This window comes from Medicago sativa, chromosome 8 (assembly GCF_051527215.1).
Source record: "Medicago sativa cultivar Bolivia chromosome 8, Bolivia_mono, whole genome shotgun sequence".
In the NCBI taxonomy this organism is placed as follows: Eukaryota; Viridiplantae; Streptophyta; class Magnoliopsida; order Fabales; family Fabaceae; genus Medicago; species Medicago sativa.
In genome coordinates, this window is record NC_140756.1 from 14,751,925 (window position 1) to 14,817,834 (window position 65,910).

The following is a 65,910-nucleotide window of genomic DNA, read 5'->3' on the forward strand; positions in this document are numbered from 1 at the left end:
TGCCATAGGAATCAGGAAACAGAGAAGAGGGAAAGGAAGAAGAAGTTGCGAAGAAAAAGCAACGAAAAGATGAAGAAAAGAAAAGCTTGGAAATCACGCATCCATGGCGGAATTGATGCGTAACTGAATCGTAACCACCTTCTCCAAAGAGAAGGCTTCTGATACCATATTGAGAAACTAACAGAAAATAGGAAAAGAGAGAAAAAGAGAGAAAAGAGAGTAAAAGTTGATATTATTCAGTTGAAAATGAATTGTTACAAGGTGTTTGATATTTATACACATAGGCTTGCAAGACTAGACTAGCTTATTGTGCACTGCATACATCATATAACTGCTACACTTGTAACTAACTCATAAAACTGTTACAACTGTCTTCTCCTTCTAGGGTTTTGATTTCTTGCGTGACAAGTAAAGCTGGTGTAGTGTGTTCCTCTTCTTTATCATTCAATATCTTGCATTCTAAGCTTTCCATGTTGTGCTTCAATAATAGATGGACAAAAGGCAAAGTTAGGGATTAGATGAGGAAATGGGGTTGGAAAAGAGGTAGCTAGGGATTAGAAGAGAAAAATGAATCGGAGAAATATGGGATTATAACATATGAATCATGCAAAATTAGCGATTAGAAGATAGAAAGCCTTTTGGAGAAAGGGAAAACAAATTCAACAGGCCTCGCTACTTGAAATGAAATGCAACGTGAGGGGAGGGGAGAAACAATAAGAAGGTGTACACGTTGGATTTTTGGTTGATGTGGCAAACCGAGGTGACGTGTCACGAACATAATATGAGGGTCTAATTTAACATGTTTTATAATTGTTTACTTTGATTTTTTTATTGTTTTTCAAAGTGAAATTTGCAGTGCTGAAATCGGGGAGATTCTAATTGTTGCTTATGTATAAGCATATTTCGAATTATATAATCCGAACACATACATATTGTGTTCGGATTATGTAATCCGAAACTCTATGGACATTTTTGTAAAAAAAAAAAAAAATAGGGCATGTGAGAAGGTAATAGGTTGAGAAAAGTAATAGTCGTTACTTAATTTGATTTTTTTTTAATCATTTATTTTGATTTGTGTGGGTTGTGACCCACCAGTGACCCATACATGTTAGAGCATATTTTAACGGGTTTTTTAGGCCGAGCTAAAATGTTTAGAAAAAAAAAATTAGGCTTGAATTATAAGGTCTAAGCCCTACGTTTGTTTGGGTTTGGTGTGTCAGTTCGTATAAGCTAGTCCATTTTGACAACTTTAGTTGATACCCTGTTCCCCCTAATGAGATCGCCACGTCTGTCCATTTATGAAACATTGATAAAATCATCAAGAAATCAGCACATCTACACTCAGTACACATTTTGGATTTTATTCAAACAAAACATACTCTATCCGTTTCAAAATGAGTGTCGTTTTAGCTAAAAAAATTGTTTCAAAATGAATGTCACTTTCAGTTTTCAATGCACTATTAATTACTTTTTTCCAATAGTATCCCTTAATTATTACTATGCACACTACTTCCAAAGTACAATATTTTACTTTAATTTATAATGATGGGAAATGCATCAATAGTTAACAAGGCTATTTTAGTAAAAGTGGCATGTCTATAGACAACATTATTGCATTTCTTAATATGTGTGTAACAACCTAAAACGACACTCATTTTAAAACGGAGAGAGTATTTTGGATTCTAAAATCCGAACTAAACTAATATAAGAGAAGAAGAAAACGCAAATAAAAACCAAAGATTTCAGAAAATATTTACTATTCTCTTGATTTTAGTTGGAAATCTCGTAAATATGATATATTCGAACAAGTTTTAATGGAAAATAGCAAAATATGGTGGATTTTGGATTTGGAAGGTTAATTTTGAGCGTTTTTTTATTAGAGTAGACAATTGAAAATGCATAAGTGGGGAGAAGATTTCAAATTGTATATGGATGTATCCCGATTCTAGAATTCGAACACCAAAAACATGTTTCAAATTATAAAATTTGGAGTCATTTTTATAAAGTGAGTCCAAGAGACGGGGGCGGAGCTATGTTGATGTGAGGGGCACCTGCACACCCTGAACTTTAAAAAATCACACATACAATCTTATATTTTTGCATTTTGAACACCCTGAGATTTTACTTTTGCATACCCTGACCCAATTGACCAAAGAGATTGAAGGGAAGAAATGTGTTGAAGAAGAAAATGGAGAGTGGAGATGCATTTGCAGAGTAGAGAAAAAAGAAGAATAAGAAAAGTGCAGCCAACAGAAATTGGAGTGGCGGCCACAACATGTAAAACATGTGCAGCAGCTAGATTTAGGGATTTGTATAACTCAACATTTGGGCTTTTGTACATAACCTCAATGGCCCATTTTTTTTTTTATGACGTTCTAATTCAAAATCATAAAAAACTGATCTTATGATGAAGTTATACAATATTTATACATTATGATTATTGTTTATTATTAAATTTGTACATTGTATATGTATTTTTTTTTTTACACATAAATGTGTACCGATATAATGTATACAAACTGATCTCATTATAATTCCATTTTTTCTCTCATATTTTTATTTACTTATAAAATTGGTCTCTCATATTAAAATCATTCAATTTTGGTCCTTTTTCAGATTTTCAAACTTAAAAATGGTCGTATATCGTATCTGAATTAAAGTTTTTTGGAGGCTTTCTACTAATTTTATTGTTGATGATAATTCCACATCATCGGGTTGTATGAAACGTCGTTTAAAATATGTTCCATCACCATTTCCAAGTCCAAAAATATGAAAAAGGGACAAAAATTGGATGATCTTAATATAGGAGGATTAATTCCGTGAATGAGTGAAAATATGAGGAATAAAACTGTAATTAAACTTTTTTTTTCTTTCTAAACAAGGTTAAATAGTCTGCACCTCCTGATCCAGGGTCCTGGATACGCCACTGCCAAGAGACATAGGGGAGAATAATTTCTCGAAAAAGAATTGCATTAAAAATTAGTTCATATTAGTCTTCCAAGCCAAAATGACTCAATTGTTTTGAATGAATTTCTTTTTGGCCCCCAATTGCTCACGTGCAGAAAAAAAAGTATATATATATATATATATATATATATATATATATATATATATATATATATATATATATATATATATATATATATATATAGGGTGGTGGAGAAGTGTAGGGGATAAGGATGTCATTTTAAAACAAGGGCCTAGCAAGTCAAATATTGAGCCATACCAAAAATGGTAAAATTAATAACTAGAAATAGATATACATAGATAGGTTGGTATAAATAACTAGTTACGTAGATAGGTTGCTTCATTCATAGCAATTAAGCAAGCTATAAGGCATATACACCTTGCAAGAATATTAACACTATAAATAGCAAACCTATCTATTATTCTCTTATCACACATCCAATTTTCAAAGATGAAGATGATTCAAACTATTCTTTTCTTTTTTGCTCTTATCTCATATACCTCAAATGCTATTGATTCTGATGATTTCTGTGTAGCAGACTTATCGTTTCCAGACACCCCTTCGGGCTATCCATGCAAGTCGGAAAACAATGTAACAGCTAATGATTTTGTGTTCTCTGGCTTAAATATACCTGCAAACACGTCGACAAACTCTTTTAAAGTTGCATTTACCACTGTAAAAGTCGATAAGATACCAGGTCTCAATGGACTTGGTATCTCTGTAGCAAGAATAGATCTTGGCTTCAATGGAAGTGTACCAATGCACACTCATCCTGGCGTAGGCGAATTTATAATCGTCATTCAAGGTCAAATGACTGCTGGATTTATCACACCTACAAAAGTTTTTATGAAAACACTTAATCCTGGTGATGTTTGGGTTTTTCCAACAGGACTTTTGCATTTTATACTTAACACTGGTCCTGGAAATGCTGTTGCTTATTCTGCATATGCTAGCTCAAATTTTAACACTCATTTAACTGATTTTTTGTTATTTGGTAACAACTTACCAACTTCCACAGTTCAAAAGACTACTCTTCTTGATCCTCCACAAATTATGAAGCTTAAGGTTAATTTTGGTGGCAGTGGCTAGGATTGGTGTTGCTTATGAATCATCCACTTCTATGTTTGTTTTAAATTAATAAGTTATGTCAGCAATAAACACGTGTGTTATGTTTTTATGTTTTTATTATTTCAATTTCATTTTAATAATATACAAGAAGATGGTATGGTTCTTAATTTTTTATCTAATCTCAATGGTTTTCCCTACATAACACATGGGCATAGTTACATACATATTCATCCACCTATATAAGCATATATTTTTTTGACTATAAATGTGACACTAAAAAGATTTTGCATCTCATATAGTCATCTCATTTTTATTTTTATTAAATGGTCAATGTTAGTAATTAGTTAGTTTTTTCTCTTTTGTCCGAGTTTAAACTCAAGACCTCCAACTCGTTATTGTTAGCTCAGACTAGTTGAGATATCCAACCCCCTCGTATAATCATCGCATGTTATATCTCTTACATCATAAATAAATAAAGGAAAATTTACAAATGTGACACACTGAATTCTGTGACAGCAGAGACAGGCTGGGAATCTAATAAATAAATTACTACCAAATTTAAAATATATGGTTTACATTGTTTATAAGCAAAATTAATGTTTGGCGGGGTGATGCAATATAATTATTAAGAACAAATATCATAATCTGCACATAAATAATTATATTACACCTTTTAGAATGCAGCACAGATATCATCCTATAATTATTATCCTCTGCTTGCATAACATCTCATAGTTTAGGCGACGCTTATTAAAAGTGTGCCCGAAGAGGGAGGAATGTTGGCTTGCACAACAGGCAAAGCTCGCACAGAGGACGGTTGGAAAATGTCGCTTATTCTTTTAGGCAACATTTTTTGCAGTTCTAGCAACATTTTCAACTGTTGTCGAAAAGGAAAAATATTGTACTGGCAAGTTCTTTCACCCATCGATCGCTACTAATAGTCCCAAAGCTTCTCCAATTGTTACAGACATAACCAGTTCTAACCACATTGTTTTCGCTCCCAAAAACATTCCGCATCCATCTCTTAAACATATTCCAATCCGCACTGTGTTGTGGTACTCCGAGAATTGTGCATCGACATTACACTTGATAGAGTTTTGAGGGGGACATTGCCATTTGATTCCATCCCGGTTCGGCTTATCATCCCGGTTCGGCTTATCATACCTCGGTTTATAATATCTGCTACTGTCCTTTCCATTTGATGATCCTAAATTGAGACATTTCTACTCCTCCTACACAAACTCCATATGTTCATAGCAAGCACACAACTCTCATCCTTTGACAGGAAACTCAATATGGAAAATCTCCACCCTCCCATGCTTCTATCTCCTGCAAATTCAGATTCCTCCATGTTTCCCAGCTTTTATTGCACTATAGCAGGATGTGAACGGCTGTCGCCGGCACCTCGTTACACCACAGACAGTTTGCACCAATTTTGTAACATCGTTGGTAGTAGTCACTAAATTAGGATAACAATTATTATAGTGAAATCTGACATACAAAAACGCTTGTATCATGTTGAGTTGACAAAATGTCTAGAAAAAAAAATTAGGCTTGAATTATAAGGTCTAAGCCCTACGTTTGTTTGGGTTTGGTGTGTCAGTTCGTATAAGCTAGTCCATTTTGACAACTTTAGTTGATACCCTGTTCCCCCTAATGAGATCGCCACGTCTGTCCATTTATGAAACATTGATAAAATCATCAAGAAATCAGCACATCTACACTCAGTACACATTTTGGATTTTATTCAAACAAAACATACTCTATCCGTTTCAAAATGAGTGTCGTTTTAGCTAAAAAAATTGTTTCAAAATGAATGTCACTTTCAGTTTTCAATGCACTATTAATTACTTTTTTCCAATAGTATCCCTTAATTATTACTATGCACACTACTTCCAAAGTACAATATTTTACTTTAATTTATAATGATGGGAAATGCATCAATAGTTAACAAGGCTATTTTAGTAAAAGTGGCATGTCTATAGACAACATTATTGCATTTCTTAATATGTGTGTAACAACCTAAAACGACACTCATTTTAAAACGGAGAGAGTATTTTGGATTCTAAAATCTGAACTAAACTAATATAAGAGAAGAAGAAAACGCAAATAAAAACCAAAGATTTCAGAAAATATTTACTATTCTCTTGATTTTAGTTGGAAATCTCGTAAATATGATATATTCGAACAAGTTTTAATGGAAAATAGCAAAATATGGTGGATTTTGGATTTGGAAGGTTAATTTTGAGCGTTTTTTTATTAGAGTAGACAATTGAAAATGCATAAGTGGGGAGAAGATTTCAAATTGTATATGGATGTATCCCGATTCTAGAATTCGAACACCAAAAACATGTTTCAAATTATAAAATTTGGAGTCATTTTTATAAAGTGAGTCCAAGAGACAGGGGCGGAGCTATGTTGATGTGAGGGGCACCTGCACACCCTGAACTTTAAAAAATCACACATACAATCTTATATTTTTGCATTTTGAACACCCTGAGATTTTACTTTTGCATACCCTGACCCAATTGACCAAAGAGATTGAAGGGAAGAAATGTGTTGAAGAAGAAAATGGAGAGTAGAGATGCATTTGCAGAGTAGAGAAAAAAGAAGAATAAGAAAAGTGCAGCCAACAGAAATTGGAGTGGCGGCCACAACATGTAAAACATGTGCAGCAGCTAGATTTAGGGATTTGTATAACTCAACATTTGGGCTTTTGTACATAACCTCAATGGCCCATTTTTTTTTTATGACGTTCTAATTCAAAATCATAAAAAACTGATCTTATGATGAAGTTATACAATATTTATACATTATGATTATTGTTTATTATTAAATTTGTACATTGTATATGTATTTTTTTTTACACATAAATGTGTACCGATATAATGTATACAAACTGATCTCATTATAATTGCATTTTTTCTCTCATATTTTTATTTACTTATAAAATTGGTCTCTCATATTAAAATCATTCAATTTTGGTCCTTTTTCAGATTTTCAAACTTAAAAATGGTCGTATATCGTATCTGAATTAAAGTTTTTTGGAGGCTTTCTACTAATTTTATTGTTGATGATAATTCCACATCATCGGGTTGTATGAAACGTCGTTTAAAATATGTTCCATCACCATTTCCAAGTCCAAAAATATGAAAAAGGGACAAAAATTGGATGATCTTAATATAGGAGGATTAATTCCGTGAATGAGTGAAAATATGAGGAATAAAACTGTAATTAAACTTTTTTTTTTCTTTCTAAACAAGGTTAAATAGTCTGCACCTCCTGGTCCAGGGTCCTGGATACGCCACTGCCAAGAGACATAGGGGAGAATAATTTCTCGAAAAAGAATTGCATTAAAAATTAGTTCATATTAGTCTTCCAAGCCAAAATGACTCAATTGTTTTGAATGAATTTCTTTTTGGCCCCCAATTGCTCACGTGCAGAAAAAAAATATATATATATATATATATATATATATATATATATATATATATATATATATATATATATATATATGTATATATATATATATGTATGTATGTATGTATATATAGGGTGGTGGAGAAGTGTAGGGGATAAGGATGTCATTTTAAAACAAGGGCCTAGCAAGTCAAATATTGAGCCATACCAAAAATGGTAAAATTAATAACTAGAAATAGATATACATAGATAGGTTGGTATAAATAACTAGTTACGTAGATAGGTTGCTTCATTCATAGCAATTAAGCAAGCTATAAGGCATATACACCTTGCAAGAATATTAACACTATAAATAGCAAACCTATCTATTATTCTCTTATCACACATCCAATTTTCAAAGATGAAGATGATTCAAACTATTCTTTTCTTTTTTGCTCTTATCTCATATACCTCAAATGCTATTGATTCTGATGATTTCTGTGTAGCAGACTTATCGTTTCCAGACACCCCTTCGGGCTATCCATGCAAGTCGGAAAACAATGTAACAGCTAATGATTTTGTGTTCTCTGGCTTAAATATACCTGCAAACACGTCGACAAACTCTTTTAAAGTTGCATTTACCACTGTAAAAGTCGATAAGATACCAGGTCTCAATGGACTTGGTATCTCTGTAGCAAGAATAGATCTTGGCTTCAATGGAAGTGTACCAATGCACACTCATCCTGGTGTAGGCGAATTTATAATCGTCATTCAAGGTCAAATGACTGCTGGATTTATCACACCTACAAAAGTTTTTATGAAAACTCTTAATCCTGGTGATGTTTGGGTTTTTCCAACAGGACTTTTGCATTTTATACTTAACACTGGTCCTGGAAATGCTGTTGCTTATTCTGCATATGCTAGCTCAAATTTTAACACTCATTTAACTGATTTTTTGTTATTTGGTAACAACTTACCAACTTCCACAGTTCAAAAGACTACTCTTCTTGATCCTCCACAAATTATGAAGCTTAAGGTTAATTTTGGTGGCAGTGGCTAGGATTGGTGTTGCTTATGAATCATCCACTTCTATGTTTGTTTTAAATTAATAAGTTATGTCAGCAATAAACACGTGTGTTATGTTTTTATGTTTTTATTATTTCAATTTCATTTTAATAATATACAAGAAGATGGTATGGTTCTTAATTTTTTATCTAATCTCAATGGTTTTCCCTACATAACACATGGGCATAGTTACATACATATTCATCCACCTATATAAGCATATATTTTTTTGACTATAAATGTGACACTAAAAAGATTTTGCATCTCATATAGTCATCTCATTTTTATTTTTATTAAATGGTCAATGTTAGTAATTAGTTAGTTTTTTCTCTTTTGTCCGAGTTTAAACTCAAGACCTCCAACTCGTTATTGTTAGCTCAGACTAGTTGAGATATCCAACCCCCTCGTATAATCATCGCATGTTATATCTCTTACATCATAAATAAATAAAGGAAAATTTACAAATGTGACACACTGAATTCTGTGACAGCAGAGATAGGCTGGGAATCTAATAAATAAATTACTAACAAATTTAAAATATATGGTTTACATTGTTTATAAGCAAAATTAATGTTTGGCGGGGTGATGCAATATAATTAATGTTTGGCGGGGTGATGCAATATAATTATTAAGAACAAATATCATAATCTGCACATAAATAATTATATTACACCTTTTAGAATGCAGCACAGATATCATCCTATAATTATTATCCTCTGCTTGCATAACATCTCATAGTTTAGGCGACGCTTATTAAAAGTGTGCCCGAAGAGGGAGGAATGTTGGCTTGCACAACAGGCAAAGCTCGCACAGAGGACGGTTGGAAAATGTCGCTTATTCTTTTAGGCAACATTTTTTGCAGTTCTAGCAACATTTTCAACTGTTGTCGAAAAGGAAAAATATTGTACTGGCAAGTTCTTTCACCCATCGATCGCTACTAATAGTCCCAAAGCTTCTCCAATTGTTACAGACATAACCAGTTCTAACCACATTGTTTTCGCTCCCAAAAACATTCCGCATCCATCTCTTAAACATATTCCAATCCGCACTGTGTTGTGGTACTCCGAGAATTGTGCATCGACATTACACTTGATAGAGTTTTGAGGGGGACATTGCCATTTGATTCCATCCCGGTTCGGCTTATCATCCCGGTTCGGCTTATCATACCTCGGTTTATAATATCTGCTACTGTCCTTTCCATTTGATGATCCTAAATTGAGACATTTCTACTCCTCCTACACAAACTCCATATGTTCATAGCAAGCACACAACTCTCATCCTTTGACAGGAAACTCAATATGGAAAATATCCACCCTCCCATGCTTCTATCTCCTGCAAATTCAGATTCCTCCATGTTTCCCAGCTTTTATTGCACTATAGCAGGATGTGAACGGCTGTCGCCGGCACCTCGTTACACCACAGACAGTTTGCACCAATTTTGTAACATCGTTGGTAGTAGTCACTAAATTAGGATAACAATTATTATAGTGGAATCTGACATACAAAAACGCTTGTATCATGTTGAGTTGACAAAATACATATTTTGTGGACATTTTCAATTTATACACATTTCTTTACTGAGTCTGATTTTTTGATAAAATAAAGGATTGTTTATGCTTTTAGTTCTTGACATTTGAACGAATTTTAATTTTAGTCCCCTAAAGAAGAAATTATTCAGATTAAAGAGCAATCTTCTTTAGCTAAATTACACTTTTGGTAGGTGCTTAAAGAGCAATCTTCTCCCGAAATACATTCCGAAGATTTCTACACCTCATTTTCATCGGTACAAGGAATCAACAACTAGATAAGAGAAAAATAGATAAAATCTTATCATCTACTACATGCTCTGAAAGAGAATTTTTTAAATTCTAAAAAGGATAACATATATAGCTAAACAAAGATTAGAACACTAGATAAGTTTATTGAAATGCAAGAAAGGACACATTTTTGGAACTACATTCACTTCCTTATCAACTTTGCTCTACCAAACCCCTTTGAGATTTGAACTCGATCTGTTATACCAAGATGTGCCATAAGAAGCCACACATGTGTTAATAGTTCTCCACCATGTCTTAGATGCTGAGCATGATGAATTACTTGACAATGGCAAGCAGCATAAGCTAGCATTTCAACCCAAACTTGAGTGATAAACTTCCACATCTCTTTTGTCTCCCATTCTACATCATCATTCCTTATCTCCCTAACATTTTTAGCCAACCTGAATGCATCAAATAGTACAGATTTGCTTCTATCTCCTTTCACCTTTGAAGGACTAACTTTATCGATATCTCGGCTCACTTTGTGTAGTATTCGACACACTTGCTTCTCATCTTGTATAGAATGTCTATCCTTCACAAATTCAGTTGCCTCAGCACATGTATCTTGGAATCTTATCTCACCAATTCCATTAGGCAACATGGATGGTCTCATAACAAGAAGATATAACATATACTCTGATAAACATTTGCTTGCTTCTTTATAACTTAAAATCCTTCCATTTTCCAAAACTTCTTCATCTGATTCAGAATTATAACATATATTTGTTGCAATATGCCATAAAATAATGCTTTGATCAAATTCTACCTCCACACTCCACCTTAATTTACTTATCATTGTTTCCACCTTCTCCTCATCCTCAATTTGTACCCTTAGCTCTGATTTTAATCTTTCCAAAACTTTGTTGCCCCTATGGTTACAAAATCTTGTGATATTTTTCGCAAACTCATCTTCTCCCATGTTTATCCCTTCTTTTATTTTATCCACAAAGTCTTCAAAGATTATTTCCTTCAGATCACCTGTAATAGCGATATAAAAGTTAGTCAGAAAAGTTAGTTAGTGGGATGTTAGTTTGTTGATTGGTAAATGAGTACATGAGAATCGATAAACTAACTAGCTACTAACAAACTCTAAATAACTTTTATATTTCTATTACCTTCGACGGTCTTTTCATTTGTGTGCTTGTACTTCTGATAGGACAGCCAAGCACCTGTAATTATTTTAGCAAGAGCACACTTTGCTGCTCTCTTTTTGAATGCTTTTCCAGTACTAGAACCAAATTTGAGTCTTACAAACTTGCCAACGTTGCTGTGTCTTTCTTTTCTAGCTTTCGATATGCAAAAGCTTATAAGGTTGAATTGACCGATGCTGCATGACCACCTCTTCTTATACTTGACAGTTTGAATTAATGAAATTACCTTACTACTTACCTTATTCTTGTGCATACTCAACCACAGAATTGTCCAATCAGAAAACAGCACCAAAATTACTGAATATATTTCAAGGATGATAGCTCCAATAAGCAACAAACTCGTGATGAACACATCCACTTTTGGATATTGATTCTTCGCCATGACAAAGAAAACACATAACACACTAATTGTACAAGATAAAGTGACAGAACGTAGAAAACAACCCACCAAAGATTAAACAGTAGCAGCCTTTGTGTAGAACACATCATACATAAAACCAAGCTCAATTTCCACAACTTCAAACCCTTTCTTTCCATTTCCACTCAATAGAGAAGATCTGCTTTCCGAAACATCTTGAAAACTCAAGATGAGATCTGCAAACAGAAGCTTAGAAATCTTCAAGAATTTGTGTGCTTTTCTTACAGTTATTGCAGGACCATATATGTCATGATCAGTTTCTGGCAATGGGATGTTGATGTCACCTTGCGAAGGTGCGTGAGTATGATCAACACCAGTACCACCAGCTGCAGGAGTTTGAATCAGGCCTTGTACATCAACATCATACCCTTCATAAGAAGCTGAATTGTATGCTTCCATATATCTTGCATAATTAGGTCCTGAATCAGGATCAGGAAACAAAGACTCTTTGAATTGTTGGCTACTTGCACACCACAAAACCCAAATCCTTTCACCGATTTTGATAAAACCAGCAATGAATATCGGTACTGCCAAAATGTTAAGATCGGCATTTGTCCATGATCTAAGAAAGGTTAAAAATGCAACTACAACTTGTCCGACGTAGGTAACCAAACGCCTACTCCAAAGTGCATTGTCTTCCATAGAGTAAGCAGTAATAGTATCAGAACCACCAAGGTGAATGAGAAGAAGTGGACCCCACAAAGCGATAATGACATACTTTGGTTCCACAAAATCACCTTTGTTTTCTCCCTCTTTACTTGAAAGAACACCAAGTGAGGTTGTTGCAAACCAATCTGCAAACAAAAAGGCAGACCATAGTATGATTCTGAGATAGATGCTTGTGTAGAACTTTCTCTTGTTTCCAAACAATAAGAGAATGATTTGGATGCCGAGGCTTAACACAACCATAAAACGAAGATTCCAGTTGCTCCAAAAATTCTGTAAACTTTCTGGAAAAATATGCATCATGCCTCTCCTTTGTGTCAAAGCTAAACTGCTAAGAACTGGAATCAAACAACCATACAAGAAAAAGTAGAGATTAATTAAAGCTTTCATTTTGGATCTATATACATTACCAAAAACTTTGTGCAAAATGTATGTAATGAAGGTAAAAGGAAAAGAAAAGTGAATAAGTTGAAGTCTTACTTGTAACCAGCATCCTAGATTATTTGTTTTGTACTATGTTGTCTTCAAATTGCATTGTACTGCTACAAAGAGAAGGCTATTTAGGAATTGACTTGAGCTGCTTAAGAGTATGCAAACTATAGAATAAAAAGTGTTTTCTTCTATAAATTGATTATCTTTTACTCAACTTTTACATTAGTTATTTTTAAAGAAAACAACTTAAACAAGAAAGATTGGCCAGAGGAGTGTTAGAGTTATAGCACAATCAAAATCTTCCACCTTACCTTCATACTAGTTTTCAATTGCCTCATAAGGTGGCATATAAAATTTTTGTGGGGAAAAAAAAGTTATACACAACTTTCTTGGAGTGGGAATAATTATTCTAATTCTCTCCTTCAAAAAAAAAAAATATTTTAATTCTCAATAACATACTATTGTTTAAATGCTACCAACAGTTCATGAACATAGGTGTTCTTTATTCGGTTTGAATCTGTTTTGAGACAATAAATCATCTAATCTTCAAATTTAAAATATGATTTAGATGGATGAGATTGATTTGATCATTTTTCAACACATAATTATATTATGTAATAACATATTTATAACGTCAACCTATATAACATGTATTAATAGAAATTAATATCCTCTCGAAAAAAAATTAAGACTGCAAAATAGCACTATCAATTAGTTTTGAATAATATGAAATAGTACAAAATACTACCTTAAACAAATAAATATTATCATAAAAAAACTAATAAATATTATTAAAAATATAAAAAGTAATAAATCTGAAGTTTGATTATATATGTTGTCAATTTAAGTAGGTTAGTTTAGTTTCTTAAAAAAAAAAAATCTGAAATCCAATTTATCCGGTTTAAAAAATGATCTGAAATCCAATTTAAACGGTTTTCACAAAAGAAGATATAAAAGTATTCAATAATATTTTATTTTGTATAGTTTTCAATTGTTGATGGGTATGCAATTTTTATTTAAATCACAGTATTGGAAGAACATGCATAAAATGGTTATTTTACACCAACAGTTTATGCAATGCATAAACAATGGCTGACAAGGCTGTACATGTAAACTTGGTGAACTGAAAGCACCACAATCATGTTGTCTTTAAATAAATTGAAAAGGCCTACATTTTACGAGTTGGCAAAGTCAGAGAAACTTAGGTTGTGACTTCACCATATGCATGTCAGTATTAATCTATAAATAAATTCAATTATTAAGGACATTAATTTCTAAACAAAGACTTCGATTTGCAAAGAGTAAAAAAAAAAGACTTAGAAAGTAAACGATTAAACTTTGATAAATCACAAATATGAATAATTTCGAGTGAACATTGTGAACATGCTTCTAAAATATACTAGTATTATTATATCGTTATCCAATCTTCCAAGTTGTCTCGCGTTTTTTAATTAGTAAGCTACAGCTCTCACTCAGATATGCAATCTCATATTTAATACAACTTTTTTTCTTAACACATCTGATTCATTATGAGACTAATCTTCGAATTAACAACAAGACATTTGATATAGTTTTTTTTTATTACAAGGTTATGCTACTCCCAAATGGCCCGACACTAGGAATGAAACTCGGGGTAAAGAGTCGTGTTATCAATTCTACAATCACCATGTTGGTGCACCTTGTTGAATTTTTCAACAAAGATAACAATCTCAAGTTTTGAATTAAATGCATTTTTTAGTTTCTCTATTTTAATCAAATATGTGTTAGTCCCTTCATTTCTAAAATTGCGTCTTTGGCCCCTCTACTTCACAACTTTCAAGATCATCCTCGTCATATTTTGAGTTTTTTTTTGTGACATCATCACGTCAAACATGATGCCACATCATTTCCATGTCAAAAATAGAGAAGTCAATTCATTGGTATGTCTTTAACGATTATATCACATCATTTGGTATGTTGCATCATTAACATTGGAGGTGTGTTATTTGAACAACCATTTGCATTACAACTTATGAGAGAACCATAGATTTACAAAGAAAAATATATATTGACACGAAAACCAAAGCAATAGAGAAAGAGAAAAAATAAAAACATAATGTGAGTATGAGAAAGAAAGTTGTCACAAATTGGTTGCACAAATATCAGTTCTCGCGTTAGTTTGCAATTTATTTATATTTTAATATTTAAACGAAAGTGAATGAAGCCATCAAGCAGCAAAAAAATATTTGCCAAAGTCAATACTTGGTTCGTGGAAACAAACCAAGTACTTGGTAGAAATCTCTTCACGTGAAACAGCAAGATTCTAGATCACCAGAGAATAGACCCGCTAATAACTCAAGTCAATGGATCATGGTATAGAAAAAACACATGTGTATGAATCATCTTAATTTTCTTAAAATCGTTCACACAAATTTAAAAATGAATAAACTAAACTAACAGGAGGCACATTTTACTTGATAATTTTATATTTGCACGATAATAGCCAAATGATGTTTCAGCAAGACAGGAAGGATAGTGACTTACCAATCTGGACTAGAAAAATGTTGTCAGCCTGGCAAATCCTTCCAAACTACTATGTTGTCTAAGTTGACCCCATGTATAGTTTTGTCCAAAAATTCACCCGAAATTCATTTCCATATTTACAGAAAGCAGTGAGTCGGTTTTTTTTCAAAGGGGACCGACAAAATATCAACAGAAGCAACTGACAGCAAGTGCTGATTGCCTTCTGTGAGAAACACTTCTGTTTCCTTAAACGAGGAAAAGAGAATAACATGGTTAACCTTGAGATTTTCGTTGAGATTCTTTTCTGGACTACAGCTGCTGCACTATCTGTGTTTGCATTTATATCACTGCGCTTGGATTTTCTTCTCTCCGAACGTAAAGATAAAGTTAAGTGGATAGAAAGAAAATTGAAGTTACTAAAAGCTCTCTTAGAGGATCATAGTCAACTTGGGAAGAAACGAGAAGAAGCAGAATCACGAGTCCGTTCTTTCTGGGATTTAGAAAACTTATCTGAAATTCATCATCAGCTAAGTGAAGCTGAGAGTGAATGGGTAGAATCAACAAGAGATATTGTCAGTAAAGCAGAAGGCTGTGTCGCCGAGTACAAAAAACAAAGCCCGGGATCGTTTTGGAGTGCTATTACAGTTATCTTTAGATTGATGACCATTAAAGATGTTCTCCGACAAATAGATGATATTGAAAATGAGCTAACACGTAGTTTTGAAAAGAGAAATGAAAATGCCGTCGACGTCCATATGTCCATGGAGAAATCAAGGTCAAAGAGTAGAAGTCTTCTGGATCAATTTACATTTGAAGAGGAGGATAGATCTGTAGCTAGAGAGGTCCATACATCTGTAGCAGTTCAAAACCAAATGCAGAATAAGCCTTCTCCAAGTTTTGACCAATTGATGAATAAGAGCATGGACCGGGACCTGGACCTATTTTCTGGCATGGAAGAGAGATGGTCGATATACCTTCTACTTCCACTGCATGCATTCCTGAAGGATTTGAGTCAGCTTCAGTTAATAACAGAAACTGAAAAGCAATGGAGAACAGTAGCTGGAGAAATAATTAAAGATGCAGAGATCCACATTAGCAACTACTTATGGTGGTTTGAAACCTTTGGCATAGTGAAGAAATCCAAGATGGACATTCCATTCATTACAAATCATTTCAGAAAGGATATGAAGCTCATTGTAACTGGGTTTGAGGATCTTCTCATGTACAACTTAACTTTCATTGACAGAGCTGCAGAAAAGTCAACCTTCCACCCTATTACAGATGACAGAGAAATCGCATCAACCATTGCAAGCATTGAAAGCAAGCTGAGAGATATGGACACAAGCTCACAGCAAGTAGCTAAAGCGAACTTAAAGTTTGAAGATTTGGAAAAAATGCATAAGCAGCTTAAGGAAGCAGAAAAATCAGCAGGGCTAAATGCTTGTGTAAAGCAACTAAAGTCCATCACTAAGAAGCTGGACAATTTGCTGGACAATTTTCAAGAATGGTATGTGACTGAACCTGTGGAATATCAAAGTGAGATAGGAAATGCTATCAATCTTCTTTATAATTTAATAAAAACTTGCACCATCGATAGACAGGAGTCAACCAAATTAGTTGGTTGTAAAAAAGAAGAACGAGATTTGGTCTCAAAGTTGACCACAGGGAGCGGTAGTAATCCTTCCACACTTTCCATTGTGGGGATGAAAGGTGTGGGGAAGACAACTCTGGCAAAGGTAGTTTATTACAACAAAGATATAGTCGAGCACTTCCCTGTCCGTGTCTGGGTGACAGTAACTGAAGGAGCAGGCAACAGAGAAAAAGCTCTGCTCATGAAAAGGGATGGGACTAAAGACCAGACATTGTATTTGACCCAGGTATGTGATCACTTGAAAGAGAAGCTATGCCTTGTCGTTCTCGATAATGTCTCAAAAACAACAGATTTTGATAATCTATATAGATTATTATATGGATCTGGATGGACAGATGGGAGCAGGATAGTGCTGACAACACGCTTTAAGGATGTGGCTTTGCATGCCAACAACAGTAGCACCCCTCACCATATTCGACTGCTAATGAAGGAAGAGAGTTGGATGTTATTTCAGAAGGTGGCCAGCAGAAGGTTAGAACCAACAGAGGAAAGTTTAGCAAAAAAGTTAGTGGGAAAATGTGGGGGCTTACCATTGGCCATCTTATCTCTTGGGTGTGTCATATCAGCGAATGGTACAACTCCAACGAGTTTATCATGGGTGCTTGACCAAATCAATCATGGCCATTTCAAAAAATATTGGCTGCAACCAAAAGATAACAGGGAAGAGTTGAGTAATACTATGACGGACTGTCTCTATTGCTTTACAAACTTCCCATTAGACTATGAAATCCCAGCAAGGAGATTAGTCAATCTATGGGTTGGAGAAGGATTGGTACAACAGAACAACGGAAATACACCTGAAGACACTGCAGAGAGTTATCTAGAAGAGTTGATAGACAGCAACATGATTCAAGTAGTGGAACTAAAGGGAAATGGAAAGATTAAGACATGTCGCCTGCCGAGTATGCTCAGAGAAATCATCTTGCAAAATAACAACAGAACAAGCCAAAGTCGGTACTTGGGTACACATTTACAGCGGCGAATTTCCTATCATTTTTATGATCATGGCCTTAATGAAAACTCGGCCCAAGCTTTCAGCAAGAACGGAACTCCCCTGTCTGTTCTTTTCTTTGACAAGCGAGAGGGATGTAAACCAGGAGAACATGTGGGTAAGATCCTTTCAACGAGCATTGCAGATCAGCAGTTCCTAGAGACCAGAGTTCTTGATCTTGAATGCATATTCAGACCACAGTTGCCCAAGACTTTAAGTAAGCTCAATAATCTGAAGTATCTTAGCTTAAGATGGACTTACTTGGAGGAATTACCCCCATGCATATGCAAACTTCAGGAGCTGGAAACACTAGATTTAAAGCATACATGTATCAATTACATCCCTAGCTCAATCTGGGAATTGAAAAAACTGAAGAAATTATATCTACCCCAAAATTATCGAAGTAAACTTGAGGGCAAGCCGAGGGGACACTTTAACGAAATTCTTCACATACTATGGGGTGTGTTCTTGTATGGGAACTACCCTCTTCTTCATTACCTTCACAAGCTGAAGAACCTTCAAAAATTAAAATTAGCTTTCCAATTGAAAATATCAGAGCAAGAGACACTTGCAGAGAAGATTGTGAAGCTTGAACAACTTCATTCACTGACACTCAAATCAGTGGATGAAACAGGTGATCCTAAAAAACTTAAATGGATTAATATGTCAAAGTTGGAGAAGCTCTCATCCCTCCGTTTGTTTGGCAAATTAGAAGACAAACTTCGTACAAGCCTCCTTCCTAAAAATCTCACTGAACTCACCTTGACAGCTTCACAACTATTAGATGATCCGATGCCAAAGTTGCAAAACCTGAACAAGCTTAAGTCATTGTGTTTTTATGCTGACTCTTTTATAGAGAAAAGGATGGTTTGTGCCTCAGGAGGCTTTCAACAACTTCAAGTGCTAAGATTCTGGAATTTGGAGAGGCTGGAAGAGTGGGATGTTAAGGAAGGAGCGATGCCTAGCCTCGTGGAATTTGAAGCCCGGTCCTGCATAAATTTGGCGTTTCCTACTGGGCTGAGGCATTTGAAGACTATTAGAACTATAAAGATACGCAGAATGCCAAATCAATTCAAGAATGAAGCCAAGTTACTGCTTAACGTCGAGATTTATACAGACTGATGAACACTCGCTCAGGATCCCAACCTTCAATGTCAAATAGGTAAGCTTCCCCGGCCCTACCTTGAGTCTCCTATAGTGATATAGTTTATTTTATTGTAACCTGTCTTACCCTTGTTCTCATTTTTGTAATTTGAATGTGCATCAGAACAAAGCAGGCAGAAAGATTTTTTTTGTTTTCCAAGTTGCTCTATTTCCTTTTCAAAATTTCCAGACATTCAGAATAAGTGAAGGCCTTTAAGTTGGGACTTAATGAAGGTTCTCCATGTAAACTGCTGCACTGTTATTTTCACTTTGATTTCTATGTGTTGTCAAATAAATTGTATTGTTATTTGGAACAATGTTAGTTTACATAGCTAATTTGTTGAAAACATTTCATTGAACAATTGTTCTGCTTAATCAAATAATTGTATTGCTATATTGTGTCGGTGTTTATTTACAAGACTATTTCATTGTGAACAGTTCATCAAAGATAGGGAATTAGTCTTTTTTAAAGTTGGTGAGGTTGTATCTGCCCTCGTTTAATCTAATTTGATCATGATCTAAGTCATTTGCAATCATAGGTACATGCACCTTTGCACACTTTGGAGATGTTGGAGTATAAGATAATCTCATAATATCTTCGATATCATATCTTCAAGATCATGTTAGAATCTCTTATCTCCTAGGATCGGTTTCTAATATTAGAGTAATTACTAATTTAGGTTGTCTCCTAGAATTAGTTTTCATATTACTTTTATTATTGTGATGATGATTTCTTTCTTGATTTCCCTATTAGTTAGGATGAGAATTCTTAATCCCTTTAAATCGATATTAATATTTTGTTTTTTTCTCAACCTATTATCAAGGTATGATCAATCATATACACTATTATTTTAAATATTTTTCTCCATCTTTTATCTAAAACCAAAATCTTCAACATGGTATCTAGAGTCGGATTCGATCCTCTGTGACCTAACTCGTCACTATTTTACTGAAAAAAATTCGTAAACCACTCTGGCCACCAACCCTCGAAAAAAATTTCAACTGAGTTTCCTGGTAAAACCCCCCACCATCTGGTCGGTGCACCTTTTTTATCCTATCTTCAGTCTCTTATTGGTGCATTGTCACACTACTTTGTGACTTGCCAAGCTCATTATTCAACTTGACACGTCAACAAAGATAGACTCCAACATCAATGGTGGAAAAAAAAATTCTAAAATTTTGTAAAATAAGGGACATTCTGAGATTTAGAAATGAGTGGACTAAAATCATTAATCAGCTACAATAGGGAGGCCAAAAATGAATTTAAACTAAAAGTTGAGCATAATTTAACAGGTAGATTTATGTCGTGCTGAAATTTAAAATGTGTATAATTGTGCACTCTAGAAATAGAAAGGGACCTTATTTTATACTAAAATTTTAAATTGCTCTAAAGAAATATATATGACGGGACTCCAATTTTATTTTCAAAACTTTAGAAGATGAATGTTTTACTTATAGCCTTGGGAATTTTCCTATTTCAGGATCACAATTCATAACTTCATAAACATCCATGATATTTCAAAAAAAAAAAAAGGAAAATATATCACTACACCTTCATCCCTTTATACCAATATGCATCTGTTTTTATTTCTAATGAATTTTCATGTTCGTCACTACATAATTAAAGTTTTAACAGCATTTCAACTCACCCTGATTTGATAGATGACTCTCGTTGAAAGGCGACTCTCGTTTTTCACATCATGTAGATCTTCAATCAATGTCAATACTCATCTAGCATATAGAAAATTATGGAGGTCAGAAAGATTTACCCATTTGACGCGATCCTGATAAAAAGCAAGTGCATCGAGGGTTAGACCTGTTTGATTTGAGAAAATGTTACTGTTTTATTATCTAATCTTACTAATAATTATAGAATTTCTACCTTGTTTGCACCTATTTTTTCTGTTTTCACAGTTTCCTATATGAATCTTTGAAAACAGGGGAAAAAGAGTGAAAATAAGGGGGAACACTTTAATAAATAGTGAATACAGAAAATATTTCAGGTCCTTATCCAACCTGTAACTTTTTCAATCAAACAAAGCTAATACAGATTTAAAATTAAGTTGGCATACTGTTATTTGAGTAGAGTTGAACTCTTCCCTTAAAGCCTCGACTTCGAATTTTGAGATACCAGTCTGGAGGAATTATTTTATATTCTTGGACTGGCTCTGACACCTTGCTTTCTTCTTCGCTTAGAATGTCCTTAGATAACGCATTTGGATTGGCCTTGATACAGCTCTGCAGAGCAACGGAAGGATTTACACAGTCCGAGCCCTACAAAATTGAAACAATTGCATATTTCAACCGTTGATGAGAATATAGAAATTCAATACTTGAAAATAAAATATTTGAATTCTGCCTATGGTGATGAGTGCTATAGAATATAGAGTATCGATGGTGATTTGGTAACACAGACTCGTATGTTACCAAATAACTCTAATAATGATGTTGCAAAAAATCGTAATCAAGGTTGGTCCGTAGCTGTGATTGAGACCACAACGTCAAGATTATTTATATCTTTGCATCCGAAATTGTGGTTGCATCAGCCATATTTGACAATAATTTTCCGTAATATCATGAACTGCAATTCAACTGTGGCCATTATTTAAAACCTCGAGTGTAACCAACAGATAAAGAAACACTAAAGCATGCACCGACTAATTTTTCATCAACTAACAGCCAAATCAGTTGCGCATCACACTTATATTGCACTATGTACCTAGTTCATGTTTCACGAATGAAAAACTCAAACTCTAATGTATGAAGTAAAGACAATAGACAAACCTTTGCTTCAGAAGTACTCTGAGAATTGAAACCCACAGGGACCACTTCTTAGGTCAGCAATACAAGGACATTCAAGAGCTTTTTGATCCATTTCCTCAACAGACTGAAAAAATTCAACAAAATTCCAATTTTTTATTGATCTGTTTATTCACCCAACTTGATTTTGATGATTAAAATGAAGCCAAACAAACCTTGGTGTTTTGGTTTCCATAAGCTGCAGCTTCTGAAATAAATGAACAGAAACAAAATTGAACTGAGATTTCAGCTAGACATTAACACAAACATGTTATGCGCGTGAAACTAGAACTTGGAAAAAACAAAGAAAATAAGAAAGATAAAAACTAGTATACTTTAGCAAAATTGATGAAATGCAAAGTTGGAAGAATGGTGATTTAAGAGAACTGAGAGAAAGTAAAATGATGAGAAATCAAAAAATCGTTTTTTTGAATGAGTTACTTGACTACTTCTTTACAATATGATAGCATTCTTATTTATACACCACAAGTTAGTTGTTTTTCTCAACTAACTTGTTGCTTGTGTAACAAGTAACTTGTCTAACTAACTACTTTTTAAACTAATTAACTTGTGAATTAACATATATTCTAATAGAGGGCAAAGGTGAATTCTTCGGTAATGGTTGGGTATAGGACAGGTATCCCAATAGGCAAAATTTATTCAAAATTTTATTTTATTTTTAAGTAAATTAACACAAAAATATGACATGACATTGTATAATTTTTTTAGGGTTAAACATGTTTAGTCTCTATAAAATCACGAACTTTCAAGTTTTGCCTGTCAAATTAATTTATTCTTTTTTAATCCCTATTTGTATTTCATGGGGACTATTTTGAAGACTAAAAATATCCATTTCAATAAATAGTTTCTAAAATAGGGATTATTCTTACATATTTTATATTATGGAGAATTAAAATTACCATGTTTAAAATGTTTAAAATTAAAATACACGATTTGAGCAAATACACGATTTGGTATAGCATTTGAGCAGTAACATGTTTAAAATTAAAATAATTATTCTCTCACAAAGTAGTGTAGAACTCTATACGCCACTATTCGAAGAAAGTGAAAAATAGAATAGAAAAATGCTATTGGAACACATATTCTAGACACGAATGACTTGGGGTACTGTTAACGGTATTTATATACGGTGAACCGTATTTTTTTTCGCCAAACATTTCATTGTTTACTTTTTTTCTTAAAAAAAACTGAGTTGTATCATTAATCAATTTCACAATTGAATTAATCACAAAAATATAGTTGTTGACCACTTTTGAAAACATAATTTTTTTTTTGGTCACCTTTGAAAACATAAATTTTATTAACGACTTTTACAACTTTGTTAACCTAAAATTTGGAAGGTGTTAACCGCTTATTTTATGTAGTTTCAAAAAATGAGAAGTATATAGATTCAAAAAGTTAGTAACATACACTTTTGTGTTTAATTAAGGGCGCCATTTCAGGTACGAGACTGCCATGGGTCATGTACCATACATGACCACTTTTTAGTTTTTTTTTTTTTACTGCAAGACCAATTATAGCCATTGGATTAGTTTGAAAGGCAATAGATGGTCGAGATTTCAAGCTCTCTTACCTGCTAAAATGTATGCAATTGAATTTGAAATTAAATGTAGTAAAGGGTGTTTTGGAAATTCTCTTCAAAATCTATAAATGTTTTTTAGGACCGTTTTTATTGTTGCCCAGATTAATTTTTAATTTTTTTTCTTCGTTTATTTTAGTTTGGGTTAAATATGTTTTTGATCCTTATAAAATTAGGGCATTTTAAGTTTAGTTATTACTTAATTTTATTAATTCTTTAGTCCCTAAAAAAAGATTTTGCACTCAATATTAGTTCCTACTCAATTCAAATTTGCTTAATTTATGTTTAAACTCTTAAGTTTTGAACAATTTTTTTGCAGATGTGTTACGAACATTACTTAAAGTTCATCCATGAAAAATTATTGCAAAATTTGATTTTTATTTTCAGATTTTGTTACTTTTATCTTTAACTTTTCACGTTTTAAAAATTCATATTTAATTCATTTCGTGTTAAAAAATTCTAAATTTTAGTAATTGAACCTTTCATAGTGTTTTAAACTTGTCTCAAAAAAATCGTTCAAAAATTTAAGAGTTTGAGGATAATCAAACAAAAATTGTCTTATCAGGGACTAAAATTATAAGTAACTTTATTTTGTATGGACTAAAAAGACTATTAAAATTAAGGGGTTAATTAAGTTTTTTTATTTTATTTTGGTCAAGTAGCCTAGTGGCTAGAGCTCGCACAATTTAATTGTGGAGAAGTGGAGTGTCCGGGATTCGAACCCCGGCCCATGCATGTAGAATGCAATATCCCTACCAACTGAGCTAAGCTCACGAAGTTAATTAAGTTTTTAATCCCTATAAATATTCACAGTTTTGTTTTTACTCCCTACAAAACCTACAAAATGAAATCACACTTTTTATTCTCTGTGACATTTTCCTTAAGTATTTTAGGGACCAAAAATGTTGATGGAAATTTTTGATGGGGACTAAAAAGGCTGATGGAAAATTTTTGTAGGAACTAAAAACAAAATTCTGAATATTTATAGGGATCATTTACTTAATTAACCCTAAACTTAGAAGTTCCAAATTTCATATGGACCAAAAACATGTTTAACCCTTTTAGTTTTAATACTAATTTTTTAAAATGCAATTAAACTTAGATTATTTTAGTTTGGATTAATACCGCTTTTGGTCCCTGTAATATTAGCAAATTCCGGTTTTAGTCCCCGTAAAAAAAAAAAATAGATTCCATCCCTATCATTTGAGATTCTTCCACTTTTAGTCCCTCACTTAAACTTGTCATCAGAATCTACTGACGTGTCTAGCTGATTGTGTAATTATTTTTTGTTTTTATTTTTTTAAAAAGTAATCAGATGCCACGTAGATTAAGTTGTTTGTTTTATTTAATAATTAAATAAAAACAAATTAAAATTACAATTAAAAAAACATAAAAATCAAATGTCCTTGTTTTTCCAACTTCTTCTTCCATCGTTCATCTTCTTCTTTACATGGTCCATGTTCTTCTTCTTCCTATTCATCATAAACCCAAGCAACAAGAACAAATATATGCAGGAAGCTTCATGTTTATATAAAATAAAATAAAAACATATTCACAAATCCACAAAATTTCAAGAACAACAACAAAAAAAAAATTCAAGAACAACAACAAAAACAAGAACAACAACAACACAAGGTTCAACAAGAAATCCATAAATTCACATAATCACAAAATATTAACAAGAAATTCACAAATTCGAAAAGCTTCTACTCATGCCATATCTGACTCGCACAAACCCAAAAAACTTCAGCACAAATTTACATTTCAATTTCATCTCTAATCTTTTATGGATCTAGATCCCCAAATTGATATTCATGAATTTTAATTAAAAAAATTGTGAGTCATTAACTTAAACACAAAACCAAAACGATCTACAAAACCAAACCTAGAAATTGTGGATGATTCAACTCAGATTCTTCTTCCTTCAACCTTTCTCTCTTTAAAAACAAAGCTTTCTCTTTCTCTCTCTAAACAACACTCCTATTCATGTTTATGTTTGTTTAAGTGTGTGGTTCAAATTTTAAGAAACTCATAAATTCGAAATTGAAAGATGAGATTTTTATAAGCCCAGAAATTCAATTGTGTTCTTTTGATAAAAGGACCAAGAATGAAAAAAAAATAAAAAAATGGGTTTCAATTTGAGATATATTGGGCCAGATTCAATTTGGAGAAGGAAGATGAAGCTTCAAGAAGAAAGTTAATGGGGGAAAGGAAGGTGATGATAGGTCGAGATTTTTGGGGCGCTGGGTCAAGCACTCAAGCTGGAGAAGGAGAATTGGGAAAGGAAAGGGAAAGATGAACATGAAGAACATGGGAAGGATGAAAATGAAGTTTTTATTTTAATTAATTTTAGTTTCTTATTTTAATTTAATTTATTTTATATCAATTCTAAATTTTATTTTCAATTAATTAAATAAATGTAAATCAAATATAATCAATGGACACAACCGATTAACAATGTCAAATATAATCAATCTGACTATTGAATATGACCTTAATTGAACAAGAAAGAAGTAGAAACTAAAGTTTTGGCAATTAGAATCTTCGGTATAAGCCAAAATATGAAAACCTATCCCGTTGGAAACCTAGTCAACATGTAAGGACATTATTCCGTCAGAGTAATATGCTTCCAAGTTGACTAGGTTTCTAATGGGATAATTTATCAGATTGACTTATACCAAAGATTTCGATTGCCGAAATTTCAGTTCCTACTTCGTTCTTATTCCAATAAGGTCATATTCAACGGTAGGATTGATTATATTTGATATCGTTAGTCGGTTGCGTCTGTTTTGGTAATCAAGGTAATGTCCTTCCATGTTGACTAGGTTTCTAATGTGATAGTTTTCAGATTGACTTACACTGAAGATTTCAATTGCCAAAATTTTAGTTCATACTTCGTTCTTGTTCAATTATGGTCATATTCAATGGTCGGATTGATTATATTTGATACTGTTAGTTGATTGCGTCCATTTTGATCGTAAGAGGAATGTCCTTTCATATTGACTAGGTTTTTAATGTGATAATTTGTGAGATTGACTTATATCGAAGGTTCCGATTGCTGAAATTCTAGTTTATACTTCGTTCTTGTTCAATTAAGGTCATATTCAACGGTCGGATTTATTATATTTGACACCGTTAGTCGGTTGTGTCCGTTTTGATCGTCGGAGTAATGTCATTCCATGTTAACTAGCTTTTCTAATGGGATAGTTTATCAGTTTGACTTATACCTAAGATTCCGATTTTCAAAACTTTAGTTCCGGCTTCGTTTATATTCCAATAAGCAACTTACTCATATATCAACATAAAAATTTGTTTTCGCATATATAAGCAAATAAAATCTGTAATTGGTGTGACTCCACTATTTAAGAAATTTTTGTATATATAAGAGAAAAATATTTAATATAAACATTACATTAATACTTATGATTTTTATTTAATATCTATAAACATTCTACGATATAAACAATCTAATTAATGGGTAGTGTTATCTTGTGCCCTTAGGGCACATGTTAAGAAACCTAAAAGAAAAAATATTGTTTAAAATTTTGTGCATTTAAATGATTAAAAAGTTAAATATTAAATGCAATGCACACATTCCAATAAGTTTTTTCTATATTTGAATCATTAACTTGTGCCTTGAGGGCACAAGTTAACATTTCCCTTATTTTTTATATAATTATCTCATAGATGACCCATGTGAAAGCACTCATTTCTTACTAGTTTTGTAGTCAACCGCAAAAAATCTATTACTATCAATTTCATAAAGTTAGTATAATACAAATTTTTATTCATGTCAATTTAATATCTTATAAATTAACATCATATAACTTCTTCTTTTTTAAATATATTAACGTATTATATGGTTAATAAGAGTCAAAATGGTTTAAATGATTATAATAAAAATAATTTTTTTGACAATGGTTTAATGTTTTAAACATTATAACGAACAAAAGAATTCCAAAAATTACACTGGGAAAAAATGGTCTTGGAAAACATTTCTAAATTTTTAAAAGAATTCCCAAAACATCATATACGACATTTAATTTCAAGTTCAATTGCATTTTAAAAATTTCTAATGAAACTAAAATAAGCGAAGAAAAAAAAATTACAAAAATTATACTGGGCAAAAAAAAAAACGGTCCTAAAAAACATTTATAGATTTTGAAGAGAATTTCCAAAACACCCTATATTACATTTAATTTCAAATTCAATTGCATACATTTTAGTAGGTAAAGAGAGCTTGAAATCTCAACCATCTATTTCCTTTCAAACTAATCCAATGGCTATAATTGGTTTTGCAATAAAAAAAAAAAACAATAAAGTGGTCATGTATGGTACATGACCCATGGCAGTCTCGTACCGGAGACAGAGCCTTAATTAAGTAGTAAAATTGGTTAATGAAACAATAAATAGCTTTTTCCAATAAAATAATTAGGTGGTGGAGGAGAGGAGTTGAACCTAGCTCTCCTTCTTAATACATGTCTATGACACCTTCGGCCATTCTTTCATTTTAATTCGTACAGTAGCCTTCTCTTTGTAGCAATACAATCAAAGATACTTTAAACTGCAATTTGAAGATAATATAGTATACAAAAAATCTAGGATGTTGATTACAAGTAAGACTTCAACTTATTTACTCTTTTTTACCACTCCATAGATTTTGTACAAAATTTTTAGCAATGTAAATAAATCCGAATTGTAAGCTTTAATCTATATTTTTTTAATGTCTGGTTTATCTTATTCCAGTTTTTAGCAGTTTAGCTTTAACAAAGAGGAGAGGCATGATGCATATTTTTCCAGAAATTTTGCAGAACTTTTGGAACAACTGGGAGCTTCGTTTTATGGTTGTGTTAAGCCTCGGCATCCAAATCATTCTCTTACTGTTTGGAAAGAGAAGAAAGTTCTGCACAAAGATCTATCTCAGAATCACACTATGGTCTGCCTTCTTGTTTGCAGATTGGTTTGCAACAACCTCACTTGGTATTCTTTCAAGTAAAGAAGGAGAAAACAAAGGTGATTCTGTGGAACCAAAGCAGGTCATTGTAGCTATGTGGGGTCCACTTCTTCTCCTTCACCTTGGTGGACAAGATACTATTACTGCTTACTCTATGGAAGACAATGCACTTTGGAGCAGGCGTTTAGTTACTTATGTTAGCCAAGTTGTGGTTGCATTTTTAATATTTCTTAGATCATGGACAAATAATAATCTTAACATTTTGGCAATACCAATATTCGTTGCTGGTTTTATCAAAATTGGTGAGAGAATTTGGGTTTTGTGGTGTGCTAGTAGCCAACAATTCAAAGAGTCTTTGTTTCCTGATCTTGATCCTGGTCCAAATTATGCAAGATACATGGAAACATACAATTCAGTTTCTTATGAAGGGTATGAAGTTTATGTAGAAAGCCTCAATGAAACTCCCTCAAATGGTGGTGTTGATCAATACTGTGCAGCTTCAGAAGGTAACATCGACATCACCCCATCTCCTCAAACTGATCGTGGCACATATGGCCCTGCAGTAACTGTAAGAACTGCGCACAAATTCTTGAAGATCTCTAAGCTTTTGTTTGCAGATCTCTTCCTGAGTTTTCAAGATGTTTCAGAAAGCAGATCTTCTTTATTGAGTGGAAATGGAAAGGAAGGGTTTGAAGTGATGGAAGTTGAGCTTGGTTTTATGTATGATGTGTTCTACACAAAGGCTGTTATTGTTTATTCTGTGATTGGTTGTTTCCTACGTTTTGTCACTTTAGCTTGTACAGTTAGTGTGCTATGTGATTTCTTTGTCATGGAGAAAGATCAATATCCAATGGTGGATGTGTTCACAAGTGTGTTGCTTCTTGGAGCTATCATCTTCGAAATATGTTCAATAATTTTGTTGTTGTCCTCTGACTGGACAATGCTATGGTTGAGTATGCACAAGAATAAGGTGACTGGTAAGGTTATTTCATTAATTCAATCTGTCAATAGTAAGAGGTGGTGTTGCAGCATCGATCAATTCAACCTCATAAGCTTTTGCTTGTCGAAAGCTAAGAAAAAAAGAGACAGCACCCTTGGCAAGACTATAAGACTCAATTTTAGCTCTGATTATGGAAAAACGTTAAAAAAGATTGTAGCGAAGTGTGGTATTGCTCAAATGATTATAGGTGTTTGCCAGTCCTATCAGAAATATGAGCACACAAATACCAAAATTGTCACCAGTTATCTGAAGGAAATCATCTTTGAGCACTTTGTGAATAAAATAAATGAGGTGATAAACTTGGAAGGAAATGAGTTTGCAAAAAGTATCAAAAGAATTTGTAACCATAGGGGCGACAAAGTTTTGGACGGCTTAGAATCAGAGCTAATGCTACGGATTAATGATAAGGAGAAGGTGGAAAAAATTGTAAGTAAATTAAGTTGGAGTGTTGAGCTAGAATTCGATCAGAGCGTTCTTCTATGGCATATTGCAACAAACCTATGTTATAATAGTTCTATCTCAAGTGATGAAGTTTTAGAAAATGGGAGGAGTTATAGAGAAGCAAGCAAATGGTTATCTGAGTATATGTTATATCTCCTTATTATGAGACCATCCATGTTGCCTAATGGAATTGGTGAGATAAGTTTCCAAGATACATGTGCTGAGGCAACTGAATTTGTGAAGGATAGACATTCCATACAAGATGAGAAGCAAGTTTGTGAAATGCTACACAAAGTGTGCAGAGATATTGACAAAGTTAGTCCTTCAAAGGTGAAAGGTGATAGAAGCCAATCTGTCCTATTTGATGCATTCAGGTTAGCTAAAACTGTAAGAGATATAAAGAATCATGATGTAGAATGGGAGACAAAAAAAATGTGGAAGTTTATCACTCAAGTTTGGGTTGAAATGCTAGCTTATGGTGCTAGCCATTGTCAGGTAATTCATCATGCTCAACGGCTAAGACATGGTGGAGAACTACTAACACATGTGTGGCTACTTATGGCTCATCTTGGTATAACAGATCGAGTTCAAATCTCAAAGGGGTTTGGAAGAGCAAAGTTGATAAAGAAGTGAATGTAGTTCCAGAAATGTGCCTTCCTTTCTTGAATTTGAATATATTTATCTTGTGCTTTAATCTTTAATTTACCATGTTGCTATATATGTTAAGAGTACTAGAGGTTCTTGGATCAGTTATAACAATTGTGTTTGTGGAGACCATTGTGTTCTTGTAATTTATCTATAAAATTCTGTTCAAATATAGTATTTTGTATGTCTAAATAAAGATATTTTCGTTTATATTCTGGCCAAAAAAAAAAAAGGATTCAATTATGAAGTTGATATGACTTTAGCTTAAGTTTTGTTCCAAGATACTAGATGAACTATTTTTTGCTTTAACATCAGTCAAGATGGAGTATTTTAGTATGGAATAAATTACACAAACCTCGAAACTATTACTTCATTTATTTGTTTTATTTTCTGACCTCAGGATCACAACATATCATCAAGCCTCGCTTCGAATATTTCATTGGTGACCAAACTCCTTTTAAAAAATATACATATACTAATTTGGGTAGCTTAATAAGATAACGCATATGCAATTATGCATATATGCTCACTAGTTGAATTATTCAATCTCTTATTAGCAAAAAAAACAATAAATTATTCAATCTCTTATAGATCCGGAAGTATAGGGTCAATGCATCATGCATATTTATACTAAAACTTTCTTCTTTAATTTGATTGATTATAAGTAAGCACAAGTGCTATCACTCAGTTTTTTCTTTTTTGAACAAAGTGATATCATTCAATCAGTTAAGTAGAGCGAATCTTGTTGTGAAATAATAAAATAAATAATTTTACATATTCTTTGAATTTGTATATCTAGAAAACAGAGGTAGGGGAAAGGGGATTAGCCCCAAGGCAACCAAACCATTGTTGTTGCAAGGACTAAAATATTAATGACTGATACATGATTAATACTCATAATACAAATGTTTGACATGCATGTCTGTCTTTTTTATTTTTTTAGAGAACATGCATGTCTGTCTGTTTCTGTAATAAATATAATCAAAGTTTTAAAATAATACTACTCCCTCCGTCCCTATATCTAACCACCCATTTGATTTTATTTTTGTCCCTAAATCTAAACCCCTTTTCAAATTACTAGATGCATTTATTATTTTTTCCTAAACATACCCTTAATTAATACTACTAACTTATCTTGAAATTTGAAAAGTCAAATTTAATACATATACAAACAAAGGACAATTTGGTAATATTAACACACAAAACGGACATATTAATTACACTGACAACTTTTCTTAAGAAATGTGAAAAAAGTAAAGGGGGGTTACATTAAGGGACGGAGGGAGTATATGATTATTTAGAAGAAGAAAAAAATGTAATTATTTAGTTGAGAAGTTAATGATATGACTGTAAATAAAATAATTTCAATTGATGATAAGATTGGAAGAAAGGGAACTAAACCAAAAGTCAATATTTGAATAATGAAGGATAAAATTATAAATAAAGTAGTTTAAATTATGGTCAAATTGAAAGGACAAAAAGTACACGAAAACTTGGCATCCCATATATTATGGAACAAAAAAAAAATTAATGCAAATGGACTTAAAATTAATTCCCTCAACCATATATAGGAAAATGATAACAAGTGTCCTAAAGTCACTTGTTAAAAATAAAACTAAAAAATAAAAATACAAGACCCTGTTAATAATTATTGGATTAATTAATAAAATAAAATCATGGGTTTCAGAAATAATCTCGAAATTCTAGTTATACATTTTCTAAATTTGCAGAAAATATGATAAATATTCACTTTATATTAAAGGTAAATTGATTTGTCCTCGTGAGCTTAGCTCAGTTGATAGGGACAATGCATAATATATGCAAGTTCAGAGGTTCAAACCCCGACCACCACCAAAAAAAAAAGGGTAAATTCATCTTCTAATAAGCAAAGCTGAGGATCAATGGGTAATATCAACAAGACAAGTTGTTAGTAAAGCAGAAGGTTGTTGCAGCGAGTACTACAAACAAAGCCCAGGTCGTTTTGGGGTCCTATTACCGCTATCTTTAGATCGATGACGATTAAAGAAGTTCTCCGACAAATAGACAGTGTTGAAAGTAAGCTGAAAGATCACTTTAAAAAGAAAGATGAAAAAGCCAAAGACATTCATATGTTTATGGAGAGTTCAAGATCAATGACTGGATCAATATACAACTGAAGAGGATAAATCCCGTAGCTAGAGAGGTCCATAACTTTGTAGAAGTCCGAAACCAAAAGCAGAATAAGCCTTCTGCAAGTTTTGATGAATTGATAAAGAAGAGCATGGACCTATTTTCAGGCATGGAAGAGAGATGGTCTATATATCTCTTGCTTCCACTGCAAGCTTTCCTCAAGGACTTGAGTCAGCTTCAGTTAGAAACAGAAACAGAAAAGTGCTGGAGAATAGTAGCAGAAGAATTAATTAAAGATGCTGAGATCCACGTTAGCAACTAATTATGGTGGTTTCAAACTTTTGGCATGTTGAAGAAATTCACGATGGACATTCCCTTTGTTACACGTCAATTCAGAAAGGAGATGGAGCTCATTGTAACCGAGTTTAATAACCTGCTCAAGTACAACTTAACTTTCATCGATAGAGCTGCAGAAAAGTCAACCATCCCCCCTATTCCAGAGGATAAGGAAATCACATCAGCCATTATAAGTGTTGAAGGCATGCTGAGACATCTGGACACGAGCTCAGAGCACGTAGCTGAAATGAAATCAATGTGTGATGAATTGGACAAACCAGAGTTACCTAAGACTTTAAGTAAGCTCAATAATCTCGAGTATCTTAGCTTAAGATGGACATACTTGGACGAGTTACCCCCATGCATATGCAAACTTCGGGAGCTGGAAACACTAGATTTAAAGAATACATGTATCAATTACATCCCTAGCTCAATCTGGGAATTAAAGAAACTGAAGAAATTGTATCTTCCCCAAAAATATCGAAGTAAACTTGAGGGCAAGCCGAGTGGAAACTTTAACGAAACTCTCCACACACTATTGGGGGTGTTCTTGTATGGGAGTTGCCCACTTCTTGATTACCTTCACAAGCTGAAGAGCCTTCAAAATTTGAAATTAGCTTTCCAATTGAATGGACCAGAGCTAGAGCTGCAAGACACACTTGCAAAAAAGATTGTGAAGCTTGAACAGCTTCATTCACTGACACTTAAATCAGTGAATGAAAGTGGTGATCTTGAAAAACTAATATTGATTAATATGTCAGAGCTGAACAATCTCTCATCCATCCGGCTGTTTGGAAGATTAGAGGAAAACCTTCGAATGAGCCTCCTTCCGAAAAATCTCATTGATCTCACCTTGTCAGCTTCAAAACTATCAGTTGATCCTATGCCAGAGTTGAAGAACCTGCTCATGCTTAAGTCATTGTGTTTTTATGCCGACTCTTGTACAGACAAAAAGATGGATTGTGCCTCGGGAGGGTTTCCGCAACTTCAAGTGCTAAGATTCTGGAATTTGGAGAATCTGGAAGAATGGGATATTAAGGAAGGAGCAATGCCTAGCCTCGTGGAATTTGAAGCTCGGTCCTGCATAAACTTGGCATTTCCCAGTGGATTGAAGCATTTGAAGACTATCCGAACGATAAAGTTACGTAAAATGAATAATCCATTCGTGAAAAACATGTGGTTATATCGTAAGAAGGCGTTATTGGTTAATGTTGAGATTAATTAAGCTTGATGGATCCTCATTCTGGATCAAAGCCTTCAATTTCAAAGAGGTATGCTTTCCCACTTCTGTCTTAAGTCTCCTAGAATGATAGTTTACTTCACTTCACTGCAACTTGTGACAGGCTTGTTCTCATTTTTGTTATTTGAATATGCATCAGAACAAGACAGACAAAAAATGTTGAGGGTGTTGGTGAATTAATTTTCTGTTTTCAAAGTAGCTCCATGTTCCTTCTCAAACTGGAAGAATAAGTTAAGGCCTTTTAAGTTATCACTTTGTTTTCTGTGTTGTTAATAATTGCATTGTTGTTTTGGAACAATGTTAATTTACATGTCTAAATTGTTGTAAACAATTGATGGAACGATTGTTGTGTGTTATTAAATAGTAGTGTTGTTATTTCGCAATGGTGTTTATTTCTAAGACTATTCCATTGCAAATAATTCATTGAAAACAAGGAAAACAGTCTTGTTAAACTTTAAAGTAATTGAAGGTTTATCAACCCTCGTTTAATTTTAAGTTTATCATGGCCTTAAGCCATTAGAATTCATTCGTAAATAAATCCTTGCTCACTCAATTCAGAGACAATTTCGTTTCAAAAGTGTTTTATTCCAAACAAAACTGGGAGGATTCTATCATTTTCTATTGTTACATTTCATGTTCTTGAAATTACTAGAGGAATAAAGAAAAAGCTTGATTGCATTGTTTTTAAGGAAATGATGCAACAGTTACAATTACTAGCAGCAAATCTTAATGCTATGTTTGTTTGAACATTTTAAAGGAGTTATCAAGGGGAAGGAATGGAACAAAGGTTAATTACTCACATTATCTTGTTATCTACATAAACCAATCACTAATCATCTATATTATATCTGTAGTCTACTATATATAAAGGAAATATCAAGTTTTGGTATAGCCATTTTTTACAAATTGTAACTTTCAATATATAAACGCTTCAAACTTGAAAGAGGAACGTCAACAACACTGAGTTGTAAGTCATAGTCATAGATCTCTGTAAATAGAATAAAAACAGAAGATGGAAAGGAAAATAACAGACATATAAAAGCGGACAAACGAGCATGTGCATGCTAGCTAGTCGTAGTAATTTTTTTACTAAGAGAGAAACACTATTCTGATATGCCTGTAAACTCCAACATGTTATGAACACTTACGATTTCCTCCTATGGTAATTTCATTGTCAAATTTACCTATCACATTCCTTTGTTCAAATTTTGGTTAAGATCTGCAATATATCTGAGTGAGAGACCGATAGCTTAACAAAAATTGTTTTTAAATAAAAGAGTTCAAAGCAGTGTACCAAAAAAAAAAAAAAGGCATTTCATTAATAGATTAATCAAAGGACCAATTCATTAATTGATGAGCCACTTGATTCGCTTGTTTCCTAACAAACCTCATCTCAAGATTGGGAAACCTAACAATAATTCTTTTACAATCATCTACATATAATAGCTCCTAATTCCATAATGTTAGAACTAGGGGAATGGATAAGATCTACAACTGTTTTGCAATCTGTTTCAGTGGTAGGTCATCCTAGTAGGCCCTGAGATAGCCACTGCGGCGCAACTAATAAACCGAAGTCTTCACCAATAGGAATCAAAAAGGCTCGGGGAATAGAGTACATACGTACAGGTTGAAATATAGAGCACTATATTTTGGTGCTTGTTTTTACTAGACATCTTTTTTATTTCTCATGAATTTTCATTTCAGAATTAAAGTTTATGCACATTTAAACTCTTTCTGACTAGATGGACCAAAACTCAATATCATAGAACCTCAAAAGGAAATTTTCATTTTTCACGTCCATGTCGATATTCAATCACTGTTCGTATTCATCCACCAGATAACATAATATCGTGGTAAGCAAGGTTTACTCATTTAACGCAATCCCAATGCGGAGCAGACAAGGAATTCGATAATTTTCTTAAAAAAGAAAATGCAAATGCACCTTGAGGCTTAGATCGACTTAAGAAAATATTTTCTGATTTTTTTTTTCTATTTTTAACTAACAATTATAGAATTGCCGCCTTGTTTGCATCCATTTTCTGTTTTCACACTTTCCTATATGATCTCAGAAAACAGGGAAAAAAAATGAAATAATAAGGTGGAACGCTTTATTTAATTCTGAAGACATGTCATATTTCAGGCCCTTATCCAACCAGTAACATTTTCAATAATGCAAAGCTAATACAATTCTAAAATTTTAAATGAATTTGTCATACTGTTATTTGAGTAGAGCACAACTCTTCCTTTAAAGCCTTGACTTCGATTTTTGAGATTCCTTAGACCAGTCTGGAGGAAGTATTTTGTACTCTTGGACTTGCTCCGACTCCTTGCTTTCATCTTCGCCAAGAATGTCCTTAGAGAATGCATTTGGATTGGCCTTTATGCAACTCTGCAGAGCAATAAATGGATTTACACAGTCTGAGCCCTGCAAAATTGGAGCAATAGCACATTTCAACACTTGATGAGAATATAAATACAATACCAGAAAATAAAATTAAAAGTGTTGCTACATGATTACTAATCATACTGATGTTGCAACAGTAAGATTCATGTGCCATTCTGTAGAAGCGCCAAACAACGCAACAATTGGAAGGGGAAAAAAATGACCACAACTTCCGAGTTGTTAGGTTCCAAGCCATTTGATTAAAAATTGACAGGTACTAAAAAATTTGACAAGTTTTATCCAAAGATGCTGAAAGAATCAGTAGAAAGACTGACAACGAAATTGTGAAAAAATTGAAAACATAATCTACGGTTATTTTTTAATGGGAAATGCTAACTTGTGCCCTTAGGGCACATGTTAAGCAACCTAAAGTGGAAATTTTGTCTTGGAAATTGTGTCAATTTATTCTTTTAGAGATTGAAAATTAATGTTTTGTAATAAATATTTTTACTATATATGGAACCTTAACATGTGCCTTAAGGGCACAAGTTAGCATGACCTTTTTTAATTGCAGTTTTAAAAACTGTATTTCCATTAAAATTAAAACTTGTTTTCAAAACAATTTTTGTATTTAATAAGAACCAAAAAACAAAAACAACCTAGAATTGTTTTGTTTACACATTTTATTTGGTTATGTGTTTTCTAGTCTGCCAGCAGCAGATAACCTCCACCATTACCACTCAGCATCTGCTGCTGCCAAATGCCCTCTAGTCTACCACTGCCATTGACCCCTGCACCCTTCTTTTTCTAAACAAAATTGTGAAACAAATTTTCCAGACATGTTTTTTTCTTTTTGCTCACCTTTTAAATCATTTTTCAAATTAATCTTATCGAATAGAATATTTTTGTTCCAAAAAGAAGTTTCTCAAAATTATTTATAAAACCATTTTCAAAAAATAGAAATAAGAACTCAGGCAAACAGGCCTCTTTGTTGCAAGGCTCTTAGGGTGCAAACAAAGCGAACGGAATCCAGCCCGCAGCCGTGATTGAGACTGCGAAATCAAGATTTTTTTATATAATTACGGTTGCAATTGTGGTTGCATCAGCAGCCGATTTTTTTCAATTCATTAGTCTCACGTCAAATTGATTATGTAGATTGTGGAATTTTCAACAACCAACAGCCAAATCAGTCGCACGTCACACTTACTGTACTACACTGTACTGTATCTACCTCTTCTTTCAGGAATCAAAAACTCAAACTCTAACACAATCGGGAAAACTAATGACATTGTAAGAATAAAACAAATTATGAAGCAAAACATTAGACACACCTTTTCTTCAGAAGTACTCTTGAGAAAACAAAGGAAAGCCTCTGAGAATTGAAACCCACAAGGACCACTTCTTAAGTCAGCAATACAAGGACATTCAAGAGCTTTCTGAGCCATTTCCTCAACATTCTGAAGAAAATCAATCAAATTCCAATTTTTCATTGATTTATTCATTCAACCAACTTGCCAAAGTTGAATTTGATGTTAAAATGAACACAAACAAACGAGTAAGCTACCAAATTCGGCCCGAATTTATAGGGCGCTCTCAAACAGGTCCCTGAGATTATGAATATTTCAAAAAGGTCCTCAACTCTATTAAATTTTACCCATATTAGACCTTCTGAAAGCCCTTGACCAAATATGATTGTTAAGTTAAGGACTAGCGTGATACCAAGTGGTTAAATATAGGGACCTAATTAACAATTTAACAGAGTCAGGGACCTTTTTGAAATAATCATAATTTCCGAGACTTATTTGACGGAGCCTTACAAAGTTTGGGACTAATTTGATGGTTTACTCGCAAACAAACCTCGGTGTTTTGGCTTCCATAAGCTGCAGCTTCTGAAATAAATGAACAGAAACAAAATTGAAGTGAGATTTCAGCTAGACATTAACACAAACAGCTGGAGTGCATGAAAATGAAACGTGAAAAAATAGTAAAGAAACATAAACATAAAATGAAAATGAACCTGCGATGACAGATTCCAAGGAAGTGGAATCAGAGGAACTGAAATTTGAAACAACTGCGGTGGTGGTGGTGGTTTGTGGCTGTGCTTCCGCGCTTTCAGCTTGACCCATCTTGATTATTGTACTTGTTGAATAATCAAGATTCAAATATCAAAACCCAATTCTTCTTCTTGATCCTCTTTTTTTTTTTTTTTTTTTGGTCAAGTCCTAAACCCCTTTTTTATTCCCCCAAACAAAAAAGTTTATTCTAAACCAATTTTCTACCTTTAATTACACTTAGTGACTTTTTGTTGAATAAAGATCTCTCTATTTCTTAAAATTTCTATTCATTTTTGTTTGTCTCTTAGAGTATTGAACTAAGATCACTATAGTTGAAGAGAAATTTTTTGACTAACCAATCGAATTCAGAAGAGTTATAGGAGAAAAATTTCGTATAACCCTTTGTTTTCATGTAATTTTTTATGACAATTGTTTAATGATAATAAAATTTGAATGAATTTTTAAAATATAACATTAAATAAGATGAAATTAGTTAGAATGAAAATAGATTTTTTTTTTTCACCTACAATAAGTCTAGAGAGGGTACCCAATTATTTGCTTGTCGAAATTTGAGTGGACATAGGTATAAATTTTACATTGACTATGCATATTAATATTTTTATTGAACTTATATATACATGTTTAGATTGACAATAAGTTTATTGGAATTACACTATAATTGTGTTTTTGGCAAAAACTACGGTTTAAATTCAAAAAATTTATATAAAAACAAATAGTGGTCACTTAGGTATTTTATGATAATACGGTTGAAAGTGAAAAATTCATCCGATGTATCTCATTCGTCAAAGATTACACAAATTTAGTCTAAGGAGCGGAATGTAAGAATCTTAGAAATATTTCTTGGGTAAATTGGGATACAGTTTGTATGGATAACGAGGTTAGAGGTTTGGGGGTAAGGAGACTTTGTGAGTTCAATATTGCTTTATTAGGTAAGTGGTATTGGAGGTTGTCGGTTGAAAAGGGAAGTATGTGGTATAAATTGTTGATGGCCAAATATGGTGAGGCTAGGGGGTGGTTGATTGAGGGTGGAAGGGAGAGGTCAGTTTGGTGGATCTTTGTAGGAGTGTTGGTGAGGAGATGGATAGGTGGTTTGATGATAACTTAAGGAAGTTGGTTGCGAATGGTTTAGATACTTATTTTTGGACTGATTTATAGTTAGACGGAGTCCATATAAGTGTTAGCTTTCCCGGCTTAGTCTTTAAAATACCTAAGTGACCAGCATATTACTTAGGTAATTTAGTCTAAGGAGTGCTCGTCAAAGACTAAATTCATCTTGTGTTATTTAGTCTAACTTAAATAATTACTGTAACTAACTATTTTACATCTAATAATAACTTGTGGCTATTGCATGAATCCATCAAGATTTGTAAGATATTCGATGTTCCATGCTCTTGATATATTACAAATTTGTTTGGATACTGACTAATGATTTATCATTGTCATCCAAGTAAAATCTTAAGGTGAGAAAAACACAAGAAGGGGGTTGAAATGTGGTTTCTTTTTCTTCTCCTAAAACTGAAGTCATTGTTCAGAACCTGATAGAGTTCAGCTTCTGAAGTGATGTTCAGAATCTAAATGCAGAGAATAAGTAAAGAAAGAGAGAGAGCGAGAGAGAGGGAGGGAGAGAGAGAGAGAGAGAGAGAAGAAAGACACGGAGCAATTATACAGGTTCCTTCCACAAACCAGAAGTAGTCATGTCCCCCTTGCACTTCCAAGGAGAGTTCACTAAAATCAATATCTGATTACAACTACTCACTGCTCAAAATAGCAAGAGACTTCAAACTACTCAAGCACAACTGCAAGAGATTTACCTATGCTCAAGAACACAATCAAGAGACTTCATATGCTCAAGCACAACTACAAGAGACTTCTATTCAAACAGAATTACAAAGAAAATGTTTTAGGTAGAACACTTGATATACAATCAGTAGTGTTCACAATACAAATCAGATACAGACTCTTAAGACTCTAGAATTTCTAAGATATGAAAGTTGATAAGAAATTCTAAGTGAACTTTGATGTGAAACAATTTCAGCAGAATTTTGGCACTTGTAAAATTGTTGTGAGTCTCTTGGAAATCTTCAAGTCTTCACTCCTTTATATAGAGATGTGAAAGAGACGTTGTTGATTGTCAGCACATCAAAAAGAGTCGTTTGAAGCTTGATCAAATCACCAATGATCTGTTGCTTGATTTGGTTATTGTCCTATGCAGGAGCAATTTCAAATCCATTCCATGTATAGAGGAATACCAGCGTAGTCACAGTTGTTGTTCTTGTACTATTGCAGACACAAAACAGAGTAGTGGGGATAGTGGTTGTACAATTGTATTATTGTCCTTTTTCCAGCGCTACAGTGGATAATCATCCAATGCCTTCAAAATTCCTCTGAATTAGTCGTTGCTCCAGGCTTCCATTCTTCTGCAATGATAGGCGTGATAATAACAACATTTAACAAACTTTGAAACTTCTAGTCTTCAGCTTCTGAATGATCTTCAGAACCTCTGATGACGTCAGCTTCTGGTATCCAGCTTCTGATGAGAGCGCTTCTGATGACGTCAGCTTCAGATGACCTTCAGAACCTCTTAACTTTAGAACCTCTTTTCTTCAGATGCTTCCTTGCAACTCAAGCTTCCTTGTTGTAGATTTCATTGCTCTCATTTGTTCTTCAGAACCTATACTTGAATTAAAGACACTAAATTTTTGTTTATGGTTCTACACACTTGAACAAATATTAGCATATCCAATTGACAATTTTTAATACCTTGTTATCATCAAAACTCAAAGGGTAATGTTAAACACATTTTGTTCCAACAAAATCCTTCAAAAAGACTTTAGTTGGACATCATAGCTTGCATGTTATTAATTGTGCATGGACGGGTTAGTTTGTTGAACCTCAGGCTTGCATGCATGCAGCATGCACCTTATGTTGGTTTGATTCATGATGAAACTACGTATGCACATATAACTAGCTAGTGTTTTTCTAATAAACTTAACATTTTCTCCCATGTTAAGATGAGCTTTGAGGTCTTCTTGAAGGTATTAAGATGCTCGTGGATAACGATTTTTAGAATGTAATGGCTATCATTGACTCTAATTACTAGAGTATATTTCAAACATTTATGTTCAACAATCCTTTTCACATCACTACTATCCTTTCATATTTGGAATGAACTCATCATTGTATTCCAGTAATTTCTTATGTTTATTTTGGATCATAGATTCATACCTAGAGGAAAGCAAATTATTATGTAGATTATGGCAGCCAGCAAAGCTAGGCCTAATGCTAAGCAATTGATTTAACGGGTGTTTGGATACGATGTGGCAGGCTCTAAAATCATGCCGAATATTTACGTTGACGTTAAAGCTATAAATAGCAGCTTTTGATTTTCACGGTGAGAAAGCATGCAATCGTTAGTGGCTATGAGAAAACGCGTATCTAAACATACGCTTAGGCTTTGGTCAACAACTAAAAAAAAAGTTATCAATTTAGACCTCATAAAACACTTATTTAACTAGTAAAAAAATGAAATACCTTTTTGGACAGAAAAAAGAATGAAGTACTTATTTCGTATTATAGTGACTAATTCTTTTCAAAAAGAAAAGACTTATTATATAAGCAAAAAGGTTCAATTTAAAGTTCATTTATTTAAAATAAGAAAATCTCTTTTAAAGTATATTTTTGACTTCGCACTCTTGGATCGTCCTCAAAATATTTGTTCTCTCATGTATGGCTTTCCTACGCCTAATTTAGTAGTTGTCTTGGAACTTAGCTAGGCCTTGTTTATTATTGAAAAATGGTACATCCATATAGTAAATTAAACAAAGTATGTAACACCTAAAATATTCTTGTGATTGAAAAGTAACTGGAGAATAAAATGAGTTTTAATATGAAAGAAAAAAACAAATTGAAAAGACACAATATGAGTTGAAAGATGAGATGAAGCGACGCCACGCTTAGCTTGCTTACCATTAAATATTTGGATAATAAAGATTAAAAAATTTCATTCAAACTAACAGTGTTAATTAATATTAAAATATAGTATAAGACAAAAATACTTGGTATAAGATTGCTTTTGATATCCTTTGAGTTTTTCAACAAAGCAAGCTAGAGGAAATTACAGCAGTAAGTTCCGTGAAGGGATCATGAATGTGCAAATCAACGTTAATGATTTTTTTTCTTGATGTGTTTGTTTTGTTTCTTATCAGTTTGTCCTCTTGCAATTTTGTTTTAAACTAGGGTTACAGTTTTTTACGCCAAATCGTCTTTCAAGTGTGAAAAAGTATGAAATTAAGTTTAAATTTTGGTTCCTACATATTATTGTCCTTGCGACTATTAATTAAGTTGTATTTATAGGACTACACAAAATCGTATTTACATTGAGTTAAATCATTCTTTGTGTTGAATATCTATATTGAGAAAGATGATTTCTTTCAAAAACAAAAGATGAATTTGTGAGAGAGATGGATAATAGATAGTTACATATGGCACTCTCCTTCCTAAGAGAAATGAGGACTGATAATTTAGAGTTCGGCTTAGTAGTAAGTAAATTCTACAACAAAAAAAATAGATTCAATCACGATTCAAACTCAAACATTTACATTTAGTTTTGTCAAAGTTAATTAATCACTTGAGTTCAACTATTTAATTACAATACTTGAGAGACAGCTTAGAATTAGTTTGACATGCTCCAAACCTTTCGAAAAGACCCAAAAGCTTACCTTTGTGTTATCTCATCTTATCTTATCTTATGAATACTTAAGACTCAAGAGTAGGCTTTGTTCTTAAGTTAGAGGGAAAGAGAATTTGAGATTTTAGGAGAAAGGGAAGAGGAAATGGATGTGTTAGGTGTTATAGTTCTTCACTTTGTATGGAGGGTTTATTCTTCCAAATAAAACTAAAACTTCTCTATACAAAGGAACTTAAAAAATTTACTTCGTATTGGGGAGATTTTTTATAACAATTCAAAAAATATCATTTATTTCCTTTTATCCCCTCTACAAAGACTCTTGCCTCCATTTTCCTCGAAACTCCTAAATAAAGGCCAAAGCAAGTCAACCGAGGGAGCAAATCCTCTCCATTAGAATTTTATTGAAGAGTGTTTGGTGTACATCCTCACTTTTAAATCCTTCAAAAACCACATGTGGTATTAAAAATGGATGGTTGAGATTTCACTTCACACACATTACACGGAAGAGATTTCATGTCCGTCAACCCAAAGAAAAATAAGTTTAAAATTTTAACTTATGAAGAAATTTTGTTAACTTCAATTAGTTTCATTTACCTATTTTTTTGTTTTGAATTACAAGCCAAAATGAATTATATTAATAAATCAGGAGTGGTCGACCTCGCACAAGGAGTGCTACAGGACGACGCACAAAGTTAAATACAAGAGAGGAAAGCCAACACAGCGGTACCCGAAAACCGGGAAATCTTACCGACAAAATTACAGAAATAAACTCATACAAAGGAGAGGGTAACACCGCCAATCATGATAGCCAAAAGCAAAAGTAAATATATTTTCTTTTAACCATAGGAAAGACAACAACTTAACTTTGTCTAAAATCATATGTAATTCTGATGCTTTAGTAATAGACTCTTTAATAGTTAAAGTTACTCTAAATATATTATTTGTAAATAGAAACTTGATTGTAGTATTAAATTTATAAATAATTTGTATTATTTTTTCAAGTTTCTACTTTAAGAGATATGGTTAGGTTATTTCCATCATAATATTTATTAATATATACGAACAAACAAAATTGTACAATAAATACGGATGTACTGTAGTTAAAAACGTTATAAAAAGGTACATGAATTTTTTGAGTCCTATATTTTTTTTTGACAAATGAGTCCTATATTTTAAGAATGTGGTAGTACATATTTTCAACACATTATCTCTTGTTAATTTAATTGAGATTAAAATCAGTCCCTCTAAATTAGGAAGGTCCAAAACCTTCGACAAAATCTATGTACAGTAAATTGTAATCAATTAAATTAAATATAGTACATTGAGTAATGGTGCCAAATAATGTGTTGCTATCATTTTTGTTTTCACAATTTAAAAATACTAATTTATGACCTATTAACAACAAAATACAGTACAAAAAGTTGCATAAACCCATCCAGACATAAACTTTTCAAGAATTATGAAATTAGTCAAATATTGGTTGCCGGCTAGAGTTTTGTAATAACCTATCATATTCTTCAACTCATAAATTCAATCTTAAACAGTATATATGAATCTCCTATATAATACAAAAAGAACAAGTTAACCACCCAACATAAACAAGAGACAACCTCGTTTGCTAGTTGCCTATGTAAACCATTAAAAAACATCAATAAAACATCACATCTTCCAAACCAAACAGCACACAAACAATTAGAAAATTCCCTCATTTGTCCCTACTAGGTAATATCAATCCTCTATGCTTTATTTTATAAGTACATGTTAGAAACTATTGAACTCAAAAGTCTTTGGTTCTATGATCTAATACCTATCTTCCTCTTGTTTTTGGTCAATGATCCAATACTACTAACCTCTTCAAACCCTTCAAACTTTCTTCTTCAATATCACATAGTTTTTCTGTTTTTTTCATTACAATGACCATGGAACCAAATCCAACATCAGATCACATTCTTGACTGGCTTGAAGGTTCTGTCTCTTTCTTTCCATCATTCTTGGATGATCCATATAACAATGGTTACATCCAAGAGTATGAGATATGGAATCAGAACCAAGATATAAGTAACCAGTACCAAATTGATGCCAATACTAATTCTTCTAATGCCACAAACAGCACAACTAACATTGTTGCTGCTAGTACTACCACAAGTATAACATCCCTTGAGCCTAATAGTTCTAACAACATACCCTTTTCAGATTTTCCGAAGAAACGAAATGCCGAAGATGAATTAAGTCTCAAAAAACAGCCACAAAACCAAAAGAACAAGAGACTTAAGAGTCGTCCGATGAATGAAAGTGATAATGGAGATGCAGCTCTTGAAGGGACGGTGGTTAGAAAATCTGGTGGGAACAAGAAAGGTGCAGCTAAGGCCAATGGAAATAACAGTAACAATGGAAACAATAAGGATGGTAGGTGGGCTGAGCAGTTGCTCAACCCTTGTGCTGTAGCCATAACCGGTGGAAATCTGAATCGTGTGCAACATCTCTTATATGTTCTACATGAGCTAGCCTCAACTACCGGCGATGCCAACCACCGGCTTGCAGCGCATGGTCTTCGAGCATTGACACACCATTTATCTTCATCTTCGTCATCTACCCCATCAGGGACTATAACTTTTGCATCTACAGAACCGCGATTCTTCCAAAAATCATTACTGAAGTTCTACGAGGTTAGCCCTTGGTTTTCCTTTCCTAGTAACATAGCAAATGCTTCCATTCTTCAAGTTCTAGCTGAAGAGCCGAACAATTTGCGCACCCTTCACATCCTTGACATTGGAGTCTCTCATGGTGTGCAATGGCCAACTTTTCTAGAGGCCTTGAGTCGTCGACCTGGTGGACCTCCTCCTCTTGTTCGCCTTACTGTCGTTAATGCCTCTTCATCCATTGAAAATGACCAAAATATGGAGACCCCATTTTCAGTAGGTCCATGTGGTGATACTTTCTCTTCTGGACTCCTTGGTTATGCTCAATCCTTAAATGTCAATCTGCAGATAAAAAAGCTTGATAATCATCCATTGCAGACATTGAATGCTAAAAGTGTTGACACGTCCCCTGATGAAACCCTTATTGTCTGTGCTCAGTTCAGGTTGCATCACTTGAATCATAACAGTCCTGATGAAAGAAGTGAGTTTCTGAAAGTGTTGAGAGGCATGGAGCCTAAAGGGGTAATATTAAGTGAGAACAACGTGGAGTGTTGTTGCAGTAGTTGTGGCGATTTTGCCACCGGATTCTCACGAAGAGTGGAGTACTTATGGAGGTTTTTAGATTCAACCAGTTCGGCATTCAAAAACCGTGACAGTGATGAAAGGAGAATGATGGAAGGTGAGGCTGCAAAAGCATTGACAAACCAGCGTGAAATGAACGAAAGGAGAGAAAAATGGTGTGAAAGAATGAAAGAAGCAGGGTTTGCAGGGGAAGTATTTGGAGAGGATGCAATTGATGGAGGTCGAGCTTTGTTAAGGAAGTATGATAACAATTGGGAGATGAAAGTAGAAGAAAATAGTACAAGTGTGGAACTATGGTGGAAGAGCCAACCTGTTTCTTTCTGTTCTTTGTGGAAACTGGAGAAACAACCAGAGTAGTTCAAGCTCAACATTGACAGCAAGGCTTTAAGCAAGGTTGCTTGGTTTTGGAGTTCTGTATAAAAGTAGCAGTTGCCACAATGATGAAATTATTTCACCACAATGTAGTTCTTCCTTATGCTAAACTTACAACTATAAGCATGTTTGTATGATATTGAGTTACGAATTATTTAATTTGATGTATGTTTTGTAATGATTGATAGCTATTCAGAAGGTAGTATTGATTCAAAATTGATAGCTATTCAGAATGTAGTATTGATTCATAGTTAGGTCAAACATTACAATAAAACTCATGTTCCCTTAACTAGTATGTAGGACCGTCTAACAAAAACATAAAGCTGTATTTCGCAAGTCACACTTGTATATTCAGATCTATCTTTAAACTGGGAGTAGTAATACAGGTAACAAGGAACATTTCAGGGTTCACTCTATAGCTGTCTAGTGAAATTAAATGTGTACACTGCAACCAGGAAAATTGGAAATCTTTCAATATTACGCAATAAGGATGGATCATGGATGTGTCTGTTAAAAGGTACTGCAATATGAATCTCAGTCAACGCCTAAATTGCTCAATTTAGTTACAGAATCAGAATGTTTAATGAACCTCTCAATCTCTCATCACAATATTCAAGTGGTATATTTGTCAGTTTTGGATTACACGTTCTCGTTCTTCACCTCTTCAACCATGTACATTCTTACTAGTTAAGCTTAGTTTCTTCTAGTTTGCATTCTTATCGCAAAATTCACATTTGAAACTCCAAGTAATAAGGACCAACTCTAAGAATGAGCTCTCACTCTAAGGAAAATTGAAGAACTTAAGGTATTAATGGGAACCAGCTACGGGAATTAGATTCACATTCGTAACAAATCATTAGTTTACTAAAATTCATGAATTAATGTAAAAGATCATGAGTATACCTCATTGATTTTGCTAAAAACAGTAGAAATATTCAACATTTTCTCCCTAGAGTATACTACCAATTTTAGAGGAGCTTTAAACTCCTCTGGAAAAAACCAGTACAGTGAGAAGCCGGCTATGACTTACACTCGACTGCCCTATTCAAACCATATTCAATTATCTACACTAGCTAAATTCATGTGTTTTCATAAAATACTAGGGCTACAGATCTATCCAAATTAAATGCATCATTTGCTATTAACAAACATGGAAGCCTCCTGTCACGGTAAAGGAAAACTGGCCTCTGTCTACTCAAGATTCGAAAATTCGCACTGAATCCCGAACCTCCTGCCGACAAACTGGACACTTAGGTGCCACTTCACTTTCAACTGAAATGGCACATCCTTGGCAACATACAAGATGCCCACATGGAATAAAAACAGAGCGTCTTCTCCTCATCAGACATATAACGCATAATTGTCCATCTGGAACATCTTCAATCTCATCATCTGTTGGAGGAACAGGTTCAATGGGTTGTTGCCTTCGTTGCTGGAGCTGCCTTTGTTGCTTCCATTGTTTCCATTTATTCCAGTTCCTTAGAAAATGAAAATTTGTCTTCAAATCAATTATAACCGCTAAAAATAATACTTTTATTTTAAATCATTTGAGCAATTCTTCTGATTATTGACAAAATTAATGCCATCACTTTGTTAACCAAATTAAAAAAAATAAAAAATTAGTCTATTGATTCATCATGATAAAGTTTATCCAACCAAAGTCACAGGAAATTCTAAAGTCAGCCATGATTAACGAAATTCAAAACCAACATACCTCACAACCGCATAGCCGATGATCCCAACTGACATTGAACCAAGAAGAATACCACTCCAAAACAGTACTTTAGTTTTGAAGGAAAGATCTACAATCATCTGATCTTTACTCAGCTCAGACCTACAAAAAACATGAATCATTTTCTGATATTTTTCAGTTACATGCGCTCAAACATGCAATTGGGAGGGAAAAAACATCAATAATTCAGCACTAGTCTTCATTAATGCATCACCAAAAAATTGTTGAGTTGCCAAATTATACTTCACCAGAAGCAATTTATACTTCACAGATGGCTTCCCTACTTGTTGGTACGAAAAATGTACAACTTCAATTAAAATCACACAGATAGATGCCAACTCTCCTCTCATGCTCATCAATATAAATATAAAAATTAATTAGATAATGATTAAAAAAACAAAACAGAAGAAAACAAAATGGTGGTGATTCTACTAGCTATGACGCACGGATACTTCATTTTTCCTCCTATCATACTCGATAATCTCCAATACACAGCCGATATGTGTCGATGAAGTATCGGAGACCATATTTATAAATAAATCACAGAACTGAAATAATATATTTATTATATTGTGAGTTGTTTTATTTTTTTTATATAGGTATTCTAATCATACCCGGTGTCCTATATTTTTCAAGGAGCGACATATTGCTGTATCGGATATGCATATTTATAAATAAATAAATCAAGGAACTGCTATAATATATTTATTATATTGACTTTTTTTTATTTTGTATATATGTATTCTAACCGTACAGTGTCCTGTATTTTTCAAGGAGCGATGTATTGCAGTATCGGATACTCGTACTGCATCTATGGCATATGAGTAAACTGACATTTTCCATTATATATTTCCTACTGACCACAATCAGTACAGAAAAGTAACATCCCCAAGTTGCCTTAAAATGAAACAGTCTTCACTATTAATAGTTATTACCGAACGCCTGGCAAATACCAAATGAAACATGGTTTCCCATGATCAATATTGTAACAGTTTATTGCAAGGAAAAGAAACTTACAGATAATATGGAAGATCATTGCAAGACTTGATTTCAGCAATTCCATTTCTTAAACTGCAAAGACCTACAGCACTGACATCCTTTCCCAAGGGAAGAATTTTCTCTTCATCAAGCAATCCAACCTGCAGAAAGAAAACATCATATGTTAACATTTCAGTATATATGATATACCAAAGATCAAGTGATCAACAATCTGACAAGAGACCGAGGCAAAATTCCAAAATCAAACTTATGGAATATTAACTTACCGGATATTCATGCCCAAAAAGTGCTTGCAAGAAAGTATAAGGAGGAGGATTTATGGGTTGCAATTTATGGTAAACTGTTGTAAGAGGTAAAGGATGGCTTGATCCATCCATGTTGACAACAACATATTCGGGATTTGACGGCCGTCCAACATCAATGAGAACAAAAGGGATCTAAAATGAAAACATCGTTAGAATATCTAGAAATATTTAATAACGTCATTATTGTAGTACTGTATCATATATCTAACGACTTAGACAATCTTTTAGGGGTAGTTTATATATTTCATGATTTGTTTCCTTGTTCGATTATGGTAAAGACTCGAGAGTCTAGTATTAGTATAAACAGGATTAGAAATTTTTATTCTCTTAGCACATCATAGATCAGTATTGAATATTATTCTTCAGAAATTGATCTCTCTTTTCCTCGTATCTATAACTTAACATGATAGCAAAACAGTACCATCTCTATGACCTGTTCCCTTACTATTCAATTATAGAGTTCCCTAGAATCTAGAACTCTTTTGTAATGATGCTATCTCTATAATTCTCTTCTCATAAACAAACTCCTGCCTTTGAAATTTTGGACCAAGATTATTCTCTACTCATTCTCTTCCACGACCATGGGTATCAGATCTACCCTCATAAGTACTTTTATAAGATATTTTTGTATATTCTAACGAAGATATGAAAATAATTCTACGATATAAACTAAGATATTCTAAACTATTATAAAATGTTTTCATATATTCTAATAAGTTCCTCTATTTCCCTCGTAGCTACTCCATCAGCTCTAACATAACATATCCCGATCAGCCAGGTCCTGAAGTTGTATTACCGCCAAAGCTTCAACACACTGTCATGCACCACTGACCAGTTTAACTCTTCTATGAGTGAGAAAGCATGTGAAGTCCTCTTTCAACCCAAGGTCTCCTTCACTTACCTCACTGTGGCCAGTCTGATGAACCTTGACGTTTTCTTCTTGGTTCACACCCCTCCAAAGGGTTTTCATTGTGTTGTGATTGTCTTTTAACCTATCCATAGTGTTTTCAGGTCCAAACCAGCTTTTTCCTTACTTATTTTGGATTTGGGAGGTGTTTATTTGTTTCACTGCATCTTTAGGAGCTTATCAAATTTTCATCTTTGCTCATCTCTACTTTTTTATCATTATCTTCATATGTTGACAGGTCAGCCAACAGTCCACTGACAATCATACCAAATATTGATTTTTCTTATCCCGTTATTAGTGGGATAAGGCTTGGTTTTTGTTGACTCACACCATCCCTGTCTTCGCCAAAGATGCAGTATGACCCTGTTACTACTCTAGTCCAAGACACTCTTGCCCAATCTCCAATCCTGGCGTTGTTGTTTTCCGTTACATTATATTTTTTGGTTTATTTTATTTTAGTATATGTTTAATTATGACATTAATAAGAGCTCGGTGAGTTTTAGTTTGAGGGAAGTGTTGGAATTGAAATATCTAGAAATTGTTTCCTATTCTCACCACCCTTGTATCTCAAAGCCTTTTAGAGTATCGAACTATCTTAGATGATCTTTTACCATATTCATTATTTGATTGCGATTAGGAATTCAATGGTAGCATAAATAAGAGTTATTGATTCCTAATTTGTCCAATATGATAACGCAACCTACATATCCTACTTGTCTAAATAAACCAGTCTCAAATTTTATCCCGCAAAACTCAAATCTTTTGAAAAGATTATACCAAAAACTTTGGATACAATATGAGACATAAGTAACAAGGTTATGCATTACCTTTCTTAAGGATGTGGACTCCTGTTGTCTCCAAGATCTTAGAAATATGGCTCGAAGATCAGAAGTCCATCCAAATAAGCCCTTCCATTCATTGTATATACACTTCATGAAAAAATCAGTATATCAATATATAAGTTAGTCTGCTAATTCAAAATTAAATTGCATGAATATTAAGTTGGAATCAAATTTACATTCTCTTAAACAGTGAAAAAATAATGCTGTCTCTCTAAGACAGGAAAACTATATATTCTCATGCCAAATGGGTTGCCAAATATCACCAAAACTAGATCTTTCAAATTTCTTAAATGTTAACTAGCTACAAATTTTCTTCCAAACCATCATACATAAAGAATAACTATAAGGACACGCACTTTAACAACACCTTATGGCCAGAACTTCAAAAATAAACTTATCCATGAGACAAAAAGGGGGAATCTACAGGTAGGAATCTGAAGATAGTACAGCTACACAACAAACAACTCAACCAGCAAAGGTTCGTTATATTATGCTCAGTGAGAAGAAAATCAATCAATGAAAACGGGAGTGAGCTGTTTGAAGATAAAAGTGACTTAGTGGAGTAGCTGGAAATGAAACGGAACATTTGGAAATTAAAAGGCAAAGGGATATTTAGGTAAACAGTGTTGCAAACATTTGCTCAAAAATGCTTACAATATGAGAACATTTTTCAGCTATTAGACAAAGCATTAACGATTGGAATAAATCTCATTGATTTAAAGGTGTCACACAAGGACCTGATTTAACAATTGAAACGGATGGGACCAAAATCACCTAAATGCCAAACTACAGAGACTAGAAATGTAATTAAACCTAAAAAATGCAGATGTTTGCTACTTTGCTTACTTCAATAAAAAATTGGTGTTTCCTCCAAACCTTTGATTTGCGAAAAGTGATAAACTAACCTTTACCTTGAGATGAAAAAACTTGCAAAGTTTTGCATCAAATTTATTTCCAGATTAAAAACATACGAACATACATCACTTCCATTGAGCTATTTTAGTCAAGAAGTGCTTGTAGACATAAAATAAGTAATTTTTAAAAGTACTTTTAATCACACACTTACCCAATAAGCACAACTAAGCCCCCCCAATTTCCAAACAACCCCAAGTGAAATCAATTTTCTACCAAAGTTACTAACAGAGTTAAAATGGTTTCCGTTGTACTTTCCACCGCTTTTTTTTTTTCTTTATTGTATAAAGTGTGAAATGATTTTCATCCCAAAATCACATTTTTTTTCATTTCGCACTCCAAAACCCAAGTATAAATTTAACATTGACAAAATCTGCTCCCACTTCCCAACACTTGAATAATCATTCGACGAACAAACAGACATTGTGGTCCCCAGAACATGTAAGGCACTGTCACCATAGTTCACTATAGTCTCTAAATCTATCGAAATTGCAAACACATCTCTAGTGTCTCTTTTGTTAGTATTTTAATAGACTAAATTAACCAACGAAAAACATATCACAGGATTAAATTGATTACCTAAAAACACATTTGACGACCTAAATGACTAATAAAAGAAATACTTACTGATATGTTTGCATTTTCAATACATTTAACGAATACAGGTCAGGGACAATGCCTCACGCATTTAGGAACCAAAATGAAGATTAACTCGTTTAATCATGTACGTATTAATATTCATAAAACCCTATTATTATTATTATAACATATAAAATAAAATAAAATGAAAACGGTTACCGTTTGAGTTCGTTGAAGAACAACACCTTTATCCCCGGACTCACTCGAAACCAAAACACCAGGCCACAACGTCTTCCAACTACCATCAACAGCGTTCTTAGCATCAATAGTACCACGAACAATTACAATTTTACCCTCATCGGAGTTTCCGTCGGAGTTTTCATCGGTTTCGGTGAGGAGAGAGCGGAGGTCAGAAACGGAGACGGAAGGAGCGGCTGTGATTTTGCGGAGAGCGGCGGAGGTGAGGGTGAATTTGCGGATTGAGCGAACGGCGACGTAAGCGACGGCGAAACCTAAAACGGCGCCGTCGAAGGATAGGGCGAGTTGGGAAAGGAGAGAGACTAGTGCTTGCTCTTGTGAGGACATTGATTGTTCATTTGTGTGTGAGACAAGGAAGGAAATTGGAATTTGAAGAACAAGACAAGGAGCTAGACGTCGTCGTTTCGTGCTTAGGCGTTAGTAATAATATGATGAATAAACTGCTAAAATGGTCGTATTATGAATAAGGGTAAAGATATTGCTAACATGTGTCTTGGGACACAAGTTAAAAAGATAAATAGAAAATAATAGACAAGTTTATAATATAAAATTGAATACTTAAAACATTGTATTTGTATATCATGATTTCTAAAAAATATCATTCATATTTAGTTATGTTTGTTTTCGTTGTGGGGAAGTTTCATCTCTCGTGTGTTTAGTCATTGTTTCAGTTTGGAGTTTTTAATTTTCACGGTTAATATTTATCGATTAATTAAACGTTGTTTGAGTTTCTTAACTTGTGTTTTAAGGATGCAAGTTAGTATTTTTTTAGTAATTTTTTATATTGAGATGATTTTGGGTGAGGGGACGTTATCCAATTTAAGGATTCAGAGAACATATACAAATAAATTTATATTTAAATTCCTTTAGGAGCAATAGTGGGATTGAGATTCGAAATCTCTTAATTCACATGTTGTCTTTTTAGATTATAGTGAAACTTTGGAGTAAGGATTACTCACATTTACCATTGTGTTAGTGTGGTTGATTTTTTTCTGAAGCAATTAGTGTGATTGATTAATAGCCGAAAGTTGACGTGTTTACACAACTTAACAAATTTTATGTCCTTGTGTAACTCTGCAGGGATTTTCCCCTAGTAGGATTGATGGCATATAGTGATTTCAGATCCCCCTTTATGGTGTTTCTCTCCCCTTCCTAACGTTTCAGATCTCATCCATGTTTCTTCCCTTACTGTACATTGTCTTCTTCTCATTTGATCCATCCAAGTGACACCATAACCTTAACATTTCCTCCATCCAATGATTTGACTTTCCTCCAACGGGAGTTGCTAATCAATTATCATCCACCACTCCTACTCTTGGCATAAACACTTCGCCCACCGTCCCTTCCAATGCAACCGACTGGTCATCGATTCACCCTTTTCTTTCGACGACGGCGGTTTTCGTGACCCTCCATACATTTGATTATGAAGCTAATTGCCCTTAATAAGAAGTAGCGACACATTTTCCAACACCAACTTGACAAAATAAACCACCAAACTTTTGTTCGATTTTGAAATTTGTACCACCGTATCAAGGGTCGCATCTTGCTACCAAGTTGTATCTTCTTACTGTTTGGAGGATTATTCTCCTTCCTCATCTTGAAATAGAAATTGGATATGTCCCAACTCATGATTTTGTTATTGTATCATCTAATTTAGTTTTTAAATGAATACAACTTCTTTTACCTAAAAAAAATAATATATTACACAATACAGAGATACTAGGTACTCCCTCCAGTTTTAAATATAAGTAAAAGTCAAAACGTATTTAACCTGAATAAAGACCAATACATTTAGACATTTGCTTATATTTAAAATCGAAGTAGTGTATACTATAATCTCTTACTAATATGAACTCTAACATAACAATCAATCTTATACAACATTTTCTTAAGTTTCTTCAACCACATAAGTAAAATGAATGAAAGCTTTTACTTATGTGAGATAAAAAAAAATGTAGGTATCAACAACTTCTCCTTATTTTCTTACTACTATACTTTCATTTCCTACAACACAACAATTTCTATTTATTTTGATGGTTTTGTCTAATGTATAAAAGCAAAGTAATATTGCATCATGCATAAACTTATTTTTCATTATTAGTTTATTAAATCTCACCATATTTTATTTAATTTAATAATGAGATTTATTGATTCAATAATAAAAACAATTTTATGTACAGTGCAAGACATATGGTCCTTGTGCACAATAGACTTAAAATATTTAACAATAACATTTTCACTATAGTATGTCAAAAAAAAAACTCCTTTACTAAGCTGGTTTTAAACTTTCATTGTCAATTATTATTAAAATAAAATTTAAACTTAAATAGACAATTTTTAATTAATATTGCAGATAATAGCAACTAAATTGTCAAAAAAAATTGACAAGACTAACTTGTCAAATTGAATGATGAAAATGGTTAATTCATAATTAACATTTATAATGATAAAACAAAAACTTGATAGATTAGGAAAATTAAGCATCTAGTTTACTGTTAGAGAAAATTTCTAATAATTTGAAAGTTGGAAACTATATTTTCAAATTTAAAAGTTGGACAACCAGAATATTTATTTGTTAAAAATAATCGACTAAAAGTGTATTTATTTCTTTCAAAAAATTAAATAGACAAAAAAAATTGGCAAAGGATATCAATTAAACTGGTAAATATCGTTGACTCTAAGTTAAAGAACGTCAATGTTATATCGTTGACTCTTCAAAGTCTAAAACAAAATTGGTTTTATTGCCACAACAACTTAGATGTTGAGGATCAAATATCAAATTTATTTTTTGTCTTATTTTTCGCAACGACAATCTCTTTCCTCTTTTGTTTTTAAAACACTCACACTTATGTAAACACATCTATTTGCAGATGATGCATGTTCCTTTCATTCTTATTGTCTGCAAAAGTGATATGTTACATGCAATCAGTCAAATCAAATGTAAATGAAATAATTGAAATTAGCTCATATATTGATGATTACACGCTCTGTTCTACACGTGAGCGAACCAATATAGTTATTCCTTTATTGAAATCTTAGTTCGAAAGTGCTACGACTATATATTGATTATTGAGAAATGTTAGGGACACACCCATCATGCGGTCGGTTTGGGTTACGATCAGTTCACCGGGAGGATCGACCCCCCTCAAGGGTTCCATTTTTTTAATTCCACTTACTTGTAAACGGTTCTCTCTTTTAGTGTTATTATTTATTTTTTTTTTATTATTAAATTAGGCTTTAACTTTTCATCTCCTGTTCTCAACCTACCACAAATACAGTCTTTTCATGTTATCTCTCATGTTCTTCTCTATCAAAGAAATTGGTTGTTTTCACAAAATTGACTTTCTCTAAGAGGCGGTAGTTCATGTTCTCACATTTTCTCTCTTTAATTATTAGTTGCAAGTAAATGAGATTAAAGAAATGGAACACATGTCTAATTTTTATTGGGTGTGTTAAAAGAGTGTGTTAGTGGCTGTGTCCCTAGCATTTCTCTTGATTATTTCATTTCCTTTTTGTTTTTGCTATGTATAGGTTTTTATTGTTCTCATCGGTTGGATGCATCATTATTTTATATTTGATATTCGACTAGGTGTTGTAATTGCAATGCCGTAATTTATGTAGGATTTTGATCAAATGAATTGAATAATTTACATAATATAATTTTTCAACGATGGTATTTTGTCTATTATACGAGTATTATAGTATGACACGTTTTAGCTTTAATTATATAAGTTTTTAAAAATATATATAAATGATAGGTTATTATATATATATATATATATATATATATATATATATATATAACATTTATTCTCACATTACTCGTGTAATTTAATATTATAAAAACATAGAAGATATGTATTCTTGTTAAGATATATCGGTTGTTTATGCATAAAACTAGTGTTGTTGTTTGTGATTGAAATACAAGACTTTGATATATTCAATACATGAATAACGAGGGAAATATGTATTTTTTGTAAGATATATCGATATTTCAAGCATGTATTGATGTTGTGTGTGATTTACATGTTATGAGCATCGAGTTATTTGATTATCTAACAATGTTTACACTTACTTACAAGGCTAGCAATGACATGAGCCTCAAACAACACTCAAATAATGTATTTGATTTGAATGTTAACATCTAAGAATATATTTTAGAACAATCTTTTCATGAATACATTGTTTTCAATGTAGATCCAAGTAAAATCAACTCCATAACTTTTGAAATAAATGATGTTGATTGTACTTTAAGAAGTGACCATGAGAAAACTATTGCTCTTTTAATTTCTACTACGGAGTATTTGTTGAAACTTAATTGCCTTCAAAATAATACTTGTGTTATTATGTTACAATGTGTGTGATATTGTGAATAATATATGTTGTGTAGGTATTAAGATATATATTAATTGAAAATCAATTAGAAACAAATCATATCACCGGTGCATTAAAGATTATACTACTAGCCTTCTAACTAACAACATCTACCATATCGATAGAGATTATACTAAAGTACGTATTGTCGTGGTGGAGGATGACAACACCGTTATATCTCGACTTCTTTCTATATTTTTTTATGGTCTCTTCAAGTGTTAACCTCATGTAAGAGATCAAAGAAAAACAAGTAAGTCTATAAACCTTTGATTTCGTTTAATTTGTATAGCTTTTGATATGATATACATGTTGTAATATTTATTCAAAAAAATATATGTTGTAATATCATTGTTCCTAAAATATTGGCTACATTGTTTTTCGATTTTTGTTGGGCGTTTATCTCTACTAGGACCCACATCTACTATAAATTAATTATAATTTTTCACTTTTTTTGGCTAAATTTCTTTTCGGTACGTTGTTTTCAGATTTTTGTTGGGCCATAAGTTCAGCTCAATTAACCCAAGTGATTGCATGTGTTTATCTCTATTCAGACCCATGTTTACTATAATTAATTCACTTTTTTTGGGCTAAATTTCTTTTCGCTACGTTGTTTTAGAAACTTTGATTCAGTAAGTTCTAATCACTACTCCCTCCATTCCTTCATAGATTACCTCTAAATATGCTTTCAAAATTATTTTAAATATTTTTATAAGCTGCAAGATTGGAATTGCAAGATATATTTGTTATTTCAGAAAAGAGATGGTCTACCCCTTTCTTGAAACAAATTTTGAAGTCACACGGTTGCTGCTATGAACTTTTATAGCTGATAAAGATATCGATAGCTACAAATTTGTGAGTAACTCAACTATTTTCTACATCTACCTTTATTTGTTTTTTACACTAACTATTATTTTCTTTCTAGCAAGAGATCTATTCTCTTTCAAAAAAGAGAGCAATTTCAGAATAGTTATTGATTGTTTCATAATAGCAAGAGATCTATTACACTAACTATTATTTACACTAACTGTTTTTAATTTTAAACATTTTGTATTGATTGTTGACGTCAGAAGGGATGAATACGATGAAGAATATTTATAAATTCAGAATAGTTATGGACCAAGTCGCTCATCTCCCATGAATTTTTCCTCCAGTTTTCTCCTGTAAACTAATCTCAACCATTCATTCCTTTTAATGACAGCAAAATCATACAATTTTTTCAACTTGATGTCACTTTTTAGGTCATCAAGCACCATGAACAATTTTTGTTTTGGGGGATGGGAGAAAATAAACTCTTCCACAAAAGCAACATAATAGCTAGAAATAATTCGATTTTTAAGATTAAAAACCAATGAAACCTTTCAATTTTTAACCCTAAGACAACAGCTAAACCAAATATCTGAAACACTTGTTTTTTCAAACCTTGCCTTTCAACAAAGGAATTAACTATTGGAAAAAGAAGTTTCTCAGTAGGCATAATCCTAACCCTTAACATCATCGATAACAGGAATTTGATTTTGTTGAAATTAAAATTTGACTCCTGACACTCAACGTGAAGAACAAAACGAAAGTTTGTTAAATGTGGATTCCTTTGTTTAAGAAGGTAATTAAGAGCTAAACGAGGATAAGAATTACGATATAGAGAAACAATGAGAAAATTCAAAGCGCTATTTTGCCAACAAACCATGAAACATCGATACCTGATCAAAAAATCAAACATCTTCAGTATAAATGATGTGTTTCCCGTGTACATAAGTAACCTCAAGATCTGAACTGCCTCACGTGGATTGGTGAAACTGTTTGGACGAGGCGATATCGTTTCCAAAGCAAAAATCACCATCGTAGAAAGATTCACTAAAGAGACCAGTTCATTTATCAATAGTTTTCATGATGATATGATTAAAATATTTAACAATAACTTTTTCACTATAACATGTCAAAAAAAAACTCTTTTACTAAGGTGGTTTTAAACTTTCATTATCAATCAATATTAAAATAAAGTTTAAACTTAAATAAACAATGGTATTTTGACTATTATATTAGTATTATAGCATGACACATTTTAACTTCAATTATATAAGTTTTTTTAAAAAAATATATATAAATGATAGATTAATTTATATATATATATATATATATATATATATATATATATAATAGATACAAAACATTTTCACTCAAAAACAAAAAATAGATAGATAATACATAAATATAATAGGACTCAATTTATAAAATTGTTTCACACTTCTAATATATATATATATATATATATAACATTTATTTTCACATTACTTGTGTGATTTAAAATATAAAAAACAAAGAAAATACATATCTTTGTTAAGATATATCGGTTGTTTATGCATGAAACTAGTGTTGTTGTTTGTGATTGAAATACAAGACTTCAATATATTGAATACATGAATAACAAGGAAAATATGTATTCTTTGGAAGATATGTCGGTATTTCATGCATGTATTGATGTTGTATATGATTTACATGTCATGTACATCGAGTTATTTGATTAACTTACAATGTTTACACTCACTTACAATGGTAGTAATGACATGAGCCTTGAACAACACTCAAATAATGTATTTGATTAGAATGTTAATATCTAAGAACTTATTTTAAAACAATCTTTTTATGAACACATTGTTTTGAATGTAGATCCAAGCAAAACCAACTCCACAACTTTTGAAATAAATGGTGTTGTTTGTACTTTAAGAAGTGACAATGAGAATATTGTTGCTCTTTTATATTCCACTACGGAGTATTTGTTCAAACTTAATTGCCTTCAAAATAATACTTGTGTTACTATGTTATAATGTGTGTGATATTTATGAATAATATATGTTATGTAGGTGTGTGATATTATGAATATTATATGTTATGTAGGTATTATAATATACATTAATTGAAAATCAATTGGAAACAAATCATATATGTAAGCTTTAAACCAATATAAATTGACTAACGACAAAACTCATAATATAAATTGATTAATCTTCCACTAGATGTTACTTCAGTTTTGATAACATAACATTTTGAAGTATGTCGATGCGCAATAACGATCATTTAAAATATAAATTGATAAAATGCAAATTTAGTTGAAAGTAAAAATAATAATTTATTAGGACTCAGAGTCCCTAATATCCAAATCATCGTCTCAACCCTTTTTTTTTTTTTGAATCTGTGTGTTGAATTTGAAAGGAGTGTTGAAACTAATTTCATGAAGTGTTGGTCGAATCTTCCGTGGCGATGACACTCTTGTTTCCTTCGATTTATCTAATTCCCGTGTCCATTCAAAATGTATGGAAGATGTGCAGAAAGGGATCATAATAATCGAATCATATTTATCTAGTAGACACCACCCGCAAGAGAAATCTTATATGCATTATCTTTTAGTTGTTGGTTATTTTAAGCGTTGTGACTTGTTAATGAGTAATGATCATGTTGAAAAATGCCTAGAGTTACAACATCATTGGAAGGCATTGCATTTTAAGAAGGCGAATGGGGATAGATTGGAGAAAGGTGGCAACAACAAGTATCTTACGTATTTGTTGTTGGACTATTTGCAGCTGGGATTGTGGGAGCACTTGTCCACAAGTGGCATCCTCTCTATTAAACATATTTGCTGCATTTAATTGCTTTTGAAAAATGCCAGATTAAAATATATATTATTGTTAAGATATATCAATTTTATTCATGAAATTAGTGTTGTTGTTTGTGATTGAAATACAAAACTCCAATATATTCAAACTTAATTGTCTTCAAAATAGTAATTTGTGTTATTATGTTACGATGTGTATGATATTATATATAATATATGTTATGTTATGTAAGTAATATTTTTTTTTGGTTACATGAGATAAGAAAGAAAAAAAAAACAAAAGAAAAAGAAGCAAAGAAAAACTACGTCCTAATAAAGGACACTCTCATAGCATCAGCTAGTAAGGCTGATGATAGGCATGGTAATGGTTGATGTACCATCACAAGAGTCTCTGATTGATTAGCACCTATTTTTGCAAGTATATCCGCGCAAGAGTTTCCTTCTCGAAAAATATGATGAATGGAAATATCCCACTGCTTATCCAAATACGTCTGAATGAGCTTCAAGAGGTTCGCATAGTGATGAAGCCTCGACACTTCCTTTGACACTAAATGCACTACATGAAGAGAGTCAGAAAAACAAACCAGTTTCTTATAACCAGCCTCCCAACAAAGCTTAATCCCAATCATAAGGGCATGAATTTCTGCATGCAAAATATTGGACAACCCCACACTACCATAGAAGGCAAATTGCATTTTTCCCTCAAAATTCCTAACCAATCCACCAAATCCTGCTGTACCTGGGTTAGTAAAAGCGCTACCATCTACATTAAGAACCATTGTATCATTATCACCATGCTGCCAGCATACTTCATGAGTTGACCTAAGTAATATAATATACATTAATTTTTTTTACATGATAATTCACATATTACACAAGGTATCAAAAAACCCTCCAAAAAAAATGTCTTAAAACCTCACCTCAATACTCATACATCATACTATTAAGATGCGGACGATTACTGTAACGATCATTTTTCCTAAGCAGTTTATTTGTTTCATCATTAGCCAAGAATGCTACACCTGAATCAAAACACGAATTTCCTTAATAATTGCTACTCAACGGTGACAACCTATTAATCATCTGGTTGTTAAAAAGTGTATGCGGCTTTTATTAGACATTCATCTATATGTCTCATCCCTACAAAAAATCACAAGAATTGCGGCAGTTACTAAAAACGACCGCTATAAAATGGAGAAGCTGCAAACTATAGCTACTAACAAAAAGTGCACACATGTGAAATCAAAGGTTTACAGACTCACCGGTTTCTCCTTGATCTCTAACTTGGGGTAACCAGGGTTGACGATGGTGGGTAGTCATGAACGCGTCATTTACTTTCATTAAGTTAAAAGTATCAGGTAGTTGCCTGAATGCATAACCACATATTGATTCATATAGTAGTGGTGGACAGTTTTTCCTTTCCCTTATCTCTGTTGGTTTACCTTTGCATTCTCCTTCACCTGCTTTCCTTTTTCCTTCTCTCTCTCTGAGAGCATATATGAACGACTTGTGCTTTCGTTTTTCTTCACTCATATCCGTTGGCTGCTTCTGAGTGTCTTTTCACTTTCCATATGAGAATTCTGGATTTATTTTCCGACGTTTGTTTTCCGCCGAGAAATAGGGTTTGTCTTGACTCTACAACTAAGGGTTTTGAGTAAGGTAATGAGCCTATTGGGTTGGAGGCCTATTTTCTTAATAAAAAAATGACTCTATAGGGTAATATATATGTAAAAAAAGAAAAAGTTTAATCGTCTTTAAAGGTCTCAAATTATATCTACTTCTCAAATAACTCTAGCACGATAAATAACAAATGATCTCATGACATCTATAATATATATATATATATATATATATATATATATATATATATATATATATATATATATATAGAGGATGTATATTATGAGAATGAGTATCTTATATGAGAATGATGAGAATAATTATCAACCATCAGATCAAAAATAAATGGATGCGATTAAAAAATCTCATTTTAGTAACAATGTGTATCTCTTCACTCAATTATTTCCACTATACCCTTTCGTCTTCTTCCACCATGTAAAACAACATGAACGTGAATCCCTTTAAAACATTACTGACTCCACTTTCATCTTTTTAACTATTCATTTAAATAAATTAATTAAAATTTTGGTTTTCAATTAAGAGCACATGAAATCTGACCGCGTCTCCGTTCAAAGGAAATCCATCACAACCTGAAAATGAATTTGTCATGCTATTGCAATTAATCGGATCTGTGAATTGGATTGTGGTGTATTTGATGAACCTGGAATGGATTCAGAAAACGTTTGAAGATTGGAACACAGTTAAGATGAATCAGAAAAGTTTTGTGTTTGGGTTGATGTATGAGATGTTTCTATGGAGATTTGGATTTTGGAGAAGATGAAGATTTTGGAAATATTGATCCGCTTTGCAGAAAGAAATTACAGGGAAGATTTGATAGATGAAAAGTTGCAGAAAATGGAGGTTTGGATTTTGGAGAAGATGAAGCGTTGAATAGGTTTGGGGATAGACTAAGTGAGGCATATGGGTTCTTTAAATAAGATTTTTTAATCACAACCATTTATTTTTTATCTAATGGTTAATAATTATTCTCATCATTCTCATATAGGATACTCATTCTCATAGTATACATCCTCTATATATATACACATATACACACACACACACAGAGATATATATATATATATATATATATATATATATATATATATATGATCGCACAGTCCAATCAATTTGATAAGTCATAAGTTCATCACACAGTCCAATCAAGTGAAAATAAGAGTGAAAAGCAATATCGCTAAATCTTATTTTACTCATGTAGAGTAAAGGCTCTCCTGCAACGACATATGCATTTGCCTTGAAGTGGGCAAACTTGGAATCTACAATTTGAAAATCTAAAAGTTCTCTCTCATTAAAAAAAATCCAAGATGGGAACAAGGACACTTCTAACTTTTCCAATGTCTTTATAACTGACCAGTTTTTCAGATTCAACCACATCATGAAATGACACAGGAGTACCAATCTCACAAGAATCGTTAACAATAATTTCTTGTATTTGAAAAGGTATTCCTGCTACGAGACACTTCCTATTGAACCAGTGCACAAAATCACCCACTCTTGAACTTTCATTCATTTTCCAGTATTAAAGTAACCATCACCTTTACATTAAACCCCAATTTGGTGGTAATTTTTCGTCATCCTTGTAAACTTCAAGAACTATAATACTTGTAGTTTTTTTCTAAATTGTATATTAGAGCAGACTACTTCAATAAGAAAAACAAAGAAGTGAAATTGCATATCTCATAACTATATACCCCAAAATTAATCATAAAATGATATACAAATCAAATAAGATTAATGAAATTAAATTTGTCAATAATAAATCTAAAAGAAGATCAAGTCCAACACTCTATTGTTGAAGGGACATTTATACAAATAAACATACCCAAAAAATTATATAGTAATTTAAAGAAGCGAGAATAATTTAATAACAATTCATCATATGTAGTTCAATATTCATACTCATTAAACATAACATAAAAAAGTTGTTAACATAAAACACGAAACTAACTTGGAATAATAATTTAATTTAATTCATATTTTTTTTAATTGTTTAAATAAGATTACATGCATTTCTAATATATAAAAGACAGTATAAATTTTTAATCATTATGTATTTTAAAAATATATAATATTTACTCTCACATGACATGTCTGAGTCAAATGGTCAACATTATTTACTTGGAGAATGAAGAAAACATGTATTATTTGCAGGATATAATTATTGCTTGAATATTTAGTTATTGTTGTTGTTACTAGATTAAATGTATGACTTTAATATTCATGTATAATACATGAATAATGAGGGTTATTTTTTACAAGATATATTATTGTGTGTGATTAATATGTTATGACAATCGACTTATTTGATTCTCTGACATTGTCTACATCTAAACTTAATCATCATTAAAACAAAACTTGTAACATTATGTTATAATATATATATATATATGATGTTTTGATACACACATTGGTTTGCATTTGGTTTTGTTTTTATCTTGATTTTTATTGTTGATGAAATTATAAGGAATGAGAGAGTGAGTGAACAAACATGTTTTTTGTGTTACACAGTAGTTATATTATTTGAAGAGAATGAGGATGAGTCATATAACGTACAAGAAAAATTATTGATAAAAATATGCATAACTTGTAAATAGAAATAATGAAAGCAAATGAATTTGGAA

The 65,910-nt window shown here is 32.7% G+C and overlaps 9 protein-coding genes and 1 pseudogene across 12 annotated transcripts; 6 read left to right on the forward strand and 4 right to left on the reverse strand.

Moving 5' to 3' along the window:
• Positions 1–3,384: 3,384 nt before the first annotated feature.
• LOC146897235 (auxin-binding protein ABP19b-like) lies at positions 3,385–4,215 on the forward strand. The gene has a single exon (XM_085735433.1). The coding sequence runs from the start codon at positions 3,419–3,421 to the stop codon at positions 4,055–4,057; it is 639 nt and encodes a 212-aa protein (XP_085591559.1). The 5' UTR covers positions 3,385–3,418; the 3' UTR covers positions 4,058–4,215.
• Positions 4,216–7,822: 3,607 nt separating this feature from the next.
• LOC146897236 (auxin-binding protein ABP19b-like) lies at positions 7,823–8,653 on the forward strand. The gene has a single exon (XM_085737476.1). It carries the CDS (start codon positions 7,857–7,859, stop codon positions 8,493–8,495), a length of 639 nt encoding a protein of 212 aa, XP_085593602.1. The 5' UTR covers positions 7,823–7,856; the 3' UTR covers positions 8,496–8,653.
• A 1,495-nt stretch (positions 8,654–10,148) lies between these two features.
• On the reverse strand, positions 10,149–21,001 carry LOC146897237 (uncharacterized). Its single transcript, XM_085739300.1, has 4 exons — positions 20,921–21,001; positions 13,033–13,091; positions 11,433–12,890; positions 10,149–11,295 (listed from the first exon to the last, which is right to left on the reverse strand). Exons 3-4 carry the CDS (start codon positions 11,848–11,850, stop codon positions 10,460–10,462), a joined length of 1,254 nt encoding a protein of 417 aa, XP_085595426.1. The 5' UTR covers positions 11,851–12,890; positions 13,033–13,091; positions 20,921–21,001; the 3' UTR covers positions 10,149–10,459.
• LOC146897238 (uncharacterized) lies at positions 11,923–12,942 on the reverse strand. Its single transcript, XM_085736397.1, has one exon. It carries the CDS (start codon positions 12,940–12,942, stop codon positions 11,923–11,925), a length of 1,020 nt encoding a protein of 339 aa, XP_085592523.1.
• On the forward strand, positions 15,454–19,682 carry LOC146897239 (putative disease resistance RPP8-like protein 2). Of its 2 annotated transcripts, none has more exons than XM_085739298.1 (2): positions 15,454–19,290; positions 19,396–19,682. In XM_085739298.1, the coding sequence occupies exon 1, from the start codon at positions 15,756–15,758 to the stop codon at positions 19,248–19,250; it is 3,495 nt and encodes a 1,164-aa protein (XP_085595424.1). In that variant the 5' UTR covers positions 15,454–15,755; the 3' UTR covers positions 19,251–19,290; positions 19,396–19,682. The 2 variants fall into 2 exon arrangements, with proteins under 2 accessions (XP_085595424.1, XP_085595425.1); XM_085739299.1 differs by having other exon boundaries at positions 19,406–19,682.
• Positions 20,977–39,268, reverse strand: MIA40 (Cox19-like CHCH family protein). Of its 3 annotated transcripts, none has more exons than XM_085739304.1 (5): positions 38,796–39,265; positions 38,636–38,667; positions 38,110–38,235; positions 21,344–21,545; positions 20,977–21,002 (listed from the first exon to the last, which is right to left on the reverse strand). In XM_085739304.1, exons 1-5 carry the CDS (start codon positions 38,902–38,904, stop codon positions 20,992–20,994), a joined length of 480 nt encoding a protein of 159 aa, XP_085595430.1. In that variant the 5' UTR covers positions 38,905–39,265; the 3' UTR covers positions 20,977–20,991. The 3 variants fall into 3 exon arrangements, with proteins under 3 accessions (XP_085595430.1, XP_085595428.1, XP_085595431.1); XM_085739302.1 differs by lacking the exon at positions 20,977–21,002 and adding an exon at positions 21,012–21,055; XM_085739305.1 differs by lacking the exons at positions 20,977–21,002; positions 21,344–21,545 and adding an exon at positions 36,482–36,820 and having other exon boundaries at positions 38,796–39,268.
• On the forward strand, positions 28,438–30,839 carry LOC146897241 (uncharacterized). Its single transcript, XM_085739301.1, has one exon. The coding sequence runs from the start codon at positions 28,452–28,454 to the stop codon at positions 30,696–30,698; it is 2,247 nt and encodes a 748-aa protein (XP_085595427.1). The 5' UTR covers positions 28,438–28,451; the 3' UTR covers positions 30,699–30,839.
• On the forward strand, positions 30,785–34,778 carry LOC146897242 (uncharacterized; annotated as a pseudogene).
• Positions 39,269–45,324: 6,056 nt separating the features above from the next.
• On the forward strand, positions 45,325–47,349 carry LOC146897243 (GRAS family transcription factor). The gene is given in 2 exon segments (XM_085739306.1): positions 45,325–47,106; positions 47,108–47,349. Coding segments are annotated over 2 exon segments (1,695 nt in total). The 5' UTR covers positions 45,325–45,453; the 3' UTR covers positions 47,150–47,349.
• Positions 47,350–48,011: 662 nt separating this feature from the next.
• SPL2 (E3 Ubiquitin ligase family protein) lies at positions 48,012–54,009 on the reverse strand. Its single transcript, XM_085739307.1, has 6 exons — positions 53,629–54,009; positions 51,904–52,005; positions 50,131–50,301; positions 49,883–50,004; positions 48,848–48,967; positions 48,012–48,611 (listed from the first exon to the last, which is right to left on the reverse strand). The coding sequence occupies exons 1-6, from the start codon at positions 53,992–53,994 to the stop codon at positions 48,329–48,331; spliced, it is 1,164 nt and encodes a 387-aa protein (XP_085595433.1). The 5' UTR covers positions 53,995–54,009; the 3' UTR covers positions 48,012–48,328.
• Positions 54,010–65,910: the final 11,901 nt, after the last annotated feature.

Coding starts and splice junctions, on each gene's coding strand:
- MIA40 (XM_085739302.1), bottom strand. CDS start 38,904: ATGGGTCAAGCTGAAAGCGCGGAAGCACAGCCACAAACCACCACCACC. Junction 38,236..38,635: donor ATGGAAGCCAAAACACCGAG/GTTTGTTTGCGA, acceptor GATTTTCTTCAG/AATGTTGAGGAAATGGCTCA. Junction 21,056..21,343: donor TCAACTCTACTCAAATAACA/GTATGCCAACTT, acceptor GCTTTTTATCAG/GATCGCGTCAAATGGGTAAA.
- SPL2 (XM_085739307.1), bottom strand. CDS start 53,994: ATGTCCTCACAAGAGCAAGCACTAGTCTCTCTCCTTTCCCAACTCGCC. Junction 52,006..53,628: donor TTCTTCAACGAACTCAAACG/GTAACCGTTTTC, acceptor TTTTTCATGAAG/TGTATATACAATGAATGGAA. Junction 48,612..48,847: donor ATCGGCTATGCGGTTGTGAG/GTATGTTGGTTT, acceptor TCATTTTCTAAG/GAACTGGAATAAATGGAAAC.
- LOC146897237 (XM_085739300.1), bottom strand. CDS start 11,850: ATGGCGAAGAATCAATATCCAAAAGTGGATGTGTTCATCACGAGTTTG. Junction 11,296..11,432: donor AAATGAAAAGACCGTCGAAG/GTAATAGAAATA, acceptor TCGCTATTACAG/GTGATCTGAAGGAAATAATC.
- LOC146897235 (XM_085735433.1), top strand. CDS start 3,419: ATGAAGATGATTCAAACTATTCTTTTCTTTTTTGCTCTTATCTCATAT.
- LOC146897236 (XM_085737476.1), top strand. CDS start 7,857: ATGAAGATGATTCAAACTATTCTTTTCTTTTTTGCTCTTATCTCATAT.
- LOC146897239 (XM_085739298.1), top strand. CDS start 15,756: ATGGTTAACCTTGAGATTTTCGTTGAGATTCTTTTCTGGACTACAGCT.
- LOC146897241 (XM_085739301.1), top strand. CDS start 28,452: ATGATGCATATTTTTCCAGAAATTTTGCAGAACTTTTGGAACAACTGG.
- LOC146897238 (XM_085736397.1), bottom strand. CDS start 12,942: ATGAAAGCTTTAATTAATCTCTACTTTTTCTTGTATGGTTGTTTGATT.